General features: G+C 41.7%; 3 protein-coding genes across 3 annotated transcripts; all 3 read right to left on the bottom strand.

Annotated features, from left to right (window-relative positions):
• Window positions 1–26,797: 26,797 nt before the first annotated feature.
• On the bottom strand, window positions 26,798–27,742 carry LOC142470994 (olfactory receptor 5G3-like). The gene has a single exon (XM_075577796.1). It carries the CDS (start codon window positions 27,740–27,742, stop codon window positions 26,798–26,800), a length of 945 nt encoding a protein of 314 aa, XP_075433911.1.
• A 14,388-nt stretch (window positions 27,743–42,130) lies between these two features.
• On the bottom strand, window positions 42,131–43,075 carry LOC142470993 (olfactory receptor 5V1-like). Its single transcript, XM_075577795.1, has one exon. It carries the CDS (start codon window positions 43,073–43,075, stop codon window positions 42,131–42,133), a length of 945 nt encoding a protein of 314 aa, XP_075433910.1.
• A 14,606-nt stretch (window positions 43,076–57,681) lies between these two features.
• Window positions 57,682–58,617, bottom strand: LOC142470992 (olfactory receptor 5V1-like). The gene has a single exon (XM_075577794.1). The coding sequence runs from the start codon at window positions 58,615–58,617 to the stop codon at window positions 57,682–57,684; it is 936 nt and encodes a 311-aa protein (XP_075433909.1).
• Window positions 58,618–72,089: the final 13,472 nt, after the last annotated feature.

Genomic DNA, 72,089 nt, shown 5'->3' with positions numbered 1-72,089 from the left:
TGTCTAACAAAACAAGTGTATTTCATTTTAATTTATTTAACTGTAAAGTGAAGTGTTAGTGAAGGTGTGTTTTTACTCAAAACAAGAATAGGAGAGCATGAAAGTGAAACCAGAAGAAACCAGAATTAATACATATATTTTTATCATGAAAAATCATTCATCATACAAAAAATACACATAATACAGTAATATAATAATAACCTTGTCTAAATTGACACGAATAAATTATGCACGAGCCCTAGCACACACAGGAATAATGGATGTAAACACCCAAATGCACAACCCTAGATTGTGACAGGGAAGGAGAGGTGCTAGGAATGCAAGATGTTATAGAAAAAACAGACCTTAAGCACTAGAATTCCCCTTTGTGCTCCTCGTGGCAGGTAGGGCTCCACCAGCTACACAAACTGACTGTCGTCACAGCCCTGCGTCGCTGCGTTATGACATCACCAACATGTTTCGTGTCACATGACACTTCATCAGGCTTTGCCATAGACACTCAGAGAGGCACTAATATACCTCCCCTGTTTCCTATATTAACCAATAGGGAACCATGTCTTATTTCAGGCTATCAGACCATCCAATCAACTGCTCACATACTAATTAACAAATCAATATAACTAAATGCTAACAGTAAATTAGAAAAATGATAATAAATACATGACACTTACAAAATAATACACACACAAATACATAACATGACAAAACTTAAAATAATAAACTATAATTTATTTAAAAATGACACATAAATAAAAACGATTTAAAATACTTTGAACCAAAGCAATGACTATTAATTAGTCTATTGTTCCTCATGATGCAACATACTTATAATGAATTAATGTGTAAACATAACAATATTCAGAGCTATTTGAGCTCTAGACTCCTTACAATTACATCATTGTCCATAACTTAAAAAATAAAATATAAAATAATATATATTATAAAGAACAAGAGATAAACAACATTATCGCAGCTTGTCCTGATTAACCTATGAATATCAGAGTAAAACCTCGCACGACATCCTTAAGAAGGTAAAAAGATAAATCCCCCCTTAACTAGATTAAAAAATGTTTAATTAAAATTAGAACCATATGGACATAAATCTACATTCATCACACACTGAGTACTTATGTAATCCATAAAAATTAATTATATGTTACTATCTAATGTGATAAAAGCCTTAGTAGGAGATGTTAGAGATTACATGTGTTTATACATACATCGCAGCCTACTGTATAACTAGATGAGTCAGAGCTATGCTCGCAGGACTCAATAACCTTATATCAAAATCTGTTCCATATTATCGTAAGGTGAATAAGTTTCACAAATAACCATATTAGCACAAAGCCTAGGAAAATAACCTCATTAACCCCCTGGAGTAATAATGAACTTAGTGACTAGTCTCATACTACCCCAGGGGAATTTGATATCATTTTTGAAGTTATTTTAGAAAGTTATTTTAGAAAAGGGGCCAATTCTATCTGCTCATTTAACCCACCAGGTGACTTGATTTCCAATGTATAAATCCAGAATTGTTCCCTTTGGAGCAGGAAATTATCCCTATTACCCCTCCTGGGATCTCTGGATACCACTTCAATTCCCCTAAAGCGTAGGGTATCTACCTCTCCTTTAAAGTGGGTTAAAAAATGTTGAGCTAGATTATGGATAGTTTTGCTCTTCTCTAAATTAAGTCGTGCATTTTTAATCCCATTAATGTGCTCACCAATACGCATTTTAAGTGGTCTGATGGTTTTTCCTACGTAAATTAATGGACATGAACAATTGATAACATATACACACGCAGCCGGTTTAAAGCTGATGCGGCTGCCCCCGCAGTTTAAAAATAGCTGCGGGCGGCGCGTGGCTGTCTTCGGCCGTTTTCAGCCGGTTTTCCATAGTAAGCGCCACTAGTGCTTATCTATTGAAGCAGCTGCTCGGGAAACTCCGTTTTTAAAAGGAGAACAGACCCGCGGCTAGCCCGCTATGCACCCGGCAAGCTTTAGAATAAAGCTTGCCGGGACAGTACAACAAACGTAGTTGAACAGTTTATAAATTGATTCACCACATATTCCTTCCCATGTTTTTGCCATGTTAAGTTTAAGTCGGCATAGGGCCATCTAGGATGATATTGAAGAGAGGCATCCAGAATCTTTGGTCTGTACAGCAGGTGTAAGGTCAGTGGTTGATAAGTAAATGTGAGTGTCATGAGCATAGAGGTGATATTTAAACCGAAGATATGTGATTAGGTCACCTATACAAAGTGTGTACAGGGAAAGAGAAGAGGTCCCAGGACAGAGCCCTGGGGTACCCTAACAGAGAGATTGATAGAGGAGGAGGACGTGTTAGCAGAAGAGACATTGAAAGTAGGATAGGAGAAGTAAGAGGAGATCAAGGATAGAGCTTTGTTACGCATACCAAGAGTATGGAGAATGTGAAGGAGAAGAAGGTTGTCCACAGTGTCAAATGCTGCAGAGAGGTCGAGTAATATGAGCAGTGTGTAATGACCTCTGTCTTTGGCAACATGGAGGTCGTCAGTTATTTTAGTAAGGGCTGTTTAGAGAGTCTAGGAGAAAATAGGTGTTGAGAAAGTGTAGCAAGCTAGAGAATACAAGACGTTCAAGGAGTTTAGGAGCAAGAGGAAGGAGGGAGTCAGGTCGATAGTTAGAAAGACAGATAGGGTCATGCTTGCTGTTTTTTAGTAATGGTATACAGTAAGGGTCGCGTGTTTGAAGGAGGAGGTACCAGAGAAGAGGGAGGAGTAAAAAAGGTGTGTAAGCGTAGGGATTATAGTAGAAACAAGAGGTTTTAGGAGATGGGAGGGCATTGGGTCAAGAGGGCAAGTGGTAGAGAGAAAGGAGGAGATCAGCAGTGACACATCCTCCTCTGAGACAGCAGAATAAGAGTCAAGGAAGGCAGGAGGAGAGTTGGGAAGTGGTGAAGCATGGGAGGAGAAAACAAAGGGGATGTTTTGACGTATGGATTCCACCTTTTCCTTATAATAGTCAGCAAAGTATTGAGGTGAGATGGAGGAAAAAGAAGAGGCAGCTTAGGGTGGTTTGAGCAGAGATTCAAAGACAGAGAAGAGTCAGCGTGGGTTAGATTTGTGTGTGTTGATTAGTGAAGAAAAGAAGGCTTGTTTAGATTGCGAGAGGGCAGAGTTGAAACAAGATAGCATAAATTTGTAGTGAAGGAAGTCTGCGAGAGTGTGAGATTTCCTCCAGAGGCGTTAGAGAAACAAGTGGAGGAATGCAGCATGCGCGTGTGGGAATTTAGCTAGGCTCTGGGGTTAGAAGGGTGAGGATGGCCGAGAGAAAGCAGGGCATGTAGATCAAGAGAGAAGGAGTTGTAGTTTCTGACCAGGTTTTTGGTGTCTGGACCAGAACTGAGAGAGGAGAGGGAGGAGCGTAAAGTGGATTCAAAGGCTCGTAGGTTAATAGAGTGCAGGTTTCTGCAGAAACGAGGGGTAGGTGGAGATGGAGAAGGGGAGAAGCGAGAGAGAGAAAATTAGTTGAGGGGATTGTCAGAGAGAGGAAAGTTGAAAATGGAGAAATCAGAAAGAGAATTTTTTTTAGTGAAAACCAGGTTTAGGTAGTGGCCATCCTTGTGGGTGCTGGCTGCAGTTCACTGTTGAAGGCCAAAAGAAGAGGTTAGAGAGTGAAAGTGGGCAGTCTAAGGGAGAGAGGGGTCATCAATGTGGCAGTTGAAGTCCCCAAGGAGAAGAACAGGAGAGTCTGAAGTGAGAAAAAAAGAGAACCAGGATTCAACGTGAGAGAGAAAGGCGGAAGGGGAATTAGTAGAGGTAGGTGGGATACATGACCGCCACGTGGACAGGGAGAGGAGAGAAGATCTAGACAGTGTGAGCCACAAAGGAGAGAAAAGCAGTTGAGGGGGAATAGGAAGTGTTCGGTAATGGCAGAGAGAGGAGGAGGAGCCCCACGCCTCCACCCCAGCCACCAGGGTACAGAGTGTGGGAGAAAGAAAGGCAACCATAGGAGAGGGCAGCTTCCAGAGCAGAGTCAGACTGAGTGAGCCAGGTCTCAGTTATGGCAAATAGGACCAGAGAGTGAAAGTCATGCACAGGGAGGAACTTGTTAGAATGGGAGCGAGGATTCCAAATGGCACAGGAGAAATTGAGAGGGGAGGGGGGGAGTGGCAGGCGATTAGTATGAGGTTGAGGGGTTGACACCAGAAGGAGTAGATGTTGCCTCTGGCAGGTGAGGACAAGAGAATGTAGAAATAAAGCAGGGACCAGGATTGGAAGAGATATCTCCAAAAGCAATGAGGAGAAGCATGAAAAGAAAGAGAATGTGTGAGAATGATTTGTAGGGGTGTGTTTTACTGCAGGGGGTATAGCTGTGTAGTGTCAAAGGCGCAGGTAAGAAAGTACAGTAGTTCCTGTGAACTGAGAAGTGGTGATCAAAGGAGAGATGGAGATATATGAATATAGTTGCAGACACGAGCCTGGTAGAAAGAAGTGCATAATTTGAAAACAAGTGAGGTCATAGCAAATAGAAATAGTAAAGGCGGCATCACAGCAATAGAAAAGTGCGGAGATGTGCAGTCTGGGATAGATAATAAGTAAATATCTAGAGAAAGGCGCACAGAAAAAGAGAGAGTGGGTCAAAGCTACTAAAAATAACCTTTATTGGTCCATAAAAGAGAGAGGGAGGTACAAAAACCCTCTCTGACATGTTTTGTGCACCAAGCACTTTATCAAGGAGTGTCCAAATACAATACAATTGCCCCTTAGTACAAGTACAATAAGTTGCAATGAGGCTTTTTTCAAGGTGTTCGGTCCCTTTGGTTGTAGATGTTTTACTTTAAACATTTCTATTTTAAATACACTTGAAATACTATTCTGCATCAACACTGCCACTGACTCCTATGGAAACTGATATTCTGCATTAGGAGATACAGTATACGAAACAAAACTCAGGAGTATACTCGCTCTACCTCATGATTAATAAGGTAGGTGCACTAAGGGTAAACAGAGTAAGGTATCAAAATGAGGTCTTCTGAGATTGGGGAGATTTACAGCCCCTAATTAAGTGCACTCTGTACCTAAGTATTAATTTATCTGGACAAAGTTGGCCAGCTAGCTAAGCCTGCAGTGTAACAGCAGAATTCAATATGTATTTACTCAGAGCCATTTTATTAGTGTACGAAAATGTAAATAGTCCTGTATAGCTAAAAGGATTACTCAATAAAGATTGGATGAACAATGCTTGGAACAATTAAAATGTAAATATATATATGAAAAAAAGAAAAGAAAAAAACAGGCGCAAACCTAGTGCATTAACATAATAAAATTTGTATTTCAAGGAACATAAAATCTTTCAAATGCCCACTCACAAAGGTAAAGCGAAAAATAGCGTGTATGAGATTGGCTCTCATGTGCCGTCAGCTTAGTCCTCACAGTGCAGCTCCAGGTACTGGCATCGTCACGTGACCCTCCTCGTGTAGCTGGTGAACCGGAAGCTCGCACTCAGTGTTCGGGTGGAAAGAGACCCTACGGACAGCAAAGCCCTCCAAGTCCTCTCCTGGCGGCGGGAGCAGGAGAGGACTTGGAGGGCTTTGCTGTCCGTAGGGTCTCTTTCCAGCCGAACACTGAGTGCGAGCTTCCGCTTCCGGTTCACCGGTTCACCGGCTACACGAGGAGGGTCACGTGACGACGCCAGTACCTGGAGCTGCACTGTGAGGACTAAGCTGACGGCACATGAGAGCCAATCTCATACATGCTATTTTTCGCTTTACCTTTGTGAGTGGGCATTTGAAAGATTTTATGTTCCTTGAAATACAAATTTTATTATGTTAATGCACTAGGTTTGCGCCTGTTTTTTTCTTTTCTTTTTTCAGATATGGTTAGGGACTGGTGATCCCTTTGAAACGGGCTGCAGGAACCTGGTGCAAATATCATTGGAACAGGACTTTTTTTATTGAAGGTTTCTTCATATATTTTTTTCATATTTTTATTTCTTACTTTTTCCCTTTTTATATTTTTTGTGATATTAAATTTTGTTAACATTTTAAAACCTACATGCAGGTATTTTTAATTCCACTACAAGTAGTGATTTAGTCTTTATATTGCTACACATTTTTAGTCTTTATCATTGTGTATAAGTAGCCACCCCACCAAGCACCTTTTATGATTAGCTTGACCTGTTCATTTTATTAATTAGTTTTATATAGAGGCGCTACTTAATTTTTTTGTCTGTCTTGTTTTATATATATATATATATATATATATATATATATATATATATATATATATATATATAAAAATCAGTGTAGAACTACAGAAATTGTATTCTTGGTGTAATTATACCTCGCCTACTTTATGGATGATTTCCCCAAATGCTAATAATTCTGTACAAAAACTTTCTAAATAAACAGTATAAAAAAAAAATGCATTCAGGTATTAATGATCGTTAACAGTTTGAAAAAAACTTCTGAGTGTTTAGTCTTAATGCAATGTTACCTTTTGGTATGAAGAAAACATTGAATTAGAGAACATTTTATAATCCTGATTATAAATAAACTATTTATGCACAAATTTATTCTTACTGCGTTTTTCAAATGATGGGAATTTTCCTGCTACAATGTAATTTGATGGTTATTATTAGATGTTATTGCTGAGGTTAGTGATTACTGTACTACAATATTCTTTACAGTAATAATGTGTAACTTTGTGGGCATCACAAAGTTCACCAGCTGCAAAACTGGAGCAAAACTGTGACATACTGTATAAGAAGGGATCTTCTGAACACAAAGGGATATTTCCTTCTGCAAATCTGCTGCCGCTTTTCACATACTGTAAGTTTTGTGTTAGTTTTGTTGCCCGGATAAGCAATTAATGCCCCAAAGAATCATTTCTGAATGCAATGCAAGGTGCAAAAATGGTGCAAAAAAAAAAAATGCTGCTTCATTTTTAGTACCTCACAATAAAACACTATTATTCTGCCCATATAGGAGTGGGAAGTCCTGCTCAACTAAATTATGAAGATTTTAGTTTCAAGGGTGTACTAGATAAGATCTATAGAAAATAGAGACAATAGTAAATCTTTTAGTGCTGCCCACTTTAATACCTAATGAAACAGGAAGCCATGATAACATGTATAAATTAAAAGCATCATTAATTGTTTCAAATATTAAATAGACATCACACTAGATAAAACAATTAAATGTGAGGGGTGTATTTAGGGAAATATATATTATAGCTCAATTATCTGATGTGCAAAGTCTCCAACAGATAAAGAGATTACAAATGGTGACACTATGAATTGGATAATTACACTTACTAACTCCATCAAAGAATAAGTGGTTAACATTACACTTACTAACTCCATCAGAGAATAAGTGGTTAATATTACACTTACTAACTCCATCAGAAACTCTTTCCTAAACTGAGAAACTCTGGACCTTTAAACAACTATATATAACTAGAATCCCTCTATATATTCAGCAAAACTGCAGCACTAATTCATAGTGTCACCACTTGTAATCTCTTTATCTGTTGGGGACTTTGCACATCAGATAATTGAACTATAATATACTTCCCTAAGAACACCCACCTCACATTTAATTGTTTTTTTCTAGTTTGATGTTTATTGTAAATTTGATACAATTAAAGTACTTTTAATATAAACATAATTTATACCTATATCATTGAGCATTAAGTGTGCAGCACTAAAATATCTACTTTTGTCTCTATTTTGTAGATAATATTCAGCCCATCCTAAGTTCCCTACATCTTACAAGCATGGGTAATATTTCTCCCATGTTACTGACATATATGCAAAAAAAGAAAAGCATTACTATTAATTTTAATTATAAATCTGATATAAACCATTAACCAGCTACAGTATGTAGCATTGTTACTCACTGTTATATGAGTACTAACCCCCCAGCTGTGAAAGAGAAGACTTTACTCTACTTACTATTGGTCTTTTATTCCATTTCCAGATAGAGTTTTATTTCTCTCCAAGTCCTGGAAATAATATGTCTCAGCAGCAAACGCTCAGAACTGAGAGACGGATGTTCGTAGGAAGAGGAGTGTGTCGGTAATAGGGTTTCTCTCCCCCATTGCAGTGCAGCCTTTCCCAGGATAAGCTCTGTATTAAACCTGTGCTGATTCTCTGACCTCTTATACATGCTCACAATAGGGAGGGGATTCTTTGTGGAGTTGGAACATGATGGTGAATTCCACAAAGACTCATTAGGAAGTGGTTTCTGGGGAATAGCAAATGAGGACGTGTGACAATGAGATGAATGAATCAGATAAGTTTATGTTTGTATGTATATGTTTATTTATATAATGACACCAATGTAGTCAGCACTTTACAGAGATAGAATGGAAAAAGATCTTGGAGACAATACACAAAGTTACACAAGAGGGTCACACAGGAAGTTACCCAAAGGAATGTGGGAGTCCTTGTGCCACAGGGCTTACTATCTAAATGGGAAAATGTGGGACTTACAGAATAGACTCGGAGCAAGTGCAGTAGAGAACATATTTGATATGAAAGTCAGTGCATTAGGAGGGTCAGGCTTAAATGAACCGGTTGGTTTATTGAGGAGGTTAGATTTAAGGCATGACAAGAAAATAGGAGTGGGTGAATATGCACATTTTTGGGGATAGGAAGTTTCATAATTTGAGATGTTTGAGTAATTTGGAGACAAGAGGAGCAGAGAGGAGACAGCCTTCAGCAGAGTGTAAGGAAAACGAAGGGGCATAGCTGGAGGTTAGAGGTGAGAAGTAACACAGGGCAGGAGAATATAGATCATTGAAGAAGAGAAATAGAAAGTTATAATTAATGTGGAGATTGATGGGGAATCATTGAAGAGATTTTAAGAGGAGACGGGCAGAGGCAGATCTAGAAAGAAGAGAACTGTCGCAGCATTTTGGATAGATTTTAGAGTTATAAGTTTGGTGGAAGGCCTGAGAGAAGAAGGTTGCAATAGTCAAGTGGAGAATTTACTGTACAAGGGCCAGATATTTGAAAGCATTACATTTTGCTTTGAATATGGTGTTTATTTGCATTTTGATAATTGGCAGGTTGATGTAAAAATATTACATACACCTACTTCTGTTCGAATGTATACAATACCACAGGTGGTTACTCTTTCACCATTCGATTCTTTCAGGTTTTGATAGAGATGGAAAGTCAACACGATGCTCAGAGAGAGAGAGAGAGAGAGAGTGAGAGAGAGAGAGAGAGAGAGAGAGAGAGACAGAGATAGAGAGAGAGAGAGAAAGACAAAGAGTAAGGGAGAGAACCTACTCTAAGTTTGGGTCCCAAGTGCTGTATATATATATAATGCTCTCTCTGTCTCTCTTTCTTTTTCTCTCCTTCTCTTTCTATCTCTTCACTCCACCTTTCCACTCTTCACCCAAAACAAGATTTCAGGTTCCGGAGGAATCTAATGTTACTGCAGGTCAAACAAATGTGGAATTGAGTACATCCATTCAGATTTTTTTAACATGCACATTTTTGTCCATAAAACGAGTATTAACAAAAACACTATACAGTCATACCCCGCATTAACGTACGCAATGGGACCGAAGCATGTATGTAACGCGAAAATATACTTAAAGTGAAGCACTACCTTTTTCCCACTTATCTGCATAACTGATGTAAATAATGCATTTGTAACAGGCTCTATAGTCTCCCTGCTTGGGCACAGCTTCGGTACAGGTAGGGAGTCGGTATTCCTGTTCAGGACGTGCTAACAGGCGCATGCGCGAGCTGTCGTTTGCCTATTGTGTCCTTAAACCGGGGTATGCCTGTAAATAGATTTTTGGCTAAATTTAGACACATTGACCTATCTCTAGATGAGGGTGTGCATATGTGTATGCGTATGAGTTCTTGTGTGGAGGTGTAAGAGGGCAATTGTGACAATATTTCTAAGGAAACAGCATGCATGTGAGTGGGGAAGGAGAAGTCAGATATTACACCGAGGCAGAGTGCTTGGGAGACTGGATGGTAGTGTTATTGACTGTGACATAAGGGGGGATTAGGATGAGTTTCATTTTAGACATGTTAAGTTTCGGGAAACGGAGGCCGTCCAGTCTGACATAGCAGAGAGACAACCAGTGACTAGAGACTGGAGTAAATACAAGGGGTTTGCAAGCTTCCCCATATAAGTGGTGTCCAGGTTCGTAACCTCTGCATCCTCTTTGACTAGAGTCTTAGCATGCAAGCCCAAGTGGCTTCAGTCATTAAGCATGTTTTTTTTTTAAATCTGAGGCTGCTTCGAAGTTTGCGTCCACTCCTGTCATCTATGTACCTTGAGTAACTGGTCCATGCCTTTGTGTCTATGTGGTTGTACTACAGGAATGCCTTAAATGCAAGACTACCCATGTAGTCTTGCCCAAGAGGCTCCAGCTTGTGCAGAACGCTGCAGCTCAGACAGTGAGATGTGTTTGTCGCTTTCAGCACATCACTCCCATCTTATGCGATCTGTATTGGCTTCCAGTGATCTTCAAGTTGGTCGTAATGGTCATTAAACCTTGCAAGCTAAAGGGCCTGCCTATTCGCAGCCTCTCTTTAAGTCGCGGGGGGATACTGGTTTTAACATCAGGTCCTCAGGGAGTTGGGTCCACCTCTCCATGCCACGGGTGCTGTACCCTATGCTGTGTGGCCAGGCCTTCTCGTGTGCAGTTTCAGAGCTCTGGAAATTGTTACCTCCAGAGCTCAGGCGTATTTCTATTTAACCACTGTTTCAAGGTCGGTATGAGACTTGCTTTTTCTTCCTGGCTTTCCCTGTCTAACAAAACAAGTGTATATCATTTTAATTTATTTAACTGTAAAGTGAAGTGTTAGTGAAGGTGTGTTTTTACTAAAAAAAAGTATGATGATGATGATGAGGAGGATGATGATGATGATGATGATGATGATGATGATGATGATGATGATGATGATGATGGATGATGATGATGATGATGATGATGATGATGATGATGATGATGATGATGAATGGATTTTTGGTTTTTGGGGTGGGAAGGGAGCGATCAGATCAGGAACATTACATGTGAATAAAGAAAATATAAAAACAATAATTGTGCAGTATATTAATGCAATGCGGGCTAGATGAAAATCTTGGCTCTTGGGGATTTCCTACTTACAACAGAGTAAAAATAATATTGCAGTGGTCTGACAAATTGCAGACAGTTTGAAGATGGGTAACTTCTCTCTTGGTATTATTTGGCCCCAGTAGATTCTCTTGTAGAAGGATTAATTCGGCAGAATTGGTGCTCACATCCCATTATCATACATGCAAAGAAACAAAACAGCCCAATAGTATAGATTGTAAAACAGATCGTTTATGTCATGTAGAGAAATAGTGGATGTACTCACAAAAGTACAAACGGATTGTACACATAAAGGTATCTTTCGGCGGTCTGTGCCAGATAATGTTCCCACACTCCTTCCGTATCTCCTGCCTCGCCCTCTGGCAGTGGCGTCTGACGTCACTTCCTGCTCGCGGGTAACCGCATCCGTTGGTATTAGGATAGCGACGCGCTGGGAGAGGGGCTGTGTTGGAACTCTAGCATCCGGCGTCTTCTTCTCTAGGCAGCTGCAGCACAAAGATGGCTCATAGATGTGTATAGTGAACTGACATCAATTGTTGCCAATAGATAGTCTTCTTTCCATACAAACGTATCCAGAATTTTAAAAATGTCAATGGTATCTTTCAGATATGAGTTCATCTCTTTCACATAACCTTGGAGGAAATTATCAATATAGGCCGATAGATTGGACGTAAGGGAATTAATTCCCGAAACTATCGGCCTCCAGGGGGGATTTTGTAAACATTTGTGAATTTTGGGTAAAATATAGAAAATCGGTATCTGTGGAGTTTTATTGTTTAAGAATTTATATTCTTGTGCCGTTAGAATACCAATATTTTTCCCCTTTTCTAGCAAGGTGTTAAGGTCTTTACTAAATTCTTCTGTAGGATTTTTCTTCAGAATTTTGTATGTTTCTCCATCTTGTAGTAGACGATTAATTTCCATCATGTAATCTTCTCTATTCATTATTACAGTCCCCCCACCTTTGTCGGCCTGTTTGATGACTATATTTTTATTGTTTGTAATTTCCTCTAAAGCTATTCTCTCTTCCTTTGTCAGGTTGTTTCTTGTCTTGGATTTATTATGTTTTGAAAGAGACTCAAAATCTTTTACAATTAAATCATAGAATACCTCTAAGTGTTTTCCTTTATAGTATGTAGGATAAAATGAAGATTTATTTCTTAGTGTCGTGTGTTTAAATTTACTGACTTCAGGTTCACTTCTCACTTTATCCATCTGTAACCTGGATTCTACATTCTTACTTTGAAAGAATCTCTTAACGGTAAGCTTACGAAGATAACGATTCGCATCTAAAAACAGTTCAAAATTGTTGGGCCCAACAGTTGGGGCAAAAGATAATCCTTTAGAGATCAAATTTTGTTGCGATATGGTTAAATCAACATTACTTAGATTAAAAATACTTTTTATGTTATTACAGGTTTCTTTATTTATTCTTTCCCTTTTCCTTCTGCTTCCTATTTTCCCTCTCTGGTGTTTTCTCTTTTGTGGTAGGGATTCGGATCCCTCCTTTCTTTCGGGGGGGTGTAAGTGTTTGGTATTTCCCAAACGCTGAGTGTTTTGTCCATGTCTAAAAAAGCATTGGGTCCAGTGGCCCCAATGGGTGAACGGGATCTGCTAGTTTTTTGTTGTCTATCCAAATGATATCTATCTCTTTCCCTTTTTCTTTCTTCCCTTTCTCTTTTCATCTCCTTATCCCTTCTTGCCTCTTTCTCTTGTTGATATTCCTTATCTTTCTGTTCTTTTTCTCTCTGTTCTCTTTCTCTCTGTTCTCTATGGTAGGCAAAATCCCTATCTCTTTGTTGCTCTCTTTTTCTATGGATATCCCTATCTCTAAAGGTTTTCTCTTTTTCTTCTTTCATTCTAGCTTCCTTTTCTCTTTGTCTTTCTCTCTCCCTTTGCCTTTCTCTTTCTCTCCGTCTTTCTTCCTCTATTCTAAAAATTCTTTCCTTTTCTCTCTCTCTTTCACTTTGACACACAGTGTCTCTGCGTTTATCTCTTTCATCTACTGTTTTATTTTCTAATGCAGTTCTGTTTTGCAAGTGTAGTGAATCTGATGTCTGATTTATATCCGTATATCTCTGTTCTCTTACTTCTCTATAAGGATGATATGCTTTATTTTGAAATGGAACATTATCCATTTCCCTACGATATGAAGTATTAGTATAGTGTGGTTTTTCTAATCTAGAATAGGAGTTACCATATCTGCTCTCATATTTCCTTTCTATTTGATATACATTCTTCTTCTTTTTCCAGTCTCGTTGTTCTCCTCTCTTATAATCCTCCTCATCACGTAAGAATTTATTAGTTTTGTTAATGTATAAATCATTTTCTAATTTATCTATTTTCCTCTTCAATTCTCTATCTTTAGTTTTAAACTCTGCAGTGTCTTCTAAATGTGCCAATTTTTCCTCAATTATTGTAACCTCCTCATCAATTTTTTAAATATTCTTTTTATGTTGATTAGTTAATGCCTGCATCAGATCAAACGAACATTTATCAATAATATCGTACCATATTTTTACAAATTCCTCATCTTCTAAATTTGAAGAGGGATCTTTTGAAATTCTCAATCCCCTCGGTATCCTATTGCAATTAATATATTTATTTAAAAAACTTAAATCTAACCACTTTTTAGTGTCTTTAATCAATAATCTATCTAGTTTGTGAAATTCCTCCTCTAATAAATCATATGATACCGGTGTATGTGAAATATCTGCATCGTGATAATTAAACTGTGATTTTCTGGAGTGTCGTTTAGCAAAAATATTAGGTGACGTGATATCCATAATATATCGAATGTAAGTGTTCAAAACTGGTAAAAATAGGCAGCCCGCAAATCAAAAGCAGATCAACAGAGTATTGTCAAATGATTTGAATAGGCGCCACAAATACCATAGATAAATAATATAAACAGAATATTTAAACAATATATAAAAATAAACCACAAAAATGTAACCTGAAAAGATACTTCTCAACCTTTCCTGGAAATATGTGAAGATTTCCAACAGATGCAGTCTTGGTTTTTGGGGTGGGAAGGGAGCGATCAGATCAGGAACATTACATGTGAATAAAGAAAATATAAAAACAATAATTGTGCAGTGTATTAATGCAATGCGGGCTAGATGAAAATCTTGGCTCTTGGGGATTTCCTACTTACAACAGAGTAAAAATAATATTGCAGTGGTCTGACAAATTGCAGACAGTTTGAAGATGGGTAACTTCTCTCTTGGTATTATTTGGCCCCAGTAGATTCTCTTGTAGAAGGATTAATTCGATTGGTGCTCACATCCCATTATCATACATGCAAAGAAACAAAACAGCCCAATAGTATAGATTGTAAAACAGATCGTTTATGTCATGTAGAGAAATAGTGGATGTACTCACAAAAGTACAAACGGATTGTACACATAAAGGTATCTTTCGGCGGTCTGTGCCAGATAATGTTCCCACACTCCTTCCTAGACGCTAGAGTTCCAACACAGCCCCTCTCCCAGCGCGTCGCTATCCTAATACCAACGGATGCGGTTACCCGCGAGCAGGAAGTGACGTCAGACGCCACTGCCAGACGGCGAGGCAGGAGATACGGAAGGAGTGTGGGAACATTATCTGGCACAGACCGCCGAAAGATACCTTTATGTGTACAATCCGTTTGTACTTTTGTGAGTACATCCACTATTTCTCTACATGACATAAACGATCTGTTTTACAATCTATACTATTGGGCTGTTTTGTTTCTTTGCATGTATGATAATGGGATGTGAGCACCAATTCTGCCAAATTAATCCTTCTACAAGAGAATCTACTGGGGCCAAATAATACCAAGAGAGAAGTTACCCATCTTCAAACTGTCTGCAATTTGTCAGACCACTGCAATATTATTTTTACTCTGTTGTAAGTAGGAAATCCCCAAGAGCCAAGATTTTCATCTAGCCCGCATTGCATTAATACACTGCACAATTATTGTTTTTATATTTTCTTTATTCACATGTAATGTTCCTGATCTGATCGCTCCCTTCCCACCCCAAAAACCAAGACTGCATCTGTTGGAAATCTTTGCATATTTCCAGGAAAGGTTGAGAAGTATCTTTTCAGGTTACATTTTTGTGGTTTATTTTTATATATTGTTTAAATATTCTGTTTATATTATTTATCTATGGTATTTGTGGCGCCTATTCAAATCATTTGACAATACGATGATGAATGGATGTCAGGAGTAAGCTTAGGAGCTGAAATAAATAGTTGTATCATCTGCATAGAGGTGATATTTGAAACCAAAGCAAATAAGGAGATCATGAAGTAAGAGTTTATATAGAGAAAAACAAAGTTGATCCAGAACAGAGTCCTGAAGCCCACCTAACAGAGCGGTTGAGAGGAGGAAAGGAAGAGATACTGTGCAATGGAGATACTGTAGAAGTGGTTACAGATACCAATGGAGTGTAGAGTTTGCAGGCGTAGAGGGTTGTCCTCCCTGGTCAGTTTACTGCTTTCTTGACCATGATCAAGCCCCGGCACTGCCATTATGTGGTGTCTCAAACTCACGCTCCCAAAGAGGCAGTAAGTCTTTATACCTCTGTAGGTGTCACTATTGCATGTGTAAAAAGCAGAGGGAAAGGTACCCAAGATTAGATTGGAGTGGAAAATATGTGTAATGTACAGTATAAGGAGCAGAGTGGGAGTAAGTGGATGATGAGGTGAGAGGTAATGGGGACCAGGTTGCATGTAGTGGAAGGAGAGGAGAAAAGTAGCTGAGGCAATTCCAATTCGGTGACAGGTGAGAAGGGGTCATAGGTAGAGATGGGAGTATTATTTTGGCGAATTTGGATCCACAGCGGATCAACGTCAAAAACGGCAATTCACATTTTGCAGATTTTGTATAATTATTCAGCGCATTTTGCAACCCATGGATGGATTTGTGAAATCCAATCTGTGGATTCAGCAATCTGTTGCACGGATACTTAAGAATCTGTCCATGGGTTGTATCCAGTAACAGTGTTGTAATCCATGCGAATTGAAAAAACACAAATCCATTTGCGGATTTTACACTGTGAAGCGAATATTAGGGGTAACATCAGCATAAATCTGGGAGATGGATTTCGGTGGATTCACCATCTCTAGTCATGAGTACAGATAAGGGTGCTGGAATAGTCTTCAAAGTCTTGAGGGGCAGTTATGAGAGAGAAATACTTAGAAGGAGGTGGAGTGAGGGAATCAAAGATAGAGAAAACGTGGAATTCATTCATGAGGATTAATAACTGTAGATAATTATTGATGTGGAGCCAGTTGCATAGCTAGACATGGGCGAGCCCCCGGGCAAAAACAAATTCAGTATTAATATTAATACTAACTATAATATTTTTTCTCCCTCCCCCATCCTCTCCCTGATCCCCTCTCTAATCATCATCTTTCCCCCATCCTCATCATAATCATCTTCCTCTCACCAGCTCCCCCCTCATCCTCATCATCTCCTCCCCACCAGCTCTCCCCCATAATCCTTAGCTCCCTCTCACTAACTCTCCCCCCTCATCCTCATCAGCTCCCACTCACCAGCTCACCCCCTCATCAACCTCATCAACTCCCCCTCACCAGGTCTCCCCCCACATCCTCTATAGCTCCCCCTAATCAGCTCTCCCCCTCAACTGCATCAGCTCCCCCTCACTAGCTCTCCTCCCCTCCTCATCATCATCAGCTCCCCCTCATCAGCTCTCCTCCCCTCCTCATCATCATCAGCTCCCCCTAACCAGCTCCCCCCTCCTCATCATCAGCTCCCCCTCATCAGCCATCCCTCCCTATTTTCCTCATCAGCTCCCCTCACTAGATCTCCCAGCCCCTCATCATCAGCTCCCCTCACAAGCTCCCCCACCTCATCATCATCATCATCATCATCATCATCATCATCATCATCATCATCATCATCAGCAGCAGCAGCTCCCCCTTACCAGCTCTCCCCCTCCTACTCATCATCATCTCCCCCTCACCAGTTCTCCCCCCTCATCCTCATCAGGTCCCCCTCACAAGCTCTCCCCCCCATCATCCTTAGCTCCCCTCACCAACTTTCGCTCCTCATCCTCATCAGCTCCCCCTTCCAGCTCCCCCCCCTCATCCTCATCAGCTCCCCCTCACCATCTCTCCCCCTCCTCATTATCAGCTTCCCCCCAGGAGCTCTCCCTCTCCTCCTCATCAGCTTCCCCTCACAGCTTGCCCCCTCATCAACCTCATCAGCTCCCCCTCACCAGCTCTCCCTCTCATCCTCTAGCTCCCCCTAACCAGCTCCTTCTCCTCCTCATCATCAGCTCACCCTTACCAACTCTCCCCCTTCTCATCATCAGCTCCCCCTCACAAGCTTTCACCCCTCATCCTCATCAACTCCCCCTCAGGAGCTCCTCCCTCCTCATCATCAGCTCCGCCTCACCAGCTCTCCCTCCCCCCTATCCTAATCAGCTCCCCCTCACAAGCTCTCCCCCCTTATCATCATCATCAGCTCTCGCTCACCAGCTCTCTGTCTTTCTCTCTTAACCCTATCTCTCTCTCTCTCTATACACATCAGCTCTCTCTCTCTTCCCCTTAGCTCTCTCTTTCCCTCAGCAGACCCCCCCAAGAGCGCGGGCTCCCGTGCTGTCTGGTCTATAACTAAGCCACTATGTGGAGCCTAATAGACGGTTGGAGATGATGTAGATGTCAGGAGCCAGGTGCCTCGCGCCGCTACACTCAGACGCACAGGTCTATTACCTGCTCCAGCGCCCGCCGCCGAGTCTCCGCACTTGCGCATCCACACGCGCGCTCACGCCCCCTCCACACTTGTGCACGGCTCTTCCTCACGCCGGACAGCGCCCACACGCGGGCGCACGCAGGCAAAAGCCACAGCGGGAGTCCCCGCACCCGGATCGCATCTTCTGTGCGGCGCACGCGCGTGACGCACGTGCAATGCACCCGAGCTCCATGGCCACAGGGTCTGATTGCCCAATCACCCCCACCTGGCTTCCTTACCTTAACCTATGGCAGGCTCTGCATTGGCACTCCCCGGTTCCGCCTCCTCCTTGGATTGGGCTGCTTCACCTCTTTAGGCTCAGCAGTGCCAGTGGCACATCGGCTGAGCATAAGTTTCCTGTTCCTGTGCTTACCTCTCTTGTCTCCTAGTATCCTGCCTTGTCTTGTTTGATCTCCCATGTACCGACCTTGGCTTACCTTTGGACCACCGCCTCCCAGGAACTCCGACCTTGGCTACCCTCGACTCTCCGCAACTCTCCTACCCTGAACTCGGCTCTCGGACCTCGACCATTCTACCTTCTCCTGCACCAACCCCAGCGACTAGTACCTCCTACATTCCGGACTTCTCCTACCCACACCTCTGGCAAGTATTACGACGACTTTACCCTCTCCACTCCTGACCCGGTGAGATCAACTATCCGCACTACAGACCAGACCCCGTGCCTGTCGGTGGTGTTATCCCTACTCCCACCTCAGTACCGAGGGTCTCATCTAGTTTGTGGTGGGCACAGCTTGACAGTAGGAAAGGAAACCTTACTAGTGGAGGATGGCATTCCGCGATAGTGTGAGATTTCCTCCAAAGACAATCAGAGAAGCTTGTGCAGAAGAGAAAGAAGCATGAAAATGGGTTAGACCAAGTATGAGGGTTTAAGGGGGAAGTGAGTCATTGAGTATTGGGTGCATTCTGGTTGAAGGAGGAGGAAAGAACAGAATAATACTGTATGTATTGATGAGATTATCCAGATCATAGGTAAACCAAGAGGAGAGGGTAGAGATTAGGGTGGAATCAAGAGAAGGTAGGACAATGGTTTGTAGATTGGGGAAATGAGAGACAGATACTGTAATGAGAAGAGCTGATAGTGAAAGAGTGGAAAGTGGCAGACATTAAATTCTTAATGATGAGCAGTTTCTCTTAAAAACGATGTCTAAACAGTGGCCATCCTTGTTTGTAATTGAAGCCTTTCATTGTCTGAGACCAGAGGTAGAGATTAAAGAGAGAAGAGATGCAGCCCAGTTAACTGAGGAATCATCAATGTGTCAGTTGAGAAGTGAGGGGGTGTAAGTAGGAAGCAGGAAGGAACGCCAGAATTCAAAGTCAGATAGAAAAGGTGACGAGAGAGGGGTGAAAAAAGTTGGACAGTCTGCACCTCTAAACAGGAAAAATAAAAGGAAGGAGTAGGGAGTACCTTGTAACGACAGTGCCAAGTAAATTATTTATTTATTGATTTATAAAATATTTTACCAGGAAGTAATACATTGAGAGTTACCTCTCGTTTTCAAGTATGTCCTGGGCATAGAGTAAGACAAATAATACATGGTTACAAATGCAGTTACATAAAAGAACAGGGTATACATTATATACAAGACATTGCGTGCACAGTTAAAGAAAATATATATTATAGGCGTATGAAACAGTTACAGACCAGGTTAAAATGTGAGACAGCCTTAGATTTGAAAGAACTTAAACTGGTGGTGGATGTGAGAGTCTCTGGTAGGTTGTTCCAGTTTTGGGGTGCACGGTAGGAGAAGGAGGAACGGCCGGATACTTTGTTGAGCCTTGGGACCATGAACAGTCTTTTGGAGTCTGATCTCAGGTGATGAGTGCTGCAAGTGGTAGGGGTGAGGAGCTTGTTCAGATAGCTGGGTAGCTTGCCCATGAAGAATTTAAAGGCAAGACAGGAAAGGTGAACTTTGCGCCTAGACTCTAGTGATGACCAATCTAGTTCTTTGAGCATTTCGCAGTGATGTGTGTTGTAATTGCATTGGAGAACAAAACGACAAATTGAATTGTAGAGGGTGTCAAGTTTACTAAGGTGGGTTTGAGGTGCCGAGCCATATACTATGTCTCCATAGTCAATAATTGGCATTAGCATCTGCTGTGCGATACGCTTTCTGACCAGGAGATTTAGGGAGGATTTGTTCCTGTAAAGTACCCCTAGTTTGGCATAGGTCTTGGTTGTCAGGGTATCAATGTGCATCCCGAATGTTAAGTGGGAGTCCAACCACATGCCCAGGTATTTAAAACTAGTAACAGGAGTTAGGGTGGTGTTAGTGTTGGTTCTAATCTGGAGCTCAGTCGCTGGAAGCTTTAAAAATTTAGTCTTGGTCCCAAATACCATTGTTACAGTCTTGTCAGTGTTTAAAAACAGTTTGTTTTGGGAAATCCAGTTTTCGAGTCTCAAAAAGTCAGACTGAAGTATGTGTTGAAGGTCAGAGAGGCTTTGGCTGCGTGCATATAGGATTGTGTCGTCTGCATACATGTGTATTGAGGCTTCCTTAGAAGCTGTGGGAAGATCATTAATGAACACTGAGAAGAGTAGGGGCCCAGAACAGAGCCTTGCGGGACACCACAAGTGATATCCAGGGGGTTCGAGTTAGAGCCTGAGATGGACACATGTTGGGATCTACCTGATAGGTAGGACTGAAACCAGTTTAAAGCATGCTTCCCTATTCCAGAGCTCTGGAGTTTGTTAAGCAGGATAGCATGATCAACTGTATCAAAAGCCTTTGCAAAATCTAGGAATACTGCACCAGTGAGGTGTCCCCGTTCCATTCCACAATGGATTTCTTTGCAAACTTTTAGCAGGGAAGTTACGGTGGAGTGTTTGGGACGAAAGCCAGATTGGAATTGGCTAGGGAAATTTGTCTTGGTGTAGAAATAAATGAGTTCTTCAATATTAGGTGGTACCTTTGTTATTTGGTTTAACAATCGATATTATGACTAGCTTTCAAGAGATCTTTCTCTTCCTCAGGTTGGCAATACTGGTTTACACAGATTCCATGAGTTTTACAGAGATGTAAAAAATTATAAACAGGATAGCCATCTAAGGCAAATGATGCAGATAAGGAATGAACAGACAGGGCTTTAAATGGATGAACAATGCACTGAGACACTGGACCATACACCCATCACCAGTGTACAGGGGGCTGGTGGTGCAGGGAAACATTGTATAAGGAACAGTGAGCCACATGACTCTCTATTTATCAGTAGTGTGCATGGAGTGGGGATGCTGGGGGGAGAAGGGTTCAATTGTAAAATTAATAGAGAGGTAGGGAGTAACATTACCAACAATTATGGTAGTGGGTTACAAAAACTCAAATCAGCATTAAGGTCTCTTGTTTTAGTGTCAGAGTATTATCAATTTGAGTTCAAATGTTTTCTGTTTTTGAGGAATTTAAACATTACTTTGAGGATTTTGATGTTTAAAGTAATTTTGGAATATTCTGGCTTTGAGAAGTGGTGTCCCACTGGAGTGCAATATCTTCCTTCTTCATGGTGTTTTTTTGTGTGCCTTTGCAGTATCTTCCTTCTTCATGGTGTGTTATTGTTTGTCTCTGCAGTATCTTCCTTCTTCATGGTGTGTTATTGTGTGTCTGTGCAGTATCTCCTTTCTTCATGGTGTGTTATTATGTGTCTGTGCAACATCTTCCTTCTTCATGCTGTGTTATTGTGTGTCTGTGCAGCATCTTTGTAACAGTGACTTATCACTGTTGGAAAAACTTGCCTCTAATCCAGCATTGTGCTGGTTAATTGCACAGCAGCAATCAACCAGCAATACACCTAATTGATTAGGACTCTCAGAAAAAGCCTTAGGAATCGAGTCACACCCACAAATCACCCCAAGAATGGTGGGGGTGCCTGAACTCGGTACGTACCGAAAAGACCGCTCCCTATGATGATGAATGTGATCAGCAGGAGCAAGAGTGGGAGCAGCAGATCACTGAATATCTGCGCAAGCTGACGCAACTGCAAGAAAAGCCTGGCGGATACAGTGAAACTATTGAAAGTTCAAAGAAGGAGACCCCAGTATCTCTGATGGGACAGTTGTCCAAAACAAAGAGGCGAAAAAGGAAAAAGAAAAGCGGTTCTTCACTTACTGTGGAAGGAACAGACACGTCTGCAGATCCTGCGAAGAAAAAGGGGTTCCGAGATGCCCTGCAGCCTAGAGAAAATGGAGAATTCATCAGCGGATAGCAGAATATCCAGAGGGCCCAAGGCAGAAGTCGTGTACCCCAAAGAAGTGTCTGTCCGGTACTAATTGTGAGAAATCCTCAACCAACCATACCAGGGAAGCGGAGCCGGAAACAATGAGTGACGATCCCTTAACCAACCCTGAAGTGGCCCCTTGAAAATGTTGGGCATGACTGTGATGAGAAATCACAGTGAGGAGATGAAGACCCTGAAAGGAGAATTGCAGGATGCACTCAAACAATAGGGATCTCTCGTGATGAATTAAAATGCAGAAAAGCCAAGAAGTAGAAGAGTTGGAAAACTGAGAAATTAGATTACAGTACAACAGGAAAAGGTATTGACCCTGCCCAAGAGTCGGTATCCCACAGCAACTAAAACCCATGAAGACAAGGGTACAGTAAAGCTGGTGACATCACTCATCTGAAAAACAAGATTGCAAAGTTTGAACCACCTAAACAAGCACTAGCTGAAACTTCAGCCACCCAACAGGCAACAAACAAAGGTACAGTATAAGTACAGAATCAAAATCAGAAGAATCCTTAGCTGATGAAGCTGAAAAAATAGGACGTTCTCTGGAAGTGGATGTGGAATCGCAACTCAATCCCAAAGAATCTGAACTGGCAACTACAGTGAGTGGCAAAAGTACGGAAAGACAGCTTCAAGAGCCGAAAACTCAAATGGCTGTTCTTGAACGCACTTGTGATACCATGAAATGGACATTTAGGGCCTCATGCACTAAGCACCGAAAAAGTACTATCGGCAGGGGTTCAATATCAGCATGATTTTGGCGATTTACCCTTGCAGTATTTAGGAAGGGCCGAATCCCTGGCGAATCACTGCAAAAGCAAAACGCAGAGTAGCAGGTGGCGATACAGTCTGTCTGCCGATTACCTGGTGATACGCCGTCCCCTGCCGATGTGTCTGCAGCAGAGAGAGATCTGCCGCTCTCTTTGCGCAAACATCGGCAAAATAAAAAATATTAGAAATCAATTTTTATTCATAGTGTAGATGTGCATTGGGTCTCTGGAGATGAACCGTATTGGTTTCAGGTCCGGAGACCCCCTGCTTTCCGAGATACAGGCCCATTTATAAGGTACCGGTATCCCTCTGCATTTAATTGTCCCGATCACGTGACCGCGGAATGTAAACAAAGCAGAGGGATACCGGCACCTCATAATGGTGCCTGTATCTCTGGAAGCAGGGGGTCCCAGGACCTAAAACCAAAGCGGTTAAGCTCCGGAGACCCTCTGCACATCTACACTATGAATAAAACACCCATATCAATACACAATAATTCATTACCTTTGCAGCTATCTGCTATGGTAATGAAGCAGCATTAATGTATTTTTAATAATATTGTGCGGGAGCAGGGGGTCCTGAGCTAAACCGCATTGATTTCAGCCTCAGGGACCCCCTGCTTCCCGAGTTACAGGCCCCGGAATGGGTCATCGGGTGCCAGTGTCGCCGCCATCTATATACATATATATATACATATACACACATGATTAACCAACATACAAATAAATGTTTAAGGGTTAACAAAAACATGCATCAATAAAAATACCACTTATCCAAATCAATACATCACCATGCAAATGAAAAGTACAATATTATACAGCCTTATATATTTCTGTTACTCCACATATCAGCAAAAGGAGACTAACAGTAGCCATTTAAATGTCCCAGCAATTAGTTGTATATGTTTAGTTTTATATCATAAAACATGTGTAATAAGTCCAAGTATAACTCCACACTTAAATATAGCACTTGAAGATGACATTACAAACAGCAGATCTGGAGAAAGTACAAGTCTCTTAACAATGCAGGGGGTCTGTGATTCTGGATCTGACCCAGCATACCATGAATCATTTGCTGTCAGTGGAAGCTGCAGACACTTTCCTGCAGGTTTCCCCGGTAGCAGGGAATTTAAGTCTGGCTCCATCTGTAGTGTCTCCTTGCTTCAAATGTCATTGTACTCTTTGAGTGAGTGATCAACTGCCCCACTCCAACCCCATCCAGATTTAGGGTGGGGTTGGAGTTTAGAACCCCCAGTGTGTGTAGGGTTCAGGTCTATCAGGCAGGGTGGCATTGGTGAGATTAAGTTTAATAGGATAGGGATCTGATTTGACTGAATTGGAGACCAACAATAGACTTTGGAGCCGGCCCCACCAATAAGATTACCAGGGCCAAGGACTACAGACATTACCTGTCCTCAGTGAATTGTTGACAGGGGAGTGAGTTTGTTGAGTGAAATGGTGGATAAACCATTGACCTTGACACCAGCTAGTTGTTGAGTGTAGTTGGAGAGTGAGGGGGAGAATGGCCGCGCCCGTGACTAACCCAGGGCCTGGGTCCCAGCTCGTGGAGAATGGCAGGATCCATGACTCACCCAGGGCCTGTGTCCCCTGCTCGTGGAGAATGGCCGAGCCCATAACTAACCCAGGGCCAGGGTCCATGACTCACCCAGGGTCCCGGTGAATTTGTGAGTGAAGTAAGTGAGAGGGGCAATTACAATCCTGCAAATACTATAAAGAAAAGTTTATAAAAAAACTCATCCTTTTATTACAATTAACACAGACTAAAATATTTGTTACATTTCTTCACCCACAGGTCTTTATGAACAAAATTTGGATTCAGATGATTTTCATGACATAGATGATGGCTCCCTCGGAGACATTGGATTATTTTCTGGATTTCTGAGGTATGCCCTGAGGAAGTGACGTCAGTCACGAAACGTGTAGGGTCAGCGGTCACGACGCCTTGGAGAAGCACTGGTTTTGAGAACGTGTCAGTCAAATGAAGCAGGAATCAGCGTCATCGAGATATCGCGAGAGAGGCTGTTTTGCATGTATGCAGGAGTGTGTGGATTTCCCTTACTCGGCGTCCATCTTGGAGAGTGCTCCGAAGTTAGGGGGCCATATTCCACACATCGGGTAGCCCGCGAGGACCCTTACTACTGCCGGCGTCTGCCTCACTTGGTCATACACGCATGTCATTCCAGTCCTGCTGTAAGTATGGTTTTGGGTTTTAACCCCTTGATGACCCGCTGCAGCAAGCTCCGTTTGTTTTAATAAATAGTTATTTTACTTTCAGCTTGTTTGTTTAGTGTATGTCTCTTATTAAGTGTTTTATGTTGTTTGTTCAATTTTAATATTATGTATTACACTATCATTTTCTTTTGTTTCTGTCCCTATGTCACGGACCCCCGGATTGGAGATCTTTCAGTGATTGGACCATTTGGATTCTCTCCCCCTCCATCTGTTTGGACTCTATTTGGGACTTATTGGACTTTTTTTGGGCGCTTGTCTGTATATGTTCTTTGTGTTTTCTCTGGTGTTGTTCTGCTAGTGTTCCTGGCTGCCCAGTACACATTGAGTATTGTTAAATGTTTTATTTAGTTTTTGTTTGGTTGTATTTTTATTTTTATGGTTTATAGTGCCTAAGCACTTTTTTTGTGTCAATTACAATCCTGCAAATACTAATAGAAAAGTTTATAAAAAAACTCATCCTTTTATTACAATTAACACAGACTAAAATATTTGTTACATTTCTTCACCCACAGGTCTTTATGAACAAAATTTAGGTTCAGATGATTTTCTTGACATAGAGGATGGCTCCCTTGGAGACATTGGATTGTTTTCTGGATTTCTGAGGTATCAATCTATGTACTAATTTAGTATTACTAATGAGTATTAGAGCTCTGTTTGTGTTCTATTAAGAACGTTTACTGAATGTTTTCTAGCTGTACTTATTTGCCATAAATTGTATTTATGTTTATACATTTTTTTATACTTTCAATTCTATAGCTCCATATAATCACTGCCCAAATCAAGCACTAATGCTCGAGAAGAAAAGAGTGTTGAAATACATTGAGTGATGCATGTTTTACTTAATATCAATATACTGTAACTGGAACACTGCAGTTTATAAATAATCTTTAAGCTACTGTATCTTACATCTTAATATATAAATCTGAAGTTTGTGGGGTTGTAGATGTGGCCAATCAGATTCATCTGTGGGTCTGCCCGCCCACCCGCGACTCTCATTGGCCAAGAGGTAAGCTCCACTGTGACACACACAGACATTGGTCCCTGTGTCCGCCCTCACACGACTATCATTGGCCAAAAGGTACAGTGACATAACTGACACACACCTTCTTGACTGTCACACACTCACACTGACACATCATACCCCCAGAGATCCCCTGCGGAGTCCAAGGTAACTTTCATCCATCTCACAATGTCACCCCTGTCTACACACGCACTCGCTGTCACCCCTGTGTACACACACACACTCATACCTGAGACCATGCTTCACACACACACCTGAGACCATGCTTCACACACACTCACCGTCGCCCCCGTTCACTCCCATGTATACACACTCAAACCTGAGACCAATAAAAACGGAAAATACGCCTTCTTCACCTAATAAAAACGCCTACAGCTCCGCACACACGCCCGCACGGACCACACACACGCCTGCCCGACACAACACCTAACACTTATCACCACAACACAATACCTGTGACTACATACCCACCTTTACTTTTCCGTGTCTCAGCACCTCTCATTCATTTATTTTATCTATTTACATTCCGGGCAACGCCGGGTCTATCAGCTAGTTAATTATATTATTTAAACTTTACTGCATCACTTTATCTTACATTACTTGTTATTGTTACCACTTTGAACATACTGTAGCTCGGAAGTATTTATCTACAGTACAGTTCTGTAGTTAATCTCATGCTACTCACAATACGTTTGTACCCTTATATTGATACATTTCAAGAGGGCTGCCCAAATCTCCTTGTTCCTCAGAGTGTAGATGATGGGATTGAATAACGGGGTGACCACTGTGTACAGTAGTGATGTGATTTTAATTACATTAAATGACTGTACTTTGGATGGAACAACATATTTAGCAATAAGGGTCCCATAATATGAGCACACAACGGCCAAGTGAGAGCTACAGGTAGAGAAGGCTTTCTGTCTCCCAGTGGTGGAGGAGATACTGAGGATGGTGAGGGAGATACAAATATAAGTCACAACGATGAAGATGAATGGGAAGATAATGAAAGAAATACCAAGAAAGAAGACTATTGTAGCAACAATGAAGCTGTCTGAGCAAAAATGTTCTAAGAGAGGGGTAAGATCACAGAAGAAATGGTCAATAACATTGGGGTTGCATAACTGAAATGAACACATCAAAATAACCATACTTAGTGATGCTATAAAAGCTAAGAACCAAGACCAGAAAATCATTTGGTAGCAAAGCTTGAGGTCCATAATTGCTGAATAACGCAATGGGTTGCAGATGGCCAGGTATCTATCATAAGACATCACTGTAAGGTGGAAACTTTCAGCACCTGCTGAGGCACCAAATAGGAAAAATTGAGAGATGCAGCCAGTGAGAGAGATAACGGCCCTTTCTGCCATTATTACATATAGCATGTTAGGAACAATATCTGTGGTTAGCAAGATGTCTGACAGAGACAGGTGACTGAGAAAGAAGTACATGGGCATACGGAGCTGTTGACTGGTTGACACCAAGACAATGATCAGGACATTTCCAGCTAAGGTGACAATGTATAACAGAATGAAGACAAAGAAGAGTAAGATCTTGAAGTTGTGAATGTCTGGAAATCCCAGAAGCAGAAATTCTGTAACCGTAGTCTGATTCTCCCAGAGCATTATGGGATGTTAGAGGAAAAGGATATCTTCAAATTAAATATCAGTTCTCGTGCTGCAAGAAAAAAGTGTTTAGTGAGACAAAATAATTAAGACATAAAAGCCCCTGATCTATAAATGTTACAGAAAGTTCTCTATTCTAAAGTATATTGTATATTAAAACTTTTGAAGTGAAACTTATTTAGTGGCACCTAGTCAATTTTGATGGGACAAAAAAAACTCCTTCATGGAGACGAAAATGTGAAACGGAAATGACGTCACGTAATTGCCGACGCTCCCCCCACACGCCCGCTCTCACATGCTCCTAACGACCGCTGCTCTCCCCACACACCCGCTGACATGCCGCGCATGCGCAGTTGTGATGGCGCTGCTGACAGACGCCACGCATGCGCAGAAGCGGGTGGCAGTGGCGCCGCTCCCCCCCACATGCCCGCTGACATGTACCTCCGGAGGGGGCATGGGGGCTGCTGCTCAGGAGACTCAGACAGAGCCCCCTGTGTCCGCAGTTCTGCTTGGGGTGGGGGGTGTCAGGAAAGATGGGGGGGCAGGACACCAGACAGAGACATACACACCATACACTGGCTGACACACACACACAGAGACTGACACACACACACACACACTGACTGACACACACACAGACATACACATATACTGACTGCCACACACACCCCAGTGATGCGCCGAACACCGCCCCCCGAGTGATGTGCCTATCCCCCCCAGTGAGCTGCCGAGCACCGCTCCCCCCCATGTCCCCGTACCTCCGCCGGGGGGCTGGTTGCAGCAGGACACACAGAGAGGGGTGTGGGTGGGGGGTGCAAGACACGACACATAGAGGGGCATGTACACCACACTCAGAGAGACACACACACACACTGACTGACTCACACACTGACTGACACATACAGACACAAGGAATTCAGTTACTATAAATAAAGATGTGCAAATAGCTAAAACACAGGGTCAAACTTCTTTGTGTTGGATCTGAAATTGTGTTTTGATTTTTAATTAAAAACATCACCATCACAAATACAATTTCTGTGACAAAAGACAAAGAAGTTTCACTTTCTATGCGCGTGCACAGCTTTTTTTTTTAATACAAATATATAAACAGATTAAGGATTGAGACACAAATGGGAAACATGTTGAAATAAAAGATAAGAGATAATTTAAACGGTCTGGTTAGGAATCCAACTTCAACACCAGTCTAAAAAGTCACCTTTACACTGAGTCATTCCTATAGCACATTAATATAAGTATTAATAAAGGGGAGGGGGAGTTGGGGAGAGCTCTTTCTAAAGTCTGTGCTAAGTTGGTGGTGCCAGGTGTATAGATATGGGGAACAAAACAACTTGCAAAAGCAACTAAACAGGCCCCCTATGGTACAGCACTCATCAACATGTAAATATGAGAAGGTTAAAAATGTAACCTTTAATGTAGGATAATATATAGGTGGACAAAACAATATAACAAACAGCACATGGACAAAGAATCACTGGTAGAGTGACATGTAATGAAACGATTATTAAACTGGTACTCTCACTCTGGTATAGGATATACTAGTATATATGATAGGCTTCTATCCAGAGGTGGGTAAATATAATGGTAGCTCCAGGATGTCAGCTACGCAGGATGTATGCACAGGGTTGATGAGCCCGACTATGGTTAGTGTCGGTCTACCAGACGGGTGTATAAAGAATAAGTGGTGAGTGCAATATGTATTGCAAGGACAAGGCTCAAGCCCTTGGTAGAGATCGTGTGGGCACCTTCACCCCCATCTTGTCTCTGAGAAACGTTATGCAGAGGATGGGAAAAGGACGGATTTCCCTTCATCAGTAACTAACTTTACATTACACAGATGTTTTTTTCAATATGAAGGAATTGGAAAGGGAATTATACTTACAGCAAGAAGAATGTCCCTGAGATAAGGGGGGAAATATAACTCCCAGTTTGATACCCTGTAACTGTCCCCACAGCCAGAGAATGACCGGGGGAGTGACTGCAGCAATCCTAAGTCATGGGGGGAAACGCTGTGGGCAGCCAGTTGGAAATCAATGAGTTAATAAGGATGCCAGAGGCTCTCGCCTTCTTTTCCCCATGGCTCCGGGGAGGGTAAATCTGGCTATATCTGTGTAACGCTTACAGAAAATGAGGCAAAAGTGGTAATTTCCCTCTATTGTGTATTCCTAATATTCCCTTCTTCTCCCCCCTGTGGTGACAGAAGTGTAGAACATGTAATGCACGTACACATATGGTGACACTGCCCAATGGTCCAATTATTTTGCAGGGAAATAATAAAATATATTGATAAGGTACTTGGTGCAAAACTTCCCTTTGGTTAATAGATCCTAATACAAACCACCAAATTATATACATAATATCGGTTTAATTTATAGATGTAGCCAGCACCATTTTTTCCTCTTGTGGTATATCTTGGGATACATTATGTTGGGATATGTTGGGATTTGGTGGGATATGTTGGTGTCTGTTGGGATATGGTGGGATATATTAGGATACAGTGTATGTTGTGATATAGTGGAAATGGTAGGATATATTTGGATATAGTATGTTGGGATACAGTATGATGGAATGTGTTGGGATGTTGGTGGGAAACGTTGGAATATGTTTGGATATCGTGGGATATAGTGGGATATATTGGGATATGGTGGGATATGTTTGGATACAGTATGTTGGGATATGGTGGGATACTATGGGATATGGTGGGATGTGGTGGGAAATGTTGGTGTATGTTGGAATATGTTGGGATCTGTTGGAGAGTTTGTCTCCATGATTGCCACTGAATCCTTTTGGAACTTTGTGATACCAGTATATATTGTGTTACCACTGTATTTCTAGGAACAATGAGACTGGCTACATCTGTACAGTAGCAGCAAATTGGAAAAGGGGATTATCACCCAGTTCACTCTAATTTGACAATGTAAATATGAACTGCATGCACCAATCTATTGAATAATGTAACACGGGCATTGGCTGGTCTCTATACAGTCCTAGTATTTAACAAGTACAGTAAGTTGCAATGAGGCTTTTTTTCAAGGTGTTCTGTCCCTTTGGTTGTAGATGTTTTACTTTAAACATTTCTATTTTAAATACTCTTCAAATACTTTTCTGCATCAACACTGCTCCTGCATTGTATGGAAACTGATATTCTGCAATAGGAGATACAGTATAAGAAACAAAACGCAGGAGTAGACTCGCTCTACCTCATGATTAATAAGGTAGGTGCACTAAGGGTAAACAGGATAAAGTATCAAAACGAGTTGTTCTCAGATTGGGGAGATTTACAGCCCCTTATTACATGCACTCTGTACTTAAGTATTAATTTATCTGGATAAAGTTGTCCAGTTAGATAAACCTCCAGTGTAACAGCAAAATTCCATATTTATTTACTCAGAGCTATTTTATTACTGTACGGAAATGTAAATAGTCCTGTATAGCTAAAAGGATAACTCATCAAAGATTGGATGAACAATGCTTGGAACAATTAAAATGTAAATATTTATTAAATCAAATAAAAAAATCAGTGTAGAACTACAGTAAGGTAACAACACACAGTGTGATCAGTGTACAAATTGGTGCTGGAAGTTGTATTCTTGGTGTAATTATACCACCTTCTTTATGAATAATTTCCCCAAATGCTAATAATACTGTACACAAACTCTCTAAATAAACAGTGTAAAAAAATAAAGCATTCAGGTATTAATGATCGTTAACAGTTTGCTGGAAAATACTTCTGAGTGTTTAATCTTAATGCAATGTCACCTTTTGGTATGAAGAAAACATTGATTTAGAAAACATTTTATAATTCTGACAATAAATACACTATTTATGCACAAATATATTCTTACTGCGTTTTTCCAATTGTGGGAATTTTCCTGCTACAATGTGTTATTATGGTTTATTAGATGTTATTGCTGAGGTTAGTGATTACCGCACTACAATATTCTTTATAGTAATAATGTGTAACATGGGGGTATCACAAAGTCCCCCAGCTTCAAAACTGAAGCAAGACTGTGACATATAAAATGGGGATCTTCTGAACACAAAGAGATATTTCCATCTTAAATCTGCAGCCGCTTTTTCACTGTACGTTTTGTGTTAGTTTTGTTGCCGGATAAGCAATTAATGTCCCAATGAATCATTTTTGGCTGCAACACAACGTGCAACTATGGTGCAAAAACAAAAGGAAAATACTGCTTAATTGTCAGTACCTCACAATAAAACACTATTATTCAGCCCATATAGGAGAGGGAAGTCCTGCTCAACTAAATGATGAAGCTTTTAGTTTCAAGTCGGTGTTAGAGAAGATCTAAGGAGTTTAAACATATATAATTTAGAGATAAAAGAAAATCTTTTAGTGCTGCCCACTTGAATAGCTAATGTAACAGGTAGAAATGATTATATGTCTAAATTAAAAGCATCTTTAGTTCTTTCAAATATAAAATAGACATTAAGCTAGATAAAAACAATTACAAGTGAGGAGGTGTACTTAGGGAAATATATATTATAGCTCAATTATCTGATGTAAAAAGTTTCCAACAGATAAAGTGATTACAAATGGTGTACGCTTGGAATTTAATAATTACTCTTACTAACTCCACCAGATAATAAGTGGATAACATTACACTTACTAACTCCACCAGATAATAAGTGGATAACATTACACTTACTAACTCCACCAGATAATAAGTGGATAACATTACACTTACTAACTCCACCAGATAATAAGTGGATAACATTACACTTACAAACTCCATCTGAAAATCTCTCCAAAACTGAGAGACTCTGCACCTTTAAACAATTAAATATAAACAGAATATCTCTATATATTCAGCAAGAGACTGCAGCCTCAATTCATAGCGTCACCATTTGTTATCTCTTTGTCTGTTGGAGACTTTGCACATCAGATAATTAACTATAATATATTTCCCTAACTACACCCCCCTCACTTGTAATTATTTTTTATTTGGTTGATGTTTATTGTAAATTTGTTACAATTAAAGTACTGTACTTTTAATATACTGTATAACATTTCTAACTATATCATTTGGCATTTAAGTGTGCTACAGTGGCGGCCGCCTTTAACCTTCTGCGGCCGTTTCCCCGCAATTTTTTAAATCGCGGGCAGACGCGGGCCGTTTTCGGCCGTTTTGGGCGCCGCGGGCGCTTTCAATGTTAAGCGCCATTTGCGCTGTCTCGTCAATGCGGCTGACACGCGGGAAACTCCGTGACAAACGGAGATCATCCCCGCATTTTTACGGGTATGTAGGAGGTTAAAAGGGGCACACTAAAAGATCTTCTTTTGTTTCTAGTTTGTATATAATATTCAGCCCATTCTAAGTTCCCTACATCTTACACACTTGGGTAATATTTCTACCGGGCTACTGACATATATGCATAAAAGAAAAGAATTACTAATATTTTTAATTATAAATCTGATATAAACCATTACCCAGCTACAGTATGTAACATTGTTACTCACTGGTATCTGAGTACTTACCCCCAGCTGTGAAAGAGAATACTTTACTCTACTTACTATTGGTCTTTTATTCCATTTCCAGCATAGTTTTATTTCTCTCCAAGTCCTGGAAATAATATTTCTCAGCAGCAAACGTTCAGAACTGAGAGACGGATATTCGTAGGAAGAGGAGTGTGTAGGTAATAGGGTTTCTCTACCCCATTGAAGTGCGGCTTTCCCCGGATAATCTCTGTATTAAACCTGTGCTGCTTCTCTGACCTCTTATACATGCTTATAAATTTGGGGAGAGGAACATGTGGACTCCTTAGTCCGGAGTCAGGGGTTCTGGTGCAAAAAAATAATATGTTAAATTTTTACGAGCCAACAATAAAATACTGTCCTTCAGCCTATACTAACTTCCCTACATCTAACAAGCTGGGGTAATATTTATCCTGTGCTACTTACCTAGACGCAAAAAGAAAAGTATTACTATTAATTATAATTATATATCTGACTGAGACATCAAATATTAACCCGCTATGTAGCATTGTTACTCAATCATATCTGATTACTTACCCCCCAGCTCTGAAAGAGAAGACTTTGCTCTACATACTATTGGTCTTTTATTCCATTTCCAGATAGAGTTTCATTTCGCTCCAAGTCCTGGAAATAATATTTCTCAGCAGCAAACGTTCAGAACTGAAAGACGGATGTTCGTAGAAAGAGGAGTGTGTAGGTAATAGGGTTTCTCTCCCCCATTGCAGTGCGGTCTTTCCCAGGATAAGCTCTGTATTAAACCTGTGCTGCGTCTCTGACCTCTTATACATGCTCACAATAGGGAGGGGAGTCTTTGTGGAGTTGGAACATTACGGTGAATTCCACAAAGACTCATTAGGAAGTGGTTTCTGGTGAATAGCAAATGATGACGTGTTACAGTGGGATGAATGAATCAGATATGTGTATGATTGTATATATATATGTTTATTTATATAGTGACACCAATGTACTCAGCACTTTACAGAGTTAGCATGGAGACAGAACATGGAGACAATACACAAAGTTACACAAGAGTGTTAAACAAACGAATGGGGGAGTCCCTGTGCCATAGAGAGCTTACTTTCTAAATGGGAAAATGTGGGACTTACAGAATAGAATCGGAGCAAGTGCAGTAGAGAACATATTTGATAGGAAAATCAGTGCATTAGGAGGGTCAGGCTTAAATTAATCGGTTGGTTTATTGAGGAGGTTAGATTTAAGGCATGACAAGAAAATAGGTGTGGGTGAATATGCACATTTTTGGGGATAGGAAGTTTCATAATTTGGGAGCCAAAATTGAAAGAGGTTTGAGATGTTTGAGTAATGTAGAGACAAGAGGAGCAGAGAGGAGACAGCCTTCAGCAGAGTGTAAGGGAAACGAAGGGGGATAGCTGGGGGTTATTGGTGAGAAGTAAAATAGGGTAGGAGAATATAGATCATTGTAAAAGAGAAATAGAAATTCATAGTTAATTTGGAGATTGATGGGGAGCCATTTGAGGGATTTCAGGAGGAGAGGGTTAGAGGCAGATCTAGAACAAAGAGATAACTGTTGCAGCATTTTGGATAGATGTTTGAGTTATACATTGGGAGATGGGAAGGCCTGAGAGAAGAAGGTTGCAATAGTCAAGTAGAGAGTTTACTGTACACGGGCAAGTTTTTTGCAAACATTCCATTTTGCTGTGAATATGGTGTTTATTCACACTTGTGATTATTGGCAAGTTGATGTAAAAATATTACATTTACTTACTTCTGTTCGAATGTATGCAATACCACAGGCGGTTACTCTTTCACCATTCATTTCTTCCACAGCCTGAAGTATGGGTTTTGCTAGAGACGGAGACTCAATACAATGCACAGAGAGAGAGAGAGGGAGAGAGGGAGAGAGGGAGAGAGGGAGAGAGGGAGAGAGGGAGAGAGGGAGAGAGGGAGAGAGGGAAAAAGGGAGAGAGGGACAGAGGGAGAGAGGGAAAGAGGGAAAGAGGGAAAGAGGGAGAGAGGTAGAGAGGGAGAGAGGTTGAGAGAGAGGTAGAGAGAGAAAAACAGAGAGAAACAGAGAGAAACAGAGAGAAACAGAGAGAAACAGAGAGAAACAGAGAGAAACAGAGAGAAACAGAGAGAAACAGAGAGAAACAGAGAGAAACAGAGAAAGAGACAAAGGGAAAGGGAGAGAGACCATTCCAAGTTAGTGTCCCATATGCTGTATATATATATAATGCTCTTTATGTCTCTCTTTCTTTTTCTCTCTCTTCCTCTATCTGTCCTTCTCTTTCTATCTCTTCACTCCACCTCTCCACTCTTCATCCAAAACAAGATTTCAGGTTCTGCGGGAATCGAATGTTACTGCAGGTCAAACAAATGTGGCGGACGATGGAATTGAATTCATCCATTCAGATTTTTTTTTAACATGCAAATTTTCATCCATAAAAAAATTATTAACAAAAACACAATAAAGAGTTTGTGGGTCAAATTTAGACAAATTTTTCCTATCTCTAGATGAGGTCATGCGTACGGGTCCTTGTGTGGTGGTGTAAGAGGGCAATTATGACAATATTACGAAGGAAACAGCATACATGTGAGTGGGGAAGGAGAAGTCAAATATTGCACTGAGGCAGAGTGCTTGGGAGACTGGATGGTTGTGTTAAGTTTCAGGAAATGGCGGCCGTCCAGTCTGACATAGCAGAGAGATAATCAGTGACTAGAGACTGGATTATGGGACAGGGTGTTTGTGAGCTTCCCCTAATCAATGGTGAATAGCCACTACCCGTGTTCCAGGTTTGTAACATCTGCATCCTCTTTGACCATGAGCCCAAGTGGCCACAGTTGTTAAGAATGTTTTTTTTTTATTATCTGAGGCTGCTTCTTGCAGCAGAGAAATGATTGGAGTGGAAAATATGTGTAATGTATAAGGAGGGAGTGGGAGTAAGCGGATGATGAGGTGAGAGGGTTTGGAGACAAGGTTGCTTGTAGTGGAAGGAGAGGGGAAAAGTAGCTGAGGCAATTCCAATTCTGTGACAGGTCCGAAGAGGTCATGGGTAGAGATGGGAGAATTATTTTGGCAAATTTGGATCTGCAGCGGATCAGCGTCAAAAAGGGAAATTCACATTTTGTGTTTTTTTATCATTATTACCAATACAGTCGGCGGATTTCGCAATCCATAGACGGATTTGTAGAATCCAATCTTTGGATTCAGCAATCCATTGCCCGGATTCTTAAGAATCTGTCCACAGGCTGTATCCAGTATCGGTGTTTTAATTTGTGCGAATTGAAACAACCCAAATCCATTTGCGGATTTTAAACTGTGAAGACGATATTGGGGGTAACATCAGTGAAAATCCGGGAGATGCATTTAGGTGGATTCACCATCTCTAGTCATGGGTAGAGATAAGGGCGCTGAAATAGTCATCAAAGTCTTGAGGGGCAGTTAAGAGAGAGAAATACTTAGAAGGAAGTGGAGTGAGGGAAAAGAGAAAAGGCAACGTTGAATTCATTCAATAATGAGTATTAATAATTGTAGAGAAGTATTGATGTGGAGCCAATGACGTAGCTAGACATGGGTGGGCCCCCTGGCAAAAAAAAATCCAGGGCCCCATTAATATTAATACTAACTAATATTTTTTTCTCCCTCCCCATCCTCTCCCTGATCCTCTCTCTAATCATCAGCTCTTCCTCACCAGCACTCCCCCCTCGTCCTCATCAGCTCCCCCTCACCAGCTCTTCCTCCCATCATCCTCTTCAGCTCCCCCTAACAAGCTCTCCTCTCATCATCATCATCAACTCCCCCTCACCAGCACTCCGAGCCTCATCCTCATCAGCTCAACCTCTCTAGCTCTCCCCCCTCCTCATCAGCTTCCACTCACTATCTCTCCCCTCTTTGCATCATCAGCTCCCCCTCACCAGTTCTCCCGCCTGCTCATCATCATCAGCTCCCCCTCACCAGCTCTCTCTCTCTTCACCGCAGCTCTCTCTCTTCCCCTCAGCTCTCTCCTCCCCTCAGCTCTCTCTTCCCCTTAGCGCTCTCTCCCCCTCAGCTCTCACTCTCCTATGCCTATCCTTGGCAGGAGGAGATGATCAGAGTAGCAGCCAGCAGAGGAGCTGTGGCAGCAGACACAGGAAGTAATAAAGGCTTCCGGGTCAGATTGCTAGAGGGTGATCCTCTCCTGCTTTGCTGATTCCTCTACCGGCTTCTGTTTGCCAGGGCCCGCCACCGCATACCATCTCCCCCCGCCTGTCTCTACAGGGGGGTGGGGAGAGCGGGCCGACAAAGAGCACAGGCTCCTTGGCTGCCCTCTCTATAGCTACGCCTCCGTGTGAAGCCTAATAGACCGTATGAGTTGACGCAGGAAAGGAGACCTTGCTAGTGGAGGATGGAAGTCCACAAGAGTGTGGGATTTCCTCCTGAGATATTCAGAGAAGCGTGTGCAGAAGAGAAAGAAGCGTGAAAATGGGTTAGGCCAAGTATGAGGGTTGAAGGGGGAGTGAGTCATTGAGTATGGTTGAAGGAAGATGAAAGAACAGAAAAATACTGTATGTATTGATGAGATTCTCCGGATCATAGGTAAACCAAGAGGAGAGGGTGGAGATCAGGGTGGAACCCAGAGAACAGACAAACAGGAGCAAGGAGAGGATTCAGTAATGCAAAAATTGTTTAATGGAGTATGCAAAGCATGGAGGGTACATCCAACGCATTTCGAACAACAAGTTCTTTGTCAAGAAGTAAAAATACTGTAGTCCTGTAATTATTTTTTAAAACAAATGATCCGGTCGCGTTTTGCACCCAAACCTCGTTATAACGCCATGACGCACGTATCAGAGCGCATGAACCTTCATTCACCCACCCACCGTCATTCACCCACCCACTGTCATTCACCCACTGTCACCCTCCCACCGTCATTCACCCAACTGTCATTCACCCACCCACCCATTGTCATTCAACTGTCATTTAAACTGTCATTCACCCACCCACTCACCCAGGCAGGCAGTCACATGTCTTTAGTTGAAAATATAAAAATAAACAGGTTGCATTGTAATGTTTTTTTCTTTATCACAATAAGAAAACAGTTAAGTAAAAGTTGCGAACTAAAAGATATTTTTTCGTGGTAGGTGCACTATGGGTTCGGGGGGGGGTGCGCTATGGGTTCGGAGGGGGTGGGGCCTGCTCCTTTCATTTGACCCGGGCCCCATGATTTCTGTTGGCGGCCCTGATGAGATGAACTGCTAGTGAAAGAGTGGAAAGGGGCAGACATTGAATTCTTAATGATGAGCAATTTCTCGTAAAAACAATGTCTAAACAGTGGCCATCCTTGTTTATAATGGAAGCCTTTCATTGTCTGAGACCAGAGGCAGAGATTAAAGAGAGGAAGAGACACAGCCCAGTCAACTTAGAAACAATCAATGTGTCACTTGAGAAGTGAGGGGGTGTAAGTGGAAAGCAGGAGGGAACGCCAGGATTCAAAGTCAGATAGAAAAGCTTAGGAGAGAGGGGAGAGAAAAGTTGGACAGTCTGCACCTCTAAATAGGAAAAATAAAGTGAAGGAGTAGGAAGTACTTTATATTGACAGTGCTGAATAAATGAGTACTTCAGTATTAGGTGGTACCTTTGTTATTGGGTCTAACAATAGATATTATATGGCAAGCTTTCAAGAGATCTCTCTCTTCCTCTGGTCAGCAATACTGATTTACACAGATTCCATGAGTTTAACAGAGATGTAAAAAAAAAAGATAAACGAGATAGCTGTCTAAGGCAAATGATGCAGACAAGGAATAAACAGACAGGGTAATAAATGGATGAAAGGTGCACTGATACACTGGACCATACACCCATCAGCAGTGTGCAGGGGGGAGGGTGGGGTTCAGGTTGGAAAAGGGGTAAGGGACAGTAAGACACAGGACCATACATCCATAAGCAGTGTGTAGGAGGGTTGGGTGCAGGGGAGGAGAGGGTTAAGGGACATTGAGAAACAGGAGCATACATCTAAAAGCAGTGTGTAGGGGGGTTGGGTGCAGGGGATGAGAGGGTTAAGGGACATTGAGAAACAGGAGCATACATCTATTAGCAGTGTGTAGGGGGTGGTGCAGGCTGGGGAAGGGGTAAAGGATAGGGAGACACAGGACCTTACATCCATCAGCAGTGTGTAGAAGTGGGGATGCAGGGGGGGATACGGGCCAGGGAGACATAGATCCATCAGCAGTTTTCAGGGTGTTGTGGTGTAGGGGAAGATTCTATCAGAACAGTGAGCCACAGGACTTTCTATTTATCAGCAGTGTGCAGGAAGCGGGGGTGCAGGGGGGAGAAGAGGTCAATTGCAAAATTAACAGAGAGGCAGGGAGAAACATTACCAAAAATGTAAAACTTCATATCAGCATTAAGTCCTCTTGTTTTAATGTCAGAGTATTATCATAGGCAATCAGTTTTGATTTTTCCAGTTGCTTTCGCAACTTCGAGGATATTGTTGTTTAAATTGTTTACGAATTATCTGGCTTTGAAAAGTGGTGTCCCACTGGAGTGCAAAATCTTCCTTCTTCATGGTGTGTTATTGTGTGTCTTTGCAGTACCTTCCTTCTTCATGGTGTGATATTGTGTGTCTTTGCAGTATCTTCTTTTTTCATGGTGTGTTATTATGTATCCGTGCAGAATCTTCCTTCTTCATGGTGTGTTAGTGCGTGTCTGTGTATGTTCATTCTGGGTTGAAGTTTTTGGCTGATTTTACATATGTAGCATTCTTGGTCACATCTGCTGAATTGAATACCACATTCCAGGATCTGCAGCAAGAAGTTTCTTTGACATTGAAACCAAAGGCAGTAAATAAAGAATGGAAGCAGGAACCCCAGGCCACTGAGGGATCATCAATATGTCAGGTGAGAAGGGAGGAGTATAATAGGAAAGCAGGAAGGAACGCTAAGATTCAAAGTCAGATAGTTGAAGGTGGCCATGTAGAGATAATTTGCTGATAGTTGTAGTCATCTAAGTCATTGAAAGACCCATTTTATTCAATGAGACTATTCATGCAATACCCCTGGATCTGCAGCCTCGTAGTATACAGCATAAAGACCACAGTCTTCAGTTAGTAGAGAAAGCAATACCACTGCAGCGATGTATTATTGACTTGGTCACTGTGAGTGAGGTACAGCTGTACTGAATGTGACTTTCTATCATTAGATGGGGCAGACTGACGAGCTGAGAGAGCAGAGTTTGTAGTTCCATTTCCAATCCAAATACAGATACAACTCCACACCTAAACAAGGCACTTACATGTGCAATTACAAGACTGCTCCAACTAATCACTTGCATTTATTCTGCACAAGCTGCTGTAATAACAGAGCACGGAGGGGACAGGGTGAATTAGCACAACAGAAATGAGCAGAGTTGTGTGATGATTAATGGTTGAAATTAGCAGAGGAAATTCAATAAGCACTTGTAGCAGACAGAGACAGGGAAGATTAACAGGAGTGTATCAGACTGACTTGATTAAACATTGGAATGACCTGTGGGAAGGAGCGATGACAAGATTTCTGTTACTCGACATATCAGCAAATGGAGATTGATGGCAGACATTTAAATGTCCCAGCAATTAATTTGTTACATTAGTTCTATATGTTTAGTTTTGTATGTCATATCACATATGTAATAAGTCCAGCTATAAGGGTGTCTGTGATTCAGGATCTGACCCAGCATACCATGAATCCTCTGTTGATGGTGGAAGCTGCGGTCACTTCCGTGCAGATTTCCCCAGTGGCAAGGAATTTAAGTCTGGCTCCATCTGTAGTGTCTCCTTGCTTCAAAAGTCATTGTACTCTTTTAGTGAGTGATCAACTGCCCCACTCCTGGGTTACATCTCCTTCCAGATTTAGGGTGTGGTTGGAGTTTAGAACCCCCAGTGTGTGTATGGGTGTCCTCAGGTCTATCAGGCAGGGTAGCATTGTGGAGATTAGGTTTAATAGGATAGGGTTCTGATTCGACTGAATTGGAGACCAACATTAGGCTCAGGAGCCGAACCCCAGCAATAAGATTACCAGGGCCAAGGACTACAGACATTACCTGATTTGTTGACAGCGGAGGGAGTTTGTTGAGTGGAATGGTGGATAAACCATGACCTTGACCCCAGCTAGTTGTTGAGTGTAGTGGGAGAGTGAGGGGGAGAATGGCAGGGCCCATAACTAACCCAGGGTCTGAGTCCCAGGTCTTGGGAGAATGGCAGGGTCAATGACTCACCCTGGGTCCCGGTGAATTTGTGATTGAAGTAAGTGGGAGGGACAATTACAATCCTGCAAATACTATAAAGAGAAGTTTATAAAAGGATCATCCTGTTATTACACGTAGAATCCCAATTAACACAGGATAAAAGATTTGCTACATTTCTGCACCCACAGGTCTTTATGAACACAATTTGGGCTCAGATGATTTTCTTGACATAGAGGATGGCTCCCTCGGAGACATTGGATTATTTTCTGGATTTCTGAGGTATCAATCTATGTACTAATTTAGTATTACTAATGAGTATTAGGGCTCTGTTGGTGTTCTATTAAGAAAGTTTACTGAATGTTTTCAAGCTGTACTTATTTGCCTCGAATTGTATTTATGTTTATACTTTTTTTTATACTTTCAATTCTATAGCTCCATATAATCACTGCCCAAATCAAGCACTAATGCTCGAGGAGAATAAGAGTGTTGAAATAGATTGATTGATGCATGTTTTACTTAATATCAATTCACTGTAACTGGAACACTACAGTTTATAAATAGTCTTTACTCTACTGCATCTTACATTAATTATATTATTTAAACTTTACTGCACCACTGTATCTTACATTATTTAAGTTATTGTTACCGCTTTGAACATAGCCCGGAACGATTGATCTACTGTACTGTAGTTTATCTCATGCTACTCACAATATGTTTGTACCCTTATGTTGATACATTTCAAGAGGGCTGCCCATATCTCCTTGTTCCTCAGAGTGTAGATAATGGGATTGAATAATGGGGTGACGACTGTGTACAGAAGTGAAGTGGTTTTAATTACATTAAATGACTGTACTTTGGATGGAACAACATATTTAGCAACCAGTGTCCCATAATATGAGCACACAATGGCCAGGTGAGAGCTACAGGTGGAGAAGGCTTTCTGTCTCCCAGTAATGGAGGAGATACTGAAGATGGTGAGGGAGATACAGATATAAGTCACAACGATGAAGTTGAATGGGAAGATAATAAAAGAAATGCCTAGAAAGAAGATTACTGTATCCACAATGAAGCTGTCTGAGCAAAAATGTTCTAAGAGAGGGGTAAGATCACAGAAGAAATGGTCAATGACATTGGGGTTACATAATTGAAATGTACACATCAAAATAACCGTACTTAGTGCTGCCAAAAACCCTAAGAGCCAAGAATAGAAAACCATTTGACAGCAAAGCATAAAGTCAATAATAGCAGAGTAACGCAATGGGTTGCAGATGGCCAGGTATCTGTCATAAGACATCACTGTAAGGAGGAAACATTCAGCACTTGCTGAGACACCAAATACGAAATATTGAGAGATGCAGCCAACGAGAGAGATAACGGCCCCTTCTGCCATTATTACATATAGCATATTAGGCACAATAGCTGTGGTTAGCAAGATATCAGACATGGACAGGTGACTGAGAAAGAAGTACATGGGCGTACGGAGCTGGTGACTGGTTGACACCAAGACAATGATCAGGACATTTCCAGCTAAGGTGCAAATGTATAACAGAAGGAAGACAAAGAAGAATAAGATCTTGAAGTTGTGAATGGTTGGAAACCCCAGAAGCAGAAATTCTGTAACTGTGGTCTGATTCTCCCGGAGCATTGTGGGATGTTAGAGGAAAAGGAGATCTTCATATTAAATATCAGTTCTCGTGCTGCAAGAATAAAGTGTTTATTGAGACACATAAAATAATTAAGACATTAAGCCACTGATCTATTAATGGTACAGAAAGTACTCAATGATATTTTGTAAACTTTTTAATAAACAGATTACGGATAGAGACACAAATGGGAAACATGTTGCTATAAAAGATAAGAGATAATGTATATGTCCGGTTAGGAATCCAACTTCAACATGTATACATGTATAAATTAAAGTATCTTTAATTGTTTCAAATATAAAATAGACACCAAACTAGATAAAAACAATTAAAATGAGGTAGTGTATTTAGGGAAATATATATTATACCTCAATTATCTGATGTGCAAAGTCTCCAAGAGATAAAGAGATTACAAATGGTGTACGCTATGAATTAGATAATTACACATACTAACTCCATCAGAGAATAAGTGGATAACATTACACTTACTAACTCCATCAGAGAATACGTGGATAACATTACACTTACTAACTCCATCAGAGAATAAGTGGATAACATTACTCTTACTAACTCCAACAGAGAATAAGTGGATAACATTACTCTTACTAACTCCATCAGAGAATAAGTGGATAACATTACACTTACTAACTCCATCCGAGAATAAGTGGATAACATTACTCTTACTAACTCCATCAGAGAATAAGTGGATAACATCACACTTACTAACTCCATCACAGAATATGTTGATAACATTACACTTACTAACTCCATCAGAGAATACGTGGATAACATTACACTTACTAACTCCAACAGAAACTGTCTCCGAAACTGAAAGACTCTGTATCTTTAAACAACTATATACTCTACAACTAGAATATCTCTATATATTCAGCAAGAGACTGCAGCCCCAAATCAAAGTGTCAACATTTGTAATCTCTTTATCTGTTGGAGACTTTGCACATCAGATAATTGAACTATAATATATCTCCCTAAGTACACCCCCTCACTTTTAATTGTTTTTTTATAGTTTGATGTTTATTGTAAATTTGATACAATTAAAGATACTTTTAATATATACATAATTTCTACCTATGTCATTGAGCATTTAAGTGTGCAGCACTAAAAGATCTACTTTTGTCTCTATTTTGTAGATAATATTCAGCCCATCCTAAGATTCCTGCATCATATCAGTTTGGGCAATATTTCTCCCGTGCTACTCATATATGTGCAAAAAATAAAAGACTTACCATTCATTTTAATTATAAATCTGATATAAACCATTAACCAGCTATGTAGCATTATTACTCACTGGTAACTGAGTACTTACCCCCCAGCTGTGAAAGAGAAGACTTTACTATACTTACTATTGGTCTTTTATTCCATTTCCAGCAAGAGTTTTATTTCTCTCCAATACCTGGAAATAATATTTCTCAGCAGCAAACGTTCAGAACTGAAAGACGGATGTTCGTAGGAAGAGGAGTGTGTAGGTAATAGGGTTTCTCTCCCCCATTGCAGTGCAGCCTTTCCCAGGATAAGATCTGTATTAAACCTGTGCTGATTCTCTGACCTCTTATACATGCTCACAATAGGGAGGGGAGTCTTTGTGGTGTTGGAACATTATGGAGAATTCCACAAAGACTCATTAGGAAGAGGTTTCTGGGGAATAACAAATGATGACGTGTGACAATGGGATGAATGAATCAGATAAGTTTATGTTTGTATGTATATGTTTATTTATATAATGACACCAATGTACTCAGAACTTTACAGAGATAGAATGGAGAAAGAACTTGGAGATAATACACAAAGTTACACAAAAGGTTTACACATGAAGTTACCCAAAGGAATGAGGGAGTCCCTGTGCCACAGAGCTTACTATCTAAATGGGAAAATGTGGGCCTTACAGAATAGAATCAGAGCAAGTGCAGTAGAGAACATATTTGATAGGAAAATCAGTGCATTAGGCGGGTCAGGCTTAAATTAACCCATTGGTTTATAGAGGAGGTTAGATTTAAGGCATGACAAGAAAATAGGGGTGGGTGAATATGCACATTTTTGGGTATAGGAAGCTTCACAATTTGGAAGCCAAAATTGAAAGAGGTTTGAGATGTTTGAGTAATGTAGAGACAAGAGGAGCAGAGAGGAGACAGCCTTTAGCAAAGTGTAAGGGAAACGAAGAGGGATACTGCAGCTGGAGGTTAGAGATGAAAAGTAACACAGGGTAGGAGAATATAGATAATTGAAGAAGAGCAATAGAAAGTTATAATTGATGTGGAGATTGATGGGGAAACTTTGAAGAGATTTCAGGAGGAGAGGGGCAGAGGCAGATCTAGAACAAAGAGATAACTATCGTAGCATTTTGGATAGATTTTAGAGTTATAAATTTGGAGATGGGAAGTCCAGAGAGAAGAAGGTTGTAATAGTCAAGTGGAGAGTTTACTTTACACGGCCAAGTTATTTGCAAGCATTAAATTTTGCTGTGAATATGGTATTCATTTGCACTTGTGATGAGAGAGAGAGGAGAGAGAGAGAGAGGAGAGAGAGAGGAGAGAGAGAGAGAGAGAGAGATAGAGAGAGGAGAGAGGAGAGAGGAGAGAGGAGAGAGGAGAGAGGAGAGAGGAGAGAGGAGAGAGGAGAGAGGAGAGAGGAGAGATACACTATTCCAAGTTAGGGTCCCATATGCTGTGTATATATATATATATATAATGCTCTCACTGTCTCTCTTTCTTTTTCTCTCTCTTTCTCTATCTCTCCTTCTCTTTCTATCTCTTCACTCCACCTCTCAACTCTTCATCCAAAACAAGATTTCCGGTTCTGGGGGGAATCGAATGTTACTGCAGGTCAAACAAATGTGGCGGACTGTGGAATTCAATACATTCATTCAGATTTTTTTAACATGAAAATTTTCATCCATAAAATAAATTATTAACAAAAACACAATAAAGAGTTTGTGGGTCAAATTTAGACACATTTACCTATCTCTATGTAAAGAATCCACTCCTGAGTTTACTGGTTGCCTACCTTGCAGACCTGGGCAGTCCTGGAGCACTCCCCTTCGTATCTACAGCAGCTGTGCAAGCTATTTACTGCAGCTCCTGCTTTCTCATTGGAAGAATGCTCTTCACTCCCCCTGCTGGGATTGGCCCGCTGGCCTTTATATACAACATTCCCACAATGCTTCTCTGCTGAGCATAATCCTTCTTGAAGTTACCTGCGTTCTGCACAAGCCCTGGCTTGTTTCTCTCGTTTCTTATCCTGGTCTCTGTTCTAGTTCGTTTACTAGTTCCAGTTTCCTCCAGGCTTGCTGCTACTTCACAGAGGCCTGTGTTTCCTGGTTTCTGGGGCCTGCTGCTCTCTCTCTCCATTGCAGAGGCCGTGTCCTGGTTCCTGTGCTGAAGCGGAGGTTCTCCAGTGTTTACTTCAGCTCCCTGTTTCCTGAGGCCTTCTGCCCTTCCTTAGCAGAGGCCTGTTAACTAGTCCTGAGGTCTGTAGCTCTCTCTGCTCGCACAGGCCCATACTGGACTCCTGCACTGAAGCATTGGTTTACCAGTGCTGCCTGGCGGTGTGCCCTCTCCGGTCTGCCTACCCCTTCCTGAGACCGGTCCCATGGGCCATGGTCACCGTACATGCAGAACCCGCTCCCGCCCTACAGCTATTATGCTGAAGCGGTACCTAGTTGACTTCCTGTTACCAAAACTCTGCTTGGATAACGTTTACCCTGATGTCTCCTATCCTGACATTTGTAGAAGCACATGCACACCGCTGGTAGGTGCTGGAGGGGGGTACTTATCTGCCGGTGCGCTGTATCCAGGGAGGTCCAGACATCCCAGAGGTACTTGAGCAAAGGAATGGAAGCAGGCACACGGTCTTACTAAAGGTGCAGTTTATTGTGCCACCAAAGGTCCAACGTTTCGGCAAATAGATTGCCTTTATCAAGGAGAGGGCTACAGAACATGTTAAACATACCACAATATATACACAAATGGGTACTCACCCCCCCACGATCACTGCTGCCTTGCTCCTGGATGTCAACGCCCCCATCGTGACGTCAGGGCGCCAGCGCGACGCAGCGTGATGACGTCATGCACCACCAGGGGAGGAGGAGACAGGCTGTCTCCTCCTCCCCTGGTGGTGCATGACGTCATCACGCTGCGTCGCGCTGGCGCCCTGACGTCACGATGGGGGCGTTGACATCCAGGAGCAAGGCAGCAGTGATCGTGGGGGGGTGAGTACCCATTTGTGTATATATTGTGGTATGTTTAACATGTTCTGTAGCCCTCTCCTTGATAAAGGCAATCTATTTGCCGAAACGTTGGACCTTTGGTGGCACAATAAACTGCACCTTTAGTAAGACCGTGTGCCTGCTTCCATTCCTTTGCTGTCTCCTATCCTGACCCTGGCTCGTCCACTGACTACGCTGCTCTCTCCAGTCCTGACCCTGCTATGTATGACTACGAACTGCAGAATCCAGAGCCGACTACGTGGTCTCAGGTCGGTGATTATACAACCCCACCTCAGCCCCGCGGTCCGGTCCTGGTTTGTGGCGAGCACAACCGTGACACTCTAGATGAGGACATGCATAAGAGTTCTTGTGTGGAGGTGCAAGAGGGCAATTGTGACAATATTACGATGGAAACAGCATGCATATGAGTGGGGAAGGAGAAGTAAAATATTACACAGAGGCAGAGTGCTTGGGAGACTGGATGGTTGTGTTATTGACTGTGACATAAATTGGAGAATGTCGGCCATATTTAGGGGGGATTAGGATGAGTTTCATTTTAGACATGTTAAGTTTCAGGAAACGGCGGCCATCCAGTCTGACATAGCAGAGAGACAACCAGTGACTAGAGACTGGAGTATGGGACAGGAGGTTTGTGAGCTTCCCCTAATCAAAGTGAACAGCCTCTGCCTGTGTTCCAAGTTCATAACATCTGCATTCTCTTTGACCAGAGTCTTAACATTCAAACCCAAGTGCGATCCCAAGTGGCCACAGTTGTTAAGTATGTTTTTTTTTTTATCTGAGGCTGCTTCGACGTTTGCGTCCACTCCTGTAATCTATGTACCTTGAGTGACTGGCCCATGCCTTTGTGTCTATGCGGTTTGACTATGGGAATGCCTTATGTGCAAGACTACCAGTGTAGTCTTGCACCAGAGGCTCCAGCTTGTGAAGAAAACTGCAGCTCAGACGTTAAGATGTGTTTCTCACTTTCAGCATATCACTCCCATATTTTGCGATCTGCACTGGCTTCTAGTGATCTTCCAGGCTCGGTTCAAGTTGGCCGTAATGGTCATTAAAACCTTGCAAGGTAAAGGGCCTGCCTATTCGCAGCCTCTTTTGAAGTCGCAGGAGATACTTGTTTTGAAATCAGGTCCTGAGGGGGTTGGGTCCACCTCTCCATGCCAAGGATACTGTACCCTATGCTGGGTGGGCATCCTTCTCCTGTGCATCTTCAGAGCTCTGGAACTTGCAACCGTCAGTGTATTTCTATTTTACCACTGTTTCGAGGTCAGTATAAGACTTATTTCTTCATGGCTTTCCCTGTCTAACAAAACAAGTGTATATCATTTTAATTTGTATGAAGAAGAAGAAGAAGAAGAAGAAGAAGAAGAAGAAGAAGAAGAAGAAGAAGAAGAAGAAGAAGAAGAAGAAGAAGAAGAAGAAGAAATGTCAGGAGTGAGCTTAGGAGATGAAAGAAATAGTTGTGTCATCTGCATAGAGACGATATTTGAAACCAAAGGAAATAATGAGATCATGAAGTAAGAGTGTACATAGAGAAAAACAAAGTGGACCCAGAACAGAGTCCTGAAGCCCACCAAACAGAATGGTTGAGAGGAGGAAATGAAGAGTTTACTTCTTTCTTGGCCGCGATCGAGCCCCGGCACTGCCATTTTGTGGCGTCTCAACCTCGCGCGCCCATGGAGGCAGTAAGTCTTCATAAATCTGTAGGTGTCACTATTGCATGTGTAAAAAGCAGATGGAAAGGTACCCAAGATTAGATTGTAGTGGAAAATATGTGTAATGTATAAGGAGCAGAGTGGGAATAAGCGGATGATGAGGTAAGAGGGAATGGGAACAAGGTTGCATGTAGTGGAAGGAGAGGAGAAAAGTAGCTGAGGCAATTCCAATTCTGTGACAGTGAGAATGGGTTATGGGTAGAGATGGGAGAATTATTTCGGCGAATTTCAATTCGCAGCTGATCAATGTCAAAAAGGGCAATTCACATTTTGTGTTTTTTTTTATAATTTTTACCAATATAGTCCACAGATTTCGCAATCCATAGACGGGTTTGTAGAATCCAATCCGCGGATTCAGCAATCCATTGCTCGGATTCTTAAGAATCTGCCCACGAGTTGTATCCAATAGCGGTGTATGAATCCATGTGAATTGAAACAACCCAAATCCATTTGCGGATTTTACACAGAGAAGCGGATATTGAGGGTAACATCAGCGAAAATCTGGGAGACGGATTTCGGTGGATTCACCATCTCTAGTCATGGGTAGAGTTAAGGGTGCTGGAATAGTCTTCAAAGTCTTGGGGGGCAGGTAAGAGAGAAATACTTAGATGTAGGTGGAGTGATGGAAACCAAAGATAGAGAAAACATGGAATTCTTTCAATAATGAAAATTAATAATTGTGGAGAATTATTGATGTTGAGCCAGTGGCATAGCTAGACATGGGCGAGCCACCGGGCAAAAACAATTCAGGGCCCCATTAATATTAATACTAACTGTAATATTTTTTACCCTATCCCTTCTTCTTCTGATCCTCTCTCTAATCATCAGCTCCCCCTCATCAGCTCTCCTCCATCCTCATTATAATCATCTTCCCCTCACCAGCTCTCCCCTCATCCTCATAGCTCCACCTCACTAGCACTCCCCCCATCATCCTTAGCTCCCCCTCATCAACTCATCATCATCATCATCATCATCATCATCATCATCATCATCATCATCATCATCATCATCATCATCATCATCATCATCATCATCATCACCATCATCATCATCCCCTTATGAGCTCTCCCCCTTCCTACTCATCATCATAATCATCTCCCCACTCACCAGCTCTCCCCCCTCATCCTTAGCTCCCCCTCATCAACACTCACTCCTTCTCATCATCATCAGCTTCCCCTCAACAGCCCTCCCCCTTGTCCTCATCAGCTCCCCCTCATCAGCCCTCCCAGCCCCTCATCATCAGCGCCCTCTAATCAGCTCCCCCTCCTCATCATCGTCAGCTCCCCCTCATCAGCCCTCCCTCCCCTTGCCCTCATCAGCTCCCCCTCATCAGCCCTCCCTCCCCTTGTCCTCATCAGCTTCCTCTCATCAGCCCTCCCTCCCCTTGTCCTCATCAGCTCCCACTCATCAGCCCCCCCTCCCCTTGTCCTCATCAGCTCCCCCTCATCAGCCCTCCCTCCTCTTGTCCTCATCAGCTCCCCCTCATCAGCCCTCCCTCCTCTTGTCCTCATCAGCTCCCCCTCATCAGCCCTCCCTCCCCTTGTCCTCATCATCTCCCCTCATCAGCCCTCCCTCCCCTTGTCCTCATCAGCTCCCCCTCATCAGCCCCCCCTCCCCTTGTCCTCATCAGCTCCCCCTCATCAGCCCTCCCTCCTCTTGTCCTCATCAGCTCCCCCTCATCAGCCCTCCCTCCTCTTGTCCTCATCAGCTCCCCCTCATCAGCCCTCCCTCCCCTTGTCCTCATCATCTCCCCTCATCAGCCCTCCCTCCCCTTGTCCTCATCAGCTCCCCCTCATCAGCCCTCCCTCCCATTGTCCTTATCAGCTCCCCCTCAGCAGCCCTCCCTCCCGTTGTCCTCATCAGCTCCTCCTCATCAGCCCTCCCTCCCCTTGTCCTCATCAGCTCCCCCTTATCAGCCCTCCCTCCCTTTGTCCTCAGCAGCTCCCCTTCATCTGCCCTCCCTCCCCTTGTCCTCATCAGCTCCCCCTCACAAGCTATCATCATCATCATCATCATCATCATCATCATCATCATCATCATCATCATCATCATCATCATCATCATCATCATCATCATCATCATCATCATCTACCCTTTACCAGCTCTCCCCCAGCACTCCCCCTCCTACTCATCATCATCATCATCATCATCATCATCATCATCATCATCATCATCATCATCATCATCATCATCATCATCATCATCATCATCATCATCATCATCATCATCATCTCCCCCTCACCAGCTCTCCCCCCTCGTCCTCATCAGCTCCCCCTCACAAGCTCTCCCCCCTCATCCTTAGCTCCCCCTCATCAACTCTACCTCCTCATCAGCATCAGCTCCCCCTCACCAGCTCTCCCCCCTCAGCAACCTCATCATCTCCCCCTCACCAGCTCTCCCCTGTCATCCTCTTCAGCTCCCCCTCACCAGCTCTCCCTCTCCTCATCATCAGCTCCCACTCACCAGCTCTCCCCTCCCCATTATCAGCTCCCCCTTACCAGCTCTCCCCTCTTCTCATCATCAGCTCCCCCCTAACCCTCATCAGCTCCCCCTCAACAGCTCTCTGCCCCCTCATCCTTATCAGCTCCCCCTCAACAGCTCTCTGCCCCCTCATCCTCATCAGCTCCCTCTCACGAGCTCCCCCAGGCCTCATCATCAGCTCCCCCTCATCAGCTCTCCCTCCCCATCATCATCAACTCCTCTTCACCAGCACTCCTTGTCCTTCACCATCAGCTCCCCCTCACAAACTCTCCCCCCTTATCATCATCAGCTCCCGCTCACCAGCTCTCTCTCTTTCTTCCCCTTACAGTAGCTCTCTATCTCTCCCCCTCAGCTCTCTCTCTCCCATTCCTACCTTTGGCAGGAGGAGATGATCAGAGGAGCAGCCTGGAATAAAAACTTCCAGGTCAGACTGCTAGAGGGTGCTCCTCCCCTGCCAAGCTGATTAATATTCTGGCTTCTGTTTGCCGGGGCCCGCCGCTGCATACCATCTCCCCTCACCTGTCTCTACGGGGGGAGCAGACCCCTCCCAAGAGCGCGGGCTCCCATGCTGTCTGGTCTATAACTAAGCCCCTGGATGGAGCTTAATAGATGATTGGAGATGACGTAGGAAAGGAGACCTTACTAGTGGAGGATTGAAGTCCGCGAGAGTGTGAGATTTCCTCCAAAGACAATCAGAGAAGCGTGTGCAGAAGAGAAAGAAGCGTGAAAATGGGTTAGGCCAAGTATTAGGCTGTGTTTATAGTGGCGTAGTGCTTGCTGATGCGCGCTGAGGTGCGCTTAGCATATATTCAGAGACGCCATGTGAGGGTGGCCATCTTTCATTTGATGACGTCGTCTTAAAGGCAATTGCAGCACAACCCTTCTGATTGGCTTGAATCATTGCCTTTAAATGACATCATCAATTTTTTATTAATTTTTTTAAATCACATTGTTTTCATGGCCCAATCAGGGCTGTGGGAACCATATGACGAAAATGTGATGTCATGGGCCTTTAAAAGCCTATGTCGTCTCATTTTAGGGCCAGATGGCGTGGAGGGAGGACCTCCCCTCCCAGAAGAAGGCCATGGCGTGGCCGAAGAACAGAAGAAGAGTGGGAAAAGAATACAGATGAAGACTCCACAGATGGATTGGATTACAAATAGAAGACAAAGACCCATGGATTGTTATGGTTTATGCGTGGATTTCAAATAGAAGACACAGACTCCTGGATTGTTATGGTTTATTATTTTATGGTTTATTATTTTATGGGTTCCTGTGCGTGGATTGGTTCGAGAGTAAGCGGTATCAACGGGAGTCAGTGAGTGGGACAAGTAATGTTAAGTTTACAAAAGAAATGTATTTTATTTAGCATGTACATGTTTTAAAAATTTTTTTTAATTTGATTGATTTTTTTTTTATGTCAATTTATTGCCTCTTTATTTATGTATGTCCCTATGGATATACATAATACAGAGCAAATAAAAGCTTGTATTTCTCATGTTTGCTTGCTTTTTTTTGATGCATTTTTAACTGTATTTTGCAGCTTGGTGTGCAAATGTGTTTGCTATGGTTTATTTCAGGGGGGGCTTACTTTTTAATAGTGGCTTATTGTTGGTTAGATTTAGTTGATTGATGGTAATTTATTTCTGATTCCTTGTTTTGTTTCTAGGATTTGAATAGTGAATTGTGTAATTGATTTGTGAAGGTATTGATTGATGGTAATTTATTTCTGTTTACTTGTTTTGTTTCTAGGATTTGAATAGTAAATTGTGTACAGTTATTGATTTGGATTGTATTGTAATCGATTTGTGAATGTATTGATTGATGGTAATTTATTTCTGTTTACTTATTTTGTTTCTAGGATTTGAATAGTGAATTGTGTAGTTAATGTGTTTAATAATGGGCCAAATAATCTATTATCCATATCTGGATAATAGTTATTTGGCCCATTAATTTAATGTAGGTGTGTTTGGTGGTATGGGGGGGGTGATTTATTTAAATGTAATGTACTCTGTATGCCATGTTTTAGTTTTTTTACAGACAGGGTTGGCACCTGTGCCTTAACCCCTTTATTGCCTTAGCGGGCATTGCTAAGGTAATGAAGCTGCCTGCATTTTTAATTTTTATTTATTGTTTGCGTGAGCAGGGGGTCTCCTGAAATCTACAAAGTTGATTTCAGGTCCGGGGACCCCCTACTTCCCGAGTTACAGGCGCCGTTATGGGGTGCCCGTATCCCTCTAGTCCCGCGGTCACGTGACCCACAATTTTAACATGGCGGGGATACCGGAACCCCATAACGGGGCCTGTAACTCAGGAAGTAGGGGGTCCCCGGACCTGAAATCAACTTTTTTCAGCTCAGGAGACCCCCTGCTCACGCACACTTTGAATAAAAATAAAATGTTTATCAGCTTCATTACCTTAGCAGCTACCCGCTAAGGTAATGATTTTTTATTTGGAGAGGGGGGGGTTGATACTAGTGTGGGGGTGCAGGGGGTCTTCCAAGATAAACAAAGTTTATTTCAGTCTTGGGGACCCCCTACTTCCCGAGATACAGGCCATGTTATGGGGTGCCGGTATCCCTCTGCATTGTTTTGATTCGATCCAACAGGATTTAAACATGGGTGTACCAGCACCCAATAACGGGGCTTGTAACTCGTGAAGTAGGGGGTCCCCGGACCTGAAATCAACTTTGTTCAGCTCAGGAGACCCCCTGCTACAAAACTGTAATTTCAGAATTTTAATAAAACCCCAGCGATCGCCTGTGAGAGGCGCGCAGTTAGAGTGACTGCTTCAGACTCTCTTTCTGCGCGTCTATTACACAAAGGCAGACGCCGGTAGCATTCACACAGCAGGGGTCCCTGCTTTGGGAATCTAATGCGCCGCGGTCATTTCATTAAACACAGCGAGCTTTGTCCCCGTTGTGATCATGGTTTCTCGCATTCATTGCCGCGTGAAGTGTTCGAATAACGGACGCTGCATCAGTACAGCAATTTTAAAAAGCAGAAGCTTGCATTATCTTTATCTTAACTATTTCCAAGCGTGATCCCAAGAAGTTGTTTTCCCAAGAAGCAAAGGGCCTTGAATTATAACAGAAATGTAGCCCTGCTTCATGGTTCTCAAGAAAAAAACCTCTTTTTCATTGCTTATGCATATTCTTGTTTAAACCAGTTCTTTAAACTACGTGTGTTTACCAAAATAGTGTAACGCCTCCAAAAAACATCTCTAACAGGTAGTGCAATGCCTCCAAAGGACAGTGTAACACCTCCAATCTAACAGTGTACGCCTCTAAAAGTGATAATGCCTTTGTAGCTTATAAAAAGGCTGTTCAGCCCGCAATAAACTTGAGCTGCTTAGAGATAATTTTTTTCCTGTCTTTCTTGGCCGCTCCCAGACGTCTTCAAGTTCGTGATAGCGGGAACAAACCAATAGCAGTGCCAATGGTAAAAATCTCCCCGGGTTGAGTAAAAGGGTCTACCGTTCAGGGGGTGACAAGGGTCACCGCCCACGGATATACTTTAACCTTTCACCATGTCTCACCCAGGGCCTGTTTAAAACGTCATTGGAGAATATCAGGGCCCATGTGTTACCCAGGGCCTGGGTCTCTTGTCATTAAAGAATATCAGGGCCCATGTCTCATCCAGGGCCTCGGTCCCATGTCATTGGAGAATATCAGGGCCCATGTCTCACCCAAGGCCTGGGTCCCATGTCATTGGAGAATATCAGGGCCCATATCTGACCCAGGGCCTGGGTCCCATGTCATTGGAAAATATCAGGGAGCATGTCTCATCCAGGGCCTGGGTCCCATGTCATTGGAGAATATCAGGGCCCATGTCTTACCCAGGGCCTGTGTCCCATGTTATTGGAGAATATCAGGGCCCATGTTTTTCCCAGGGCCTGGGTCCCAAGTCATTGGAGAATATCAAGGTCCATGTCTCACCCAGGGTCTGGGTCCCATGTCATTGGAGAATATCAGGGCCCATGTCTCACCCAGGGCCGGTGTCCTATGTCATTGGAGAATATCAGGGCCCATGTCTCACCCAAGGCCTGTGTCCCATGTCATTGCAGAATATCAGGGCCCATGTCTCACCCAAGGCCTGTGTCCCATGTCATTGCAGAATATCAGGGCTCATGTCTTACCCAGGGTCTAGATCCATGTGAGTTTGTGAGTGAAGGATGTTGGAGGGAGAATTACAATCCTACAAATATTATAAACAAAAGTTTGATAAAAATTAGTACTGTGTTATTACACGAAGAATCCCAATTTACACAGATTAAACAATGTGTTACATTTCTGCTCCCACAGGTCTTTATGAACACAATTAAGGTTCAGATGATCTGCATTTCTGAGGAATCAGTGTGTGTACTAATCAGTATTAGGGCTCTGTCTGTGTACTAATGAGCATTAAGTTTCTGTCTGTGTATTAATGAGTATTAAGTTGATATCTGTGTACTAATGAGTATTAGGGCTCTGCGTACTAATAAGAATTGTTGCTGATTTCTTCCTGGCTATACTTCTTACTGTAGCTCCTAATTGTATTTATTTTTATACTTTTTTTTATACTTTCAGTTCAATATAATCCCTGCTCAAATCTATCAGTAATGCTCGAGGAGAATAAGAGTGTTCAAATTAATTTTGTATTTATTTATAAACTGTTTAACCAGAAAATAATACTTTGAGAGTAACAGTACCTCTTGTTTTCAAGTACTTAGTTATGTATGATGACAATACATGGTTACATTAAATAAACAGAGGTTATTCTGTACATTCAAGGTACAGACATTTCATGGACAGTTAAAGATAATACAATTATGGGCATACAGACGAGACAACGAGTATTCTAAAGCTTGCCTTAAACGAGCCCGGTTACATGCTGGGTACATGCTCAGTGTAACCTGGGTAGTTTAAGGCAAGTTTAAGGCATTTCTGCATTGACTAATGACCCATCGGATTAACACAGCAGGGGTCCCTGGCAGTCCCATTCAGTTGTAATGGGACTGCTAGGGACCCCCGCTGTTAATCTGATGGGCCATTAGTCAATGCAGAAATGCGTTAAACTTGCTTTAAAAAAAACCAGCATGTACCCAGCATGTACCTGGGTCTTTTTGGCGATTGCCACTGGTTTGTGTTAGAATAACCGTCGTCACTACAGTATGTAATAGTTACAGACAAGATTTAAACTGAGACAGCTGAAGAACGTAGATTGATGGCGTCGCTGAGAGTCACAGGTAGATTGTTTCAGTTGTGAGGTGCATGGTAAGAGAAGGAGGAGCGGCCGGATTCCTTGTTGAACTTTGGGACCGTGAATAGTCTTTTGGAGTAAGTTCTGAGGTGATAATAGTTGCTTGTGGTAGGAGTGAGGAGCTTGTTCAGATTGCCAGATAGCTGGACCACAAAGTATTTGAATATGACTGGAAAAAAAATACTTGGTGCCTTGACTCAAGTGATGACCAATCTAGATCTTGGAGCATTTCGTAGTGATGTATTTGTACTTACATTATACGTCAAATCAGCATATAGAGTTAGAGAGGGTGTCTAGTCTGATAAAGAGAGTTTGGGGTGTTGTACCATGTACTATATCCCCATATATCATATTTATTAGCATCTGCTGGGCGATACGATTTCTGACCAATTTATTTAAGGAGGATTTGTTCCTATAAAGTACACCTTGTTTGACATAGGTTTTGGATGTCAGGGTATCAATATAAAGCCCAAATGTTAAGTGGGAGTCAAAACAAAATCCCACATTCTTAAAACTAGTGAAAGGGGCTAGAATGGGGTTAGAGTTGGTTCTGACTGTTACTCTGTTGTTGGAAGCTTTAGAAATGTAACCTTAGTCCCAAATGCCATCGACACCATTTTTTCTTTAATTAAAACAGTTTGTTTTGGAAAATTCAGTAATTCAAGGCTTAAAAAATTAAATTGAAGTAGGTGTCCAAGGTGAGTGAAGCTAGGGCTGTGTGTGTATACCGTGTAAGAATGTGTTATCCGCATAACTTACATACCTTCATTGATGCACGATCCCCTTAATGTAAATATACTGTGACTGCAAAATAACAGTTTCTAAAGAATTTTTACTGCATCTACAGTATCTTACATAAATTATGTTGTTGTTACGGCTTTGAAATTAGTCCGATACAACAGACCTACTTTAGTTTATCTCATGCTACTCAGTTATATTTGTACCCTTACACTGGTACATTTCCACAGGGCTGCCTGGATCTCCTTGTTCCTCAGAGTATAGATGATGGGATTGAATAACGGGGTGATGACTGTGTACAGAAGAGAAGTGATTTTCATTACAATCAATGACTGACCTTTGGAGGGAATCACATATTTAGCAATCAGTGTCCCATAATATGTGCACACAACAGCCAGGTGAGAGCTGCAGGTGGAGAAGGCTTTCTGTCTCCCAGTGGCGGAGGAGATATTGAGTATGGTGAGGGAGATACAGACATAAGTCACAACGATGAAGATGAATGGGAAAATAAAGAAAGAGATGGCTAGAAAAAGGACGTCTGTATCTGCAATGCTTCTGTCTGAGCAAAAATGGTCTAAGAGAGGGGTAATATCACAGAAGAAATGGTCTATGACATTGGGGTTACATAACTGAAATGAACAAATCAAAATAACCATACTTAGTGCTGCCATAAAACCTAAGAACCAAGACCCGAAAACCAATTGGAAGCACAGCTTAAAGTCCATAATAGCAGAGTAACGCAATGGGTGGCATATGGCCAGGTATCTGTCATAAGACATCACTGTAAGGAGGAAACATTCAGAACCTGCTGAGGTACCAAAGAGGAAAAATTGAGAGATGCAGCCAGCGAGAGTGATAACGCCTCCTTCTGCCATTATTACGTATAGCATGTTAGGCACAATATCTGTGGTTAGCAAGATGTCAGACAGGGACAGGTGACTGAGAAAGAAGTACATGGGGGTACGGAGCTGGTGACTGGTTGACACCAAGACAATAATAACAACATTTCCAGCTATGGTGCAAATGTATAACAGAAGGAAGACAAAGAAGAGTAAGATCTTGAAGTTGTGAATGGCTGGAAACCCCAGAAGCAGAAATTCTGTAACCGTGGTCTGATTCTCCCAGAGCATTGTGGGATGTTAGAGGAAAAGGAGATCTTCAGATTAAATACCAGTTCTCGTGCTGCAAGAAGAAAGTGTTTAGTGAGACTCGTACAATAATTAAGACATAAAAGCCCCAGATCTTTTAATGGTTCAGAAAGTACTATACGTATACTATATTGTATTTTGTAAACTTTTAAATACAAATATATAAACAGATTACGGATAGAGACACAAATGGGAAACATGTTGCAATAAAAGATAAGAGATAATGTTCATGGTCTGGTTAGGAATCCAACTTCAAGACCAGTCTAAAAAGTCACCTTTACACTGAGTCATTTCCATAGCGCATTAATATAACCAAGACTCGCACATCACGATTTATTCTCATATTCATAGACATGTATCCCCCTAATATTGCCTTGCACTGTATGTATCATGCACTTAATGTATCCCTATTTGTACTATTATCCCTGTATTATGTCTTGTATAGTATAGTATCTATGCATATATGGTTTGTGTTGCAGAAAAATACACAAAAATTACCTTCAACCCAAATAGGATTCTCACCTCACGCCCATCACCTCTCTGAGAAACGTTGTGCAGAGGATGGGAAAAGGATGGATTTCTCTTGATCAGTAACTAACATTAAATTCATTATCATAAAGAGGATCCACTATCAATAAGCCAGCGGAGCATCCAAAGAAAGTACATTAATGGTGCACACTTAGGCTATTAAAACTTAGCATTTAATAAATCACTAGGGAAAAATAATCACAACACATAATAATTGAATTAGTGACAATGAGCAGAAACATAAATAAATTAATAAAATCAGGAAGTGTGGCTGACACATATGATGTCTGCTGGGAGAGAAGCAATTGTCCCTTTAACCAAAAATTCCTTAATATAGACAATCAGTTGATATAGTTGAGATGCGAGTGGTATATAGATATAAACCTTCCCACAAAATAAAGTTAGTAACAGATTGTCTATGCTTGTGCTAATGATTGCCACCAATGAGCTATTTCAGATAATGAACAGTGAGTCCATAACCTAATAGCTGTTGGTTATCAAAAGACTACATACTTTCCAGCATACTGTAGATTATTGCTGTGCAGTTGTGATCAGCTGCAATTAATATCAGCATACAGTATGCTGGTAAGAACTGAGTATGTGAGTCACCATCTGCAGGCAGTGCTACTTAATTATAAGGGTAGTTGAATAGATATAATCAGGCTGTGAGATACATTACAAAACACTGACTGGTTGTTTGAATTATTCACAGATCTGTCAGGGCCAGGTACCGATAGAGTATTTAGCCTCATTCACTCATACACAGCTCAGAATGTGCTGAGTGAGCAGTTAAGCAAACCTTTAGCAGAGCTGAGCAGTCACACTGTGACATATGCCATGCACTTCTAACTGGCTGCCTAAATAGTGAATGTCTGACAGATGAGAAGGAAATATAAACAATCAAGTTGTGTACTAACTGGCTGCCTGAACTTTAACTCATAGAAAATCTGGCTATATCTGTGTAACACTTACAGGAAATGAGGCACAGTGGTTATTGCCGCTTTTTATGTATTCCAAATATTTCCTTCTTCTCCTCCCCTGTGCTAACAGACGTGTAGAACATGTAACGCACACGCACACATAGTGGCACTGTCCAATGGTCAAATTATTTTGTAGGGAAATAATAAAATAAATTGATAAGTTACTTGGGCAAAAACTTCCCTTTTGTAAATGAGTCCTAATACTCATCAATGGTGGGATGTGGTGGGATGTGGTGGGTTGAGGTGGGATGTGGTGGGTTGAGGTGGGATTAGGTGAGATGTGTTGGGATGCGGTGGGATGTGGTGGCATGATGTGGGATGTATTGGGATGCGGTGGGTGGGATGTGTTGGGATGCGGTGGGATATAGCTGGATGTGGTGGGATGCGGTGGGATGCGGTGGGATATGGTGGGATGTGGTGGGATGTGCTGGGATGAGGTGGGTTATTTTGGAATATATTGATATATGGTGGGATATGGTGGATATGTTGGTTTATGTTGGGATATATTGGGATATGTTGGGATATTCTGCTCCATGACTGGCACTGAATCCTATTAGAACTATGTGATATTTTGAGTTACAACAGGATATATTATGTTATCTCACAATGGGGCCGATTCACTAAGCTCCGTTAAGTGGCTTTAAGAGCGCAAAGTACCCTTTGAGCCCGATAAGGCTGCAGTGAGATTCACTAAGCAGTGATAACTGTGCTTTATTGGTCTTAAAAGGGCTTTTTTTTGCCCTCAGCGCAAAATGCGCACGATCAGCCTATTGCGTTGATTTTTGCCAGTACTACCGATTCACTAAGCAGCGCTAAGTGAATCAGCCTTAAAAAACGCGCCAAACAAACGCGCCAGCTAAAGGCAGGCACAAAAGAAGCTAGACTTAGAAAAAAATTCTTTGTTTACCTTTTTGCTGGCACACCATATTCCCCACGCTCTAATTGGCTACCGTACCATGTGAGGCCAGCCATCTTTCTTTTCATGACGTCATCTTTCATTGCCTTTAAATGACGTCATCATTTTTTTTTGTCGGCCAAAACACATGGTTTTCACGGCCCAATCAGGACCGTGAGAACCATATGACGAATGGGGGGGGGGGGGGGTAGGGGGATGTGTGTGGTATATTGCTATGGTTATTGGGGGAAATTGTCCCCAATAAACATGCTATTATGTCTTAACCCCTTCATTGCCTTAGCGGTTAGCCGCTAAGGTAATGAAGCTGCTTTAAAGCTGCAGTTCAGGCAATATCCTGCATGTGTGGTTTTTTTAATAAATCAGTTCTGTAGTAAGAAAAAATACTTTTAGCATTTTCTGTTTTTAAAAAAGCAACTTTGAAAGACCAATTTTCTTGTATTCTATTTTAACAGCCATTTGCTAAGGCACTGCCCCTTCATGTCCTGTCACAAGCCCTGGCACACTCCTTTGTCAGCCCTGTCCTCCCTCTAGCACATGTCAGTGCAGGAGTGCTCATGAATATTCATGAGATTCCACTGAGAGACAGAAGCAGAAGAAAAACATATGCCAGCTCTAATTATGTCACCAAATTTCGCCTATCAATACATGGAGAACGAATTGACCTGCAGCTATACAGTTCTTTAGGTAATTAGAGATTGCACACATGAAACTATTGAAGTAAAAAAATTAATTAAAAAAAAAGACTGAACTGCAGCTTTAATGTATTTTTAATAATAGTGTGTGTGAGCAGGGGGTCTCCTGAACTGAACCACATTGGTTTCAGGTCCGAGGACCCCCTACTTCAGGAGTTACAGGCCCCTTTATGGGGTGCCAGTATCCACTGAACTTTAAAGCTCCCGCGTCACGTGACCGGGACATTTAAATTCTGTAGGGAATACCGGCACCCCATAACGGGGCCTGTATCTCCTGAAGTAGGGGTCCTCGGACCTGAAACCACTGCGGTTCAGCTCAGGAGACCCCCGTCTCATGTATACTACTATTAAAAATCAGATTTGGACAGCACGATCGCCTGTAAGAGCCGTGCATTGAGATGCAGCGTCTCCATGCAGTTCTTACAGGCTGCTTTGTTTATATCAGTTATCGTGCTAAATAACTTTTAGCACGATATCAGGGGGGGGGGAAGGTTATCGCGCGCTATATCCCTTTTGGCCAAGGCAGGCCATAAACGCGCCAAACAGCCTTAGTGAATAGCGCTTATGGCTTCAGCCTTTTGCTGCCGAGCTATATAACCCATTTTAGCGCTAGTTAATGTAGCTTAGTGAATCTGCCCCAATAAGTCTAGCTACATTTATGCCATCATCAACCAACTGGAAAAAGAACTGCAACCCCCATTCTATGGAATAATGTAACAAGGACATTGGCTGGTCTTTGTACAGTCCTAGTATTTAACAAGTACAGTAAGTTGCATTTAGGGTTTTGCAAGGTGTTCTATCCCTTTGGTTGTAGATGTTTTACTTTAAACATTTCTATTTTAAATACCCTTCAAATACAATTCTGCATTAAAACTGCCACTGAATCTTATGGAAACTCTGATATTCTGCATTAGAATGACTTATAAGAAACACAACTCAGGAGTATACAGTACTCATTCTACCTCATGATTAAAGAGGTAGGTGCACTAAGGGTAAACAGGATAAATTATCAAAAATAGGTCTTCTCAGATTGAGAAGATTTATTACGTGCACTCTGTACCTAAGTATTAATTTATCTGGACAAAGTTGGCCAGCTGGCTAAACCTGTAATGTAGAATTTAATATTTATTTACTCAGAGCCATGGTATTAGTGTAAGGAAATGTTAACAGTCCAAAGATTGGATGAACAATGCTTGGAATAATTAAAATGTCAATATTTATTAAATCAAATTAAAAAATCAGTATAGAACTACAGTAAGGAAACAAAACACAGTTGTCATAGGTGTACAACTTTGTGCTGGAAATCGTTTATTTTGTGGAATTATACCTCAACAACTTTATGAATCATTTCCCCAATTGCTAATAATTGTGTACAAAAACTAAATAAACAGTATAAATATACAGCATGTTAATGATCATTAATAACGGTTTGCTGGAAAAACACTTCTAAGTATTAACTCTTACAGCAATGATACTTTTTAGAATTAATTTTTTTTTGAATTAGGGAACATGTTATAAACCTGACTACAAATAAACTCCTTATGCACAATTTTTTTCTTACTGCGACTTTTTAATGATTCTCTTTTTTCCTGCTACAATGTAATTTGATGGTTTATTCGTGGTTATTTCTGAGCTTTCATAGTTACATAGTTATATAGTAGATGAGGTTGAAAAAAAGACATACGTCCATCAAGTTAACCTATGCTTAATTTAGACAACAGATACTTTATCCTAAATCTACACTTACTTATTGATCCAGAGGAAGGCAAACAAAAAACCCCAGTGTCAAATCATCCAATGATATCTCATAAGGGGAAAAATAAATTCCTTCCTGACTCCAAGAATTGGCAAGCGGATTAATCCCTGGATCAACATCCTAACCAAGTATACTTATTTGGCATATCCATGTATACCTTTCCTTTCTAAAAAGATGTCCAACCATTTTTGAACAAATTTATTGTATCTACCATCACAGTCTCCATGGGTAATGAATTCCACATTTTAACTGCCCTTACTGTAAAGAACCCTTTCCTTTGTTGCTGGTGAAATCTCCTTTCCTCCAACCTAATGGGATGCCCCCAAGTCCTTTGTTCTGCCCTTGGGATGATTAGTTCATTTGAAAGCGTCTTGTACTGTCCCCGAATATATTTGCATATAGTTATCATATCCCCTCTTAGACGCCTCTTTCCCAATGTAAATAAATCTAACTTAGTTAGCCTCTCCTCATAAGTTAGATTGTCCATCCCTTTTATTAATTTGGTGGCTCTTCTTTGCACTCTCTCTAGTTCCATAATGTATTCTCTAAGGAGTGGTGCCCAAAATTGTACTCCATATTCAAGATGTGATCATACTAATGCTTTGTAAAGGGGCATAATAATGTTTACTTTCCTTCCATCCATTGCCTGTTTAATGCAAGATAAGATCGTGGTTGCCTTTGCAAACACATGACTGCATGATTTTGGGTACTATTGCTAAGCCTGATGTCTACAAGCACTCCTAAATCCTTCCCCAAATCTGCCATTTACCTGCCCACGTTTCCAGTCTCTCCAAGTCCTTCTAGAAATAAATTACATCCGGCTCTGATTCTACAACCTTACACAATTTAGTATCATCAGCAAAGAAGGACACTTTGCTTTTGATCCCAACCTCAAGGTCCTTAATAAACAAGTTAAAAATCCGGGGTCCCAGTACCGATCCCTGAGGGACTGCACTCACGACTTTAGCCCAACCTGAAAACCAGTTTTCAATCCAGGTGCATATATTATTACTGAGTACAATTTTCTTTATTTTGTACACCAACCTCTTGTGTGGAACCGTATCAAAAGCTTTTGCAAAATCTAAGTAGATCACATCAACTGAATTAACCTGTTCTAAATTCCTACTTACCTCCTCAAAGAAACAAATGAGGTTAGGTTGGCAAGATCTATCCTTCATAAATCCATGCTGACTATCACTAATAATTTGGTTTTCCTTTAGGTATTCCTGAATATTATCCGGTATTAAACCTTGAAGTAGTTCCCTTACTATTGAAGTCAGACGAAAAGGTCTGTAATTCCCCGGTTCTGATCTAGCTCCCTTTTTAAATATAGGCACCACATCTGCTTTACGCCAATCTTGTGGTATTGAGCCTGTGGAAATGGAGTCCTTGAATATTAAATGTAATGGTTTGGCTATTACTGAATTTAACTCCTTGAGAACTCTTGGATGTATGCCATTGGGGCCAGGTGCCTTATTTACTTTAATTTTTTCAAGCCGCTTATGAACTTCTTCCTCAGTTAACCAATTGTTCCGTAATATGGGGGTTGTGGCTTCCTCCTGTGGTGCTACAGTTGTAATTGATCCTTCCCTAGTAAACACAGAGGCAAAGAATTTGTTTAATACCTCTGCTTTTTCCTTGTCTCCAATAATCTGCCTGCCCATCTCACTCTGAAAGGGTCCTATATTTTTTTTCTCATTTTTTTGTTATTAAAGTACTTAAAGAATTTTTTAGTGTTGACCTTACTTTCTATTGCAATCCTTTTTTCATTATCCAATGAAATTTGATTGCCCTTTTGCAATTTTTGTTACATTCCATATAATTCTGATACGATGTCTCTGTCCCTTCTGACTTAAACAATCTAAACGCCTTCCTTTTCTTGTCCATTTCCTACCCTACCTGTATATTTAGCCACATTGGTTTTGACTTATGTATTTTATACTTATTATCCAAGGGTATACACTGATAAGTGTGCTTTTCTAACAATGTTTTAAAGACTGCCCATTTATCTTCTACATTTTTCCTGCAAAAACATCATCCCAATGTATTACTTGTACAGTAGATTAGACCTACATTTATTAAAATCTGCCTTTCTAAAGATTAAGATCTTTGTTGAACCCAAGTAGTCTATTTTTGATCATTTATTTCAAGTGAGACCATGTTATGATTACTGTTACCCTTCTCCATTTGCAAAAGTATTTTAGCTTCCTCAATCTCACAGATATTTGGTGGTTTACAGCATATTCCTACAAACATTGTCTTTATAACTTTACTTCCACTGCTAATTTCTATTCACAAGGTTTACACATTTTCAGAATTCCCTTCATAAATATCTTCCTTTATAATAGGTTTTAGACCCCGTTTAACATATAAACATACTCCACCTCCACTTCAATTTGCTCGATCCTTCCGAAAAAGTGAATAACCCTCTGAAATTAGCTGCCCAGTCATGAGTTTCATCCCACCATGATTCAGTAATGCCTATGGTATCATACTGCTCCCTTGCAGCTATTAATTCAAGCTCCCCCATTTTATCTGTCAGGCTTCTTGCATAAGCATACAATTAAGTTTATTTTCTGCCTTTACTATTATCTTATCTGCTCCTTCCTTTCTGCGCCAACTTGGTTTAGTCTTTAAAAGTTTTCTAGTATTATCTGTATGTACTATAGTTGTTTCACTGCTTGTCAAACTCGCAGTTGCCCCCATTCTACATCCAAAACCCCTTGTTTCCTCTTCTATTCCTTTTCTATTCTATTTAGTTTGTTATCTGTTTCATTCCCCCACCCCTTCCATCCTAGTTTCTAGGTTAGTGATTACGCACGACAATATTCTTTATAGGAATAATGTGTAACACGGGGGCATCGCAAAGTTCCCCAGCTGCAAAACTGGAGCAAGCCAGTGACATATAAGAAGGGATCTTCTGAACACAAAGGGATATTTGCTCTGCAAATCTGCTGCCACTTTTTCACATAGGTTTTGTGTTAGTTTTATAGCTCGGATAAGCAATTAATGTCCAAGAGAATAATTCCCATCTGTAACACAAGGTGCATAACTGGTGCAAAAAAAACATTTGCTTCCACAATAAAACACTATTATTCAGCTGATCCTAGGTTCCCTACGCCTTACAAGCTGGGGTAATATTTCTTCTGTGCTGCTCACATAGCTGAAAAAAAGAAAAGACTTACTTTTAATTATAAATCAGACATTAACCATTACCCAGCTTTGTAGCATTGTTACTCACTTGTATCTGAGTACTTACCCCCCTCTGTGAAAGAGAATACTTTACTTACTATTTGTTGTTTACTCCATTTCCAGATAGAGTTTTATTTCTCTCCAAGTCCTGGAAATAATATTTCTCAGCAGCAAACGTTCAGAACTGAAAGACGGATGTTCGTAGGAAGAGGAGTTTGTAGGTGATAGGGTTTCTCTCCCCCATTGCAGTGCAGCCTTTCCCAGATAAGCTCTGTATTAAACCCGTGCTGATTCTCTGACCTCTTATACATGCCCCCAATAGGGAGGGGAGTCTTTGTGGAGTTGAAACATTATGGAGAATTCCACAAAGACTCATTAGGAAGTGGTTTCTGGGGAATAGCAAATGATGACGTGTGACAATGGGAAAATGAATAAGATATGTGTTTGTTTGTTTGTTTGTTTGTTTGTATGTATATGTTTATTTTACTTATATAGTGACACTAATGTACACAGCAATTTACACAGTTAGAATGGAGACAGAACTTGGAGACAATACACAAAGTGTTACACAGGAAGTTAAACAAAGGAATGAGGGAGTCCCTGTGCTACAGAGCTTACTATCTAAGAGCTGCATTCTACCAACCAGAGAAATTAAGATTTAATTTGCTTTTGGGGTATGTTTGTGAGCTGATTCTTATCAATTAAGAGAGAATGATAATCTAATTAACTGTTTTGTAAATCTGAGTTGATTAGACAAACCTCTCCCTTAAGTGTTAGTCAAATGCATGTGAATAGGGTACTTGAGTCACTGTACCATGGCTGTTTAGCCATAAGGCTGTGTAACATAAAAAGCGTCACATCATAAGTGTACATCAAAAGTGTCTTCAAGAGTTAATTTTGGAGTTGGAATTGGAGGTGAATATTGGAGGAAGATCTGGACTCTGCATTACAACGTTGCCACTGTGAGACATTAACTTTTAACATCTGTGATTTATTTGTACACTTTTATCCTCCAGTACCCTGGAACTCTCGTCTCCTGCATCTCACTATGCCCGCCCTATTTCTTTTTTTGTTTACTGTTTCCTCACTCCTTTGTGAGCATTTCTGTTCTCTACAACATCTCCACTCCCCACTGCACCATTATTTATACACCTCTCTCCCAACAACTTCTATACCCCGCAATAAAAAACACCAACACAAATCCTTTATTCACACCCTCTATCTACTCCTTCCTGCTGCTGGGGATCTTCCCTAAGCCTGAAGCCAGACATACACACCTGATCTCACTCATGCCTCCCTGCCACCTCTTTCCCTGTAAATGGTGTTAACCTTCTTATTTAACACTGACCTTCCTTAAATTTTACCCCACAAATCAAGCATCCCAATAGCCTGCCCTCATGGCTAATGTCCCACACACAGTCACTCCTACCACCCATTGTGACCAAGCACTGCCATCTATAGCACTTACTCCTCACCTGCTGTCTCTGTAAATTTCTTATTAAACCTCTTAGATTGTAAGCTCTTCGGGGCAGGGATTTCCTATCCTATTGTCTGATTTTGCTGCACTTATTGTATAATTATAATTCCCTGTACTGTATTGTTTGTGAAGCGCTGAGTACACTTTTGGCGCTATCTATAATACAATACAATATAAATGGAAAATGTGAGACTTACAGAATAAAATCAGAGTCAGTGCAGTTGAAAACATATTTGATGGGACAAGTCAGTGCATTAGGAGGGTGAGGCTTCAACTAACCATGTGCCTTACTGAGGAGGTGAGCTTTCAGGTGTGACATGAAGATGGGGGAGTGGGGTAGTGGGGATTGTGAATACATAGGAATATCCACAATTCGGGAGCCAAATTATTTTCAAACAATCAAATTTGCTACGAATGTATCATTTATTCACACTTCTGATTATTGGCAGATTGATTTAAAAATGTCATCAATGTATTCAATACATCCGATTGTCGCTATTTGACCATTGGATTTGGCCTAACATTGGATCCGCCCTGAAACGGATATATGGGTTTGCTGGAGAGACACTGTCACGGGAACTTGTGAGAGGCCTATATTATACACCAAAAATAACTGGGTTGAATTGAACCCGACTAGATATAATAAAATATAATTTATTCCTTGAAAAAGGTTAACACACCAGATATACAAATAACAGACAAAATATGCACTTACTTAAAGTTGGAATAATGAAATAGTCAGAAATCTTGACTAGCAGTTCATACAGCAATCTTGAAAATCACAAAGACAATGAGGATAGACTGAGCCCTGTTTATATACCATCTCAGGCCTATCTCTTAACCCTGGGCACCTAGCTGGCTAGCAGACCCCTTTGAAGTAGAATCTTTAAGTGTGAAGTATGACACTTACAGACAACTCAGGTCCTTTGTTTTCCATCCTAGTGTAAACAATCAGGCTGGTCAACCTTTGATCAGAGGCTTTATGATCGACAACTGGTCTGCCATCCTGCCAATTAGCATAGCAGATGGGCTCTGCGTTTTCCTATCAGACCCAAAATACCATTCATAGTTTAATATCTTCACATATTAATATAAGTGGTTCCGGTGGGTCCAGTAGGCTGATACTTGCCAGCTTTCCTTGCCGGAACTGTACCTTCATGGTGGCCAAATCTCAGCCCGCTACGACCCTCAGAACCGGAGATACACATATGCAGGTTAAAACACTTTTTTAAATGCAGGATTCGTCCCTTTAAAAATGAATCTCTGCTTTTTACTTTTTCCCCATTGAAATCAACGGGTACCACCACCATAGCGTAGAATGGCGGGTCTCCGCCATTGCAGCCAATGGGGTTCACCGCCATAGACTTTCAATGGAGAGGTGCCGCCATTGAAGTCTATGGAAAAACCAAAAATCTTTACATTTGCCCACACTCCGTCTGGTTGATCGGAGAGGGCTGGGAATGGCCATGCATTAATGCCAGAACCTCGGCTATATGCCACCCAAATCCCAGCCCTCTGGTCATTCCATAACCGGAGATATGGACTTACATTTTTCACCATTTCGCACTTAGCCGTTTCATGCAATGCGGTTTTTCCCCATTGGAATCAATGGCCGGCGCCGTCATAGACAATGCATGGTCGCACGCTGCCATTGGATTCAATGGGACCTCCGCTCCACCATTAAAATCAATGGCGCGACCCTCTTTCTCTGCCCGATCCTTTACGGGGGTCCCTCATTCCCGGACCCGGTGCGGGTCATGTGTGGAGGTTCGTAGGGGCTAGGGGCAAAAATAATTTTATTCCCAGGTGCCCTAGAACCTAAGATTCCCATGCCAATTGTCATTGAACTTGACCGAAGTGATAAAGCTCTTTTCAAAGACATTGTATCCGCGTTTGCGGTCTGCGGTTTGGATGGCTGCCAACCTGTTCCTGAAGAGCGGCGTTGAGGAATCCTCATTGAAGTCAATGGCCCCATTGACTTACAATGGGAAACCGCCGCTCCTCCTTTCGGACGCCACCTGCTGGTCGTCGCTGGAAAACAGGTTCAAAACCGCTACTTCTGCCATTAGAATGCATGGAGCCTCAATGGCGACCTATGGAAGACTGCAAAATGGAGCCTGCAAAGGCGGGAAAAGGGAACAAAGAGCTATAAACACTAAGTTAACCTTAACCCTTTCCCTCCCGCATTAATCCCAGTGTAGGTGTTGGTGCAATCCCTGGAACAGAAACAATACATTTGAACAGGGGAGTATACATTAGGATGCTGATGCAAGGTAAAAAAATACATTACTGGACCACAGTCCAGTTAACCCCTTGCTTCCCTGGTGAGAGTAGGGGGTGGCCAAATTGGGTGTAACCCCTTTTTATCCCGGGCCAAATCCCCTCTCCCATGACAGACACAAACACAGATATTGATGCAGCGGCCGTTATTCGAACACTTCACGAGTCATGTACATCGGAATCCTGATTTGAAACCGCAGGATGAATTCCAAAACCACGGGATGAATTCCAGCCTTCCCGCACTAAGATGCAAGCGCGGCGAGTGCAGAAAAAGGAATTTTAGTGTTCTGGCTTTTAAAAACATGAATTTGACACAGTAGCACCTTACTGTACACATTACAATTCATCCATTTTATTGCAAACGAAGAAACAGAATCCATGAAATTCAAACAAAAGATCTGCGATAAGTGCGGGTGCCTGGGGCGATTGGCCGCGTTCATGCTGTGTGGGGAACAGCAGAGAACTCAAAATCGGCGCCGTGATGTGTTCGTATAACGGCCGCTGCATCAGTACACAGCGAGAATCACAGCTACAGAGAGACAGAGAGAGACATAGAGAGACAAAGAGAGAGACAGAGACATAGAGACAGGAAGAGTTAGTGACACACAGAGAGAGACAGAGACATAGAGACAGGAAGAGTTAGTGACACACAGAGAGAGAGAAAGTGAGAGAGATTGTGAGAGAGAAAGAGACAGGCAGACAGACAGGCAGACAGAAAGACAGACAGAGAGAGACAAATAGAAAGAGAGACAGGTTGACAGAGAGCCTAAATTAGAGTCCCAATTGCTATATATATAGTGCTCTCTTTCTCTCTTTCACTCTCTCGCTCTCTCTGTCCACCTCCCTCACCAGCTACTATATTTCAGGTTCGGGAAAAATCAAATGTGCAAATTGTGGCCACCGGCGGACTTTCATACATTGCATTCTGAATCACATATATAGACAAGCTCCACATATTACTGGAGCGATATTGAGGGAACACATTAGGGTTTTAGTTTTGGGGTGACAGACAATAGGACATTTTGAAAAGTGACAAAGGAAAAATTGACACGCTGTCGTAATAGCATGAATGGGATTAGAGAAGGAGGTAGGGTTACAGATTGAGACATAAAATGGAGCGATTTTACTTTTTACCTTGTTCAGGGGGAATTCGGATGAGTTTCAATTTAAGTTTCAGGCGACGGCAGCCATCAAGTCTTAAATAGCAGAGACACAATCAGTGACTAGGGACTGGATGTCAGGAGTAAGCTTACGAGTTTTAAGAGTTAAATAGATCGGTAGTAACTTTTGTTTGGGCAGTTTAAGTGGAATGAGCAGTTCGGAAGCCAGATTACCATGAGTCTGAGTATGAATGTGGAAGAAATTGGGAAAGCATTAAAATATGAGACATTCAAGAACATTGGAGTCAAAAGGCTGGAGAGATAAAGGAAAATAGTTTGCGGGATAGTAAGAATAGGAGGGAAAGATGACCAAGATTAGTTTGGAGTTGAAAATATGTATAAGTATATGGAGCAGAGTGGGAATAAGAGGTCTAGGAGGTTATAGGGACTGTAGTGAACGCTGCATGCAGTGGAAGGAGAGCAGAAGTAGTAGAGAAAATTCCAGTTCAGTGGCAAGTGAGGAGTCCAGGCTA

This window comes from Ascaphus truei, chromosome 20 (genome assembly GCF_040206685.1).
Source record: "Ascaphus truei isolate aAscTru1 chromosome 20, aAscTru1.hap1, whole genome shotgun sequence".
Lineage (NCBI taxonomy): Eukaryota > Metazoa > Chordata > Amphibia > Anura > Ascaphidae > Ascaphus > Ascaphus truei.
This window is presented reverse-complemented; position numbering and strand designations above follow the sequence as displayed.

What these genes read in the sequence shown, in the direction of transcription:
- LOC142470992 (XM_075577794.1), bottom strand. Translation starts at nt 58,617, where the DNA reads ATGCTCTGGGAGAATCAGACCACGGTTACAGAATTTCTGCTTCTGGGG.
- LOC142470993 (XM_075577795.1), bottom strand. Translation starts at nt 43,075, where the DNA reads ATGCTCCGGGAGAATCAGACCACAGTTACAGAATTTCTGCTTCTGGGG.
- LOC142470994 (XM_075577796.1), bottom strand. Translation starts at nt 27,742, where the DNA reads ATGCTCTGGGAGAATCAGACTACGGTTACAGAATTTCTGCTTCTGGGA.